Raw genomic sequence first — 70,385 nt, 5'->3', positions numbered from 1 at the left:
GAACCATGAGTCTCGCACTTAATGATCTGATTATTTGCTACTGACAACTAGAACATGATAGAGCTACAGAATGAAAGAAAAAAGTTCAGAAATGTAAATGTCTGATTTGGGATCCTGAAACAGTTCAACATTAAGATAGACATTCAGATTCCAAACAAGGAAAACATTTGAATTGGGATGCTATTTTTAGATTTTTACAGAAATATAATCAGAATGGAACAGAATGTCTAAGAACAGAAAACTGAAATGTATCAGCCTCGACACAAACCTCCATATAGAAAAAACTACAAGAAATGAGTGGTTTGGTCAGATACTTCATCAAATGTGCAAAAAAAAAAAAAGTACCCAGGTTAAAATGTAAAGAACTGTTGAATTATATAATACAGTGAAAGATTCATCAAATGGTATTTATGGAGCTCATTGTAGCAACATACTACTCAAAGACATTTGCTCAGTGAGAAAATACTGATGTGAAATATCTCAGCAAAGTGGCTAGGTAAGTTTTAATGGTTCTTGTTTGTGAAAGATTTCCTTGTGAAATGAAATTTCACCAATGGAAGCATTCAGATGAAAGGAAGGAAGGAAGGAAGGAAGGAAGGAAGGAAGGAAGGAAGGAAGGAAGGAAGGAAGGAAGGAAGGAAGGAAGGAAGGAAATATGTTAAATGAAATAAGTCATATACAAAAGGAAATATATTGTATGATTCCACTTATATGAAATAGCCAAACTAGGCAAATTCATAGTGACAGAAAGTAGAAACAAAATTGGAAAGGCTAGGGGTGGAGAGAATGCAGAATTATTACTTAATGGTTATAGGTTTCAGTTTTGGAAATGGATAGTAGTGATGATTGCACACTGAGCTGTACGTTTAAAATGGTTAAAATGGCAAATTGTATATATATATATATTGTATCACAACAAAAAACAAGGAGGGGTTGGGGTTATAGGGGAGGGGTAGAGCGCTTGCCTAGCACCGTGAGGCACTAGGTTCAATCCTAGGTTCAATCCACATAAAAAATAAATAAATAAAATAAAGGTATGATAAAACAAGGAGAAATAAAGACTTTTCTAGACAAAAAAATGAAAGAATATGCTGATATGACCTAATAAGAAATACATTTTTTGTTATGAAAAAAGTGACACCAGAAAGTAATTCAAATCCACACATAAAAAAATCAAACAGCATGGTAAAGGTCATTATAATGTATATTATATTTATATGTGATATATATAAATTATAAACACCATTACATATTATTATGTAATTATAATTATATATAATTGTTAAGTATAATTCATATCATTTCTTTCCTTTCTTAACTGATTTCAAAAATTATTTTACAAAACAATAAGTATATATTATATCATTGAGCCCATAACATAAATAAATTAGTTTGGCACAAAAGAAGTAGGAGAACCATCAAACATGGTGGCACATGCCTGTAATCCCAGAGACGTGGGAGACTGAGACAGGAGAATTGCAAGATTGAGAACAGTCTCAACAATTTAGTGAGGCCCTGTCTCAAAATAAAAAGGCACCACAGTGAGTCTCCACATCATATATAACCACAAAACTGGGATCTTAATTAGAATAATATATACTCTATGTTTGCATAAATATATCAAAATATAGTCTACATCATGTATAACTAAAAGGAACAAATAATTCTTTTTTAAAAAAGTAGTAGGGATGTGGATCCATGGCAAAGTACCCCTGGGTTCACTTTTCACATTTCTTTTCCTTTTCAATCTTATACACCTCTAATCAAAGATTTCTTTTTGGCATCTCTCAGAATACATAGAATCTTCATTGAGACACATGCAAGTTTTGAAAGAACTATTGTAAGATGCATCTTTGGCCAATTATCCTATTTTATGAGCATGCATGCGCGCGCGCGCGCACACACACACACACACACACACACAAAAGGAGGTGAGAGAGTGAAGCTGTATTGGTCAGTAAGGAAGTGCTATTGAGTCCACATTAAACAGTGAAAACATACCAAGAAATGACAAATAAGAAATTAATATAACGACTTCTGCATTATGGTCTAGATATTGAAGTTCCCCTGAAAGCATATGTGTTGATCCCCAGCTGAGGTGCAATGGGGTAGTGCTGAAAACTCTATGAGGTGTGGCATAGTGGAAGGAAGTTCAGTCACTGGGGGCAGCAGGTATTGGCCCCTGCCCTTCTCCCTCCCTTTCTTTCTCTCTGTTTCCTTGCCACCATGTGGTGAGCATCTTTACTCCACTGCATTTTCCTTGTCATGATGATCTGCCTCACCATAAGCCCAAAGTGATGAGGCCAAGGGACCATGGACTGAAATCTGAAACTGTGAGCCAGAATAAATTTTTCCTCCTTTTTAATTGATTTTCTAAGGTATATTGTCAGTAAATATTCTGTAAATATACACATAGTATTCTTTCCATAGGTTCTTTAAAACACATAAAATTAAATGAAGTAAAAATTGTAACACTATATTATTCAGTGTTTAACATATATAGGCATAATATGCATAATAATACTGAAAGGGGGAAGAAGAGGAAATAGAGCTACAAAGGAGTAATGACTTTATATATCATTGGAATTAAGTTAGTGTGAATCTGTGATACTGTGATATAAAAAATGTATATTTGGACTCTGCTTTTGGTTCCTAGAACACAGCTACTAAAGCCCTTGGAATCTCTTGTCTTTTGGTAGGCTAATAAAATGACTGACTGCCGAAGGATTCTGGATGACCTAGGATGGAGGCTTATTGTCTGGGATTCCGACCATATGATTAGTGTTGGAACTTTCAGTCCCACTTTCCACCAACCAGACCTTTAGGGAAAGGAAAGAGGCTGAAAGTTGAGTTGATCACCAATGGCCAATGATATAATCAATTCATGCCTATATGATGAAGTCTTCACAAAACCCCAGAGGGCAAGGTTCAGGGAGCTTCCAGGCTATGGAACAAGTGAAGGTTTCTGGACTATAGAGGGCTTGGAAAGAGCCTGGAAGTTCCATGTCCCTTCACACACTTTGCTCTATGCATCTCCTCCATCTGGTTGTTTCCCTGTATTCTTTGTAGTGTCATTTACAATAAACTAGTAAACATAAATATTTCCCTGAGTTCTGTGAGCTGTCTAGCAAATTAATCAAACCCAAGGAGTGGGTTTTGAGAACCCTCAATTTATAGCTCATTAGTCATAAATGAATAATACAATCTGGAGCTTGCAATTGGCATCATGAAGCGGGAAGTGGGAAGTGGGAAGCAGTCTTGTGGGACTGAGCACTTAACCTGTGAGATCTGGTGCTATTTTCAGGTAAGTTAGTGTCAGAATTGAATTGAATTAGAGGACACTCAGCAAATGTCCATGGGAGAAATGATTGCTTGGTGTGTAGGGAGAAATTCCCACACATCTGGTATCAAAAGGTTTCATAGAATGTCTGAGAGTAGTAAAAATACTTTGGTTTTTCCTATCTCTAATAGAATCTAAAGTTGAAATGCACAGATGGTTCCCAACTTATGATAATTTGACTTACAATTTTCAACTTTACAATGATGAAAAAATGACATGTATTCAGTAGAAACCATATTTTGAATTTTGATCTTTTCCAAGGCTAGCAATAAACACTACGATACTCTCTCACTATGCTGGGCAGTGAGACACAGCTCCCAATCAACCACATGATCACAAGGGTCAACAACCCAAACTCTGATGTCTACTGTATTGCTAAGCTATGATGTATGGTAGTTATATTAAATATATTTTTGGTACATTTAATATGGCAGATGTATCAATTGTATGTTTGGTAAATGTAATTTCAAATTTATGATACTTTCAACTGACAATGGATTTATCAAAATGTATCCCCATCATTAGTTGAGGAACATCTGCATATGGTAAGCCCCCTAGAGTCTAGTCAACAAGAAAATAACTTTAAAATAATAAAAAATAATGAAAGTGAATAAAATATTCACTTAATGTAAGAGAAAGTAGGCAAGGGGAGACATAGGAATAGGAAAGACATAAAATATATGGAAAAGAAAAAATAAATGACAGGTATAAATCCAAATGGTGCTGTGCTGGGAAAATTGGAAATCCATATGCAACAAAATGAAACTAAACCCTTATCTCTCACCCTGCAAAAAACTCAACTCAAAATGGATTAAGGATCTCGGAATCAGACCAGAGACCCTGCAGATTATAGAAGAAAAAGTAGGTCCAGATCTTCAACATGTCAGCTTAGGACCAGACTTTCTCAACAGGACTCCCATAGCACAAGAAATAAAAGCAAGAATCAACAACTGGGATAGATTCAAACTAAAAAGCTTTCTCTCAGCAAAGGGAAATATCAGCAATGCAAAGAAAGAGCCTACAGAGTGGGAGAAAATCTTTGCCAATCATACTTCGGATAGAGCACTAATCTCCAGAATCTATAAAGAACTCAAAAAACTCTACACCAAGAATGCAAATAATCCAATCGACAAATGGGCTAAGGAAATGAATAGACACTTCACAGAAGAAGATCTACAAGCAATCAACAAACATATGGAAAAATGTTCAACATCTCTAGTAATAAGAGAAATGCAAATCAAAACCACCCTAAGATTCCATCTCACCCCAATTACAATGGCGATTATCAATAATACAAGCAACAACAGGTGTTGGCGAGAATGTGGGGAAAAAGGAACACTCATATATTGCTGGTGGGGCTGCAAATTAGTGCAGCCACTCTGGAAAGCAGTATGGAGATTCCTTAGAAAACTTGGAATGGAACCACCATTTGACCCAGCTATCCCACTCCATGACCTATACCGAAAGGACTTAAAATCAGCATACTACAGAGATACAGCCACATCAATGTTCATAGCTGCTCAATTCAGAATAGACAGATTGTGGAACCAACGTAGATGTCCTTCAGTTGATGAATGGATAAAGAAACTGTGGTATATATACACAATGGAATATTACTCAGCCATAAAGAATGATAAAATTATGGCATTTACAGGCAAATGGATGCAATTGGAGAATATCATGCTAAGTGAGATAAGCCAATCTCAAAAGAACAAAGGTTGAATGATCTCTCTGATAAGCGGATGATGACACATAATGGGAGGTGGGAGGGGTTAGTGTTAGGGTTAGTGTTAGGGTTAGAGTTAGGGTTAGGGAGGGGGGCAAGAATGGAGGAAGGAAGGACTGTATAGAGGGAAAAGAGGGATGGGAGAGGTGGGGGGAAGGGAAAAAATAACAGAATGAATCAAACAACATTACCCTATGTAAATTTATGATTACACAAATGGTATGCCTTTACTCCATGTACAAACAGAGAAACAACATGTATTCCATTTGTTTACAATAATAAAATAATAATAATAATAATGTTAAATGTGAATGGATCAAGCAATCAAACCAATTCAGAGATTGTTAGAATAGATAAAATAACATCCAGTTACATCTTGTCTATAGGAAAGATACTTTAAATTCAAAGATGAAAATAGGTTGAAAGTAAAATGTTGAAAAAAAAAACTTATCTTACAAAGAGCAACCATAAGAAAACTGGAGTGGCTGTGCTATTATCAGCTCAAATAGACTTTAGACAAAAAATATTAATAGAGATAAAAAGGTACATTTTATGATATCCAATGATGGAAGTAGGAATTATTTTCCCTAAGACCTTTAATAAGAAAAGATATCTAATTCAACCACTTTTATTCAACATTGTTACTAGCCATGGAATTAAGCAAAAAAGAAAAAAGTACATCCAAACTGAAAAGGAAGGAGTAAAGCTATCTCTGTATGCTGATGACATAGTCATATATGGAAAATTCCAAAGAATATACACAAAAATTAAAACTAATAAATTAATTCAGCAAAGTTGTAGGATACAATATCAACTCACAAATCACTATTTCTATACACTAGCAATTAATAATCCAAAAGAAAATAATTGCACTTACAATGACATAAAAATTGAATATTTAGATATAAATCTAAGCAAAGAGGTGTAATACTTGTACCCTAAAAGCTACAAAACACTGTAGAAAAAATAAAAGAGGACTTAAGTAAATGGAAAGATATCCCATGTTTATAGATTAGAAGACTTAATATTAAGATGTCAATACTACTCAAAGTGACCTACAGATTCAATGTAATTCCTATCAAAATCCCAATGAATCATTTTGCAGAAAAGGAAAAGTTGATCCTAAAATTCATAAGGAATCATAAGAGATCCCAAAAAGCTAAAACATTCTTCAAAAGGAATAACAAAGCAGGAGGACACATATTTGCTGATGTCAAAACATACTACAAAGTTTATGGTAATAAAAATGGCATAAAGACAAACGGGGCAATGAAATAGAATTGAGTCCAGAAATAAACCTTATATTTATGACCAATTGATTCTTGACAAAGATGCCAAGACAATTCAACGGGGAATCAATGATCTCTTCAACAAATGGTGCCAGAAGAACTAGATATCCATGTGCAAAAGAATAAAGTTAAATTCTTTCTTTATATCATACATGAAAATTAACTGAAATGAATCACACATTATATGGTTCCATTTATAACTAATGCTCAGAATAGACAAATCCATAGAAACAGAGAGTAGATTAGTGGTTGCCAGGGACTGGGGGAGGGGGAATGGGAAGTGACTACTAATGAGTACAGAGTTTCTTACTGAATTGATGAAAATATTCTGTGATTATATTGTTATAGTTGCTTAGGTTTGTGAATATATTAAAAATCATCAAATTGAATACTTTAAAGGGTTTATTTTATGGTGTGTGAATTTTGTCTCTAAAATATTGACAGGAGACAAAGGCATGAAAGTATCCATTTATGAGTATGTGCTCACACTCAAGTTGAGAAAGACCAAAGAAAGGCACCCATTAGATAGATTTCTCCACTTCTGTGGGTGATCTGGGGTGGGTGTTGAGGGCAGGAAGAATACTGTTACAACTATATAATTCTCTCCCACATCATCCTAACATTCTTATTTCCTACCTGATGTAGTGATTTTGGGAGATACAATTATACCTGTGAAAACCAGTGATGATCCCTAAGCAAGAAACAACATTCTCCCCTTACACACAGTTTAGCTTTCTAAGGTTCAGGTTATAAGCAGTGATAAAATATATGGAAAATTCTCCAAAAAATTTCACAAGTTTTAAAATGTGAAGTTGGGCTGGGGATGCAGCTTAGTTATAGAGGGATTGCCTGGCATGTACAAGCCCCTGGGTTCAATATCCAGTCCTGCAAATAAATACATACATACATACATACATACATACATAAAAATGTGGCTCTTCTGGATATTGTGATGAAATCTTATACCGTTTTGCTCTGTCCTTCCCAGGACATAAATCATCCTTTATCTGGTGCATCCATGCTATATACACTACCCACCCACTAGTCACTGAGTAGCTATCTTGGTTATCATATTGACTATTCAGGTTATCATAGTGCTTGTGCTCAACTAGCCCTTATTTTACTTACTAACAGCCCCAGAGTGCAAGAGTCCATGTCGGTAATTCTAACATGTCAAAGAGAAGCCATAAAGCACTTCCTTTTAGTGAAAAGGTGACAGTTCTTGACTTAAGGAAAAAAAATCTGTATGCTGAAATTGCTAAGATCTACATTAAGAGTGTATCATGTATCTCTGAAATGGTGAAGAAAGGAAAAGAAATCTGCTGGTTTTGCTGTCACATCTTAAACTGCAAAAAAAAATATGGGCACAGCAAGACAAGTGAAAAAAGGCATTAAATTTGTGGTTTCATACTATCTAAGGATTCCAGGATCCACTGAGGGTCTTGGAACTCAACTCCTATGGATAAGGGGGGACTACTGAAATTATATTTTTAAATCTTTATGCCAGAATTTGTAAGGGCCTATGGAATGGATTATACTTTAACCCCATCTTACAAAATTTGGATCATCGATAGCAACTGTATTGCCCAGTGGTCAAGATAGCCCATTAGTTATATATATGTGTAACTCTATATAGGTAGGAATGAACTGAAATGGAAGCACTCACTGGGCTCATATTGCTGCTGCCATCAGTCTGGGTCAACCCTGTCACTGGATCTGACATTCCTTCCAAAGACAAACATTTAAGGTTAAAACCAAAGACAAATGGAAGGAAGAAATATAGCTGAAGGTAAAAGAATGGATAGATGGATTATAAAATGAGAGACTTAATTTATTCTCCCTCCAAGCAGGAGGCATTTCTTTCCATGTTGGGGTGCTTGGAGTTGAAGGAGGAGTTACATAGACAACTCTTTCTGCCTTCTTATCTTCATTTTGTTTTACAAAAAGCAGGCACATGGTCTCTCACTTGATATTCTTAGCTCTGGGAAGGTAGTTTGGTGCATGAATAGCTGTTTGACTTGGTGTGTCTATAAGGGGAGATCACTGGAGACTCTTAATTCGCTGCCCTCTTGCTCCTTTCCTCTATGCAATTAAAGAAATCCACTATTACATTAGTTCTTCAAGCAAGGTTCAGAGAAAGAGAATACAAATTCTTAGCACAATTATTTCAGATGCCCTAATGGGAATCATGCTGGGAAATATTCTGGTCATGAGCTATGATGGGCCCCTAGTAATTCACTAATATCTTTTGATTCTTAAAATTCAGGTTAAGTCTACTAAAAACAGTATCATTTGGGAATAATCTTCCAGGAATTACTCCCTGTCAAATCATCAAACCATTGAGAGACTGATCACTAGATAATTACAAACTTTGATCACTAAATACTTAAGAAAGGTTTTTGATTATTATGAACAGAATGTAGCAGTCACATGCCCATGATGCCAAAATATCTCATGAATAATGCTCAGGAAGCTCCAAGGTACTTTGAAATATCACACTGAAGCTCTGTTATTGCAAGTAGTTAGTTGCTTCTTGTTTGGACCTCCTGCAACTTCCTATAGCTTCATTATTAAATTTATGTACATAATTTAAAAACCAACTATATTATGCATAAAGGCAATTCACCTTTGTCTCTGTAGGTGTAAAGCTATTAAATAAAATAGAAAACAATGGGTTTCTGATCCGAAGGCAGTAGGAATCACATGGTGGAACTCAAATTCCCATGGAATTGTCTCCACTTTGGGACAAGGAAGGCCTTATATGCCATACTCAGAGTAAATTACATGTAAGTGTGACTACTATCTACATAACTTCAGTATGGAGACCCAACATTTTGGGGTACAAAACGTGTCCTAACTGCACTCAAGCAATCTGTACATCCTTTTAGTGGATTAAACATTGGTCCACAAGACAGAAGAGAGTTTATATGAGCGATAGATGCCAGTTTAAACATCAAAGGACAAACTTGAATCTTCCTTTTTCATTTATTTGATTTTAACAATACATAAAAACATAAAAATGTACATATTAATGCAGTACCATGTGATGTTTCAATAAATGTATACATTGTATAATGTTTAAATTGGGTTAAACAGGGACTGGGGAGATAGCTCAGCTGGTAGAGTGCTTGCCTCGCAAGCACAAGGCCCTGAGTTCGATCCCCAGTACCGCAAAAAAAAAAAAAAAAAAAAAAAAATTGGGTTAAACATCTATCTCCTTAAACTTTTATGACTTCTTTATGGTGAGAACTTTTAAAATACTATCTTCTAGCTTTTTGAAATGTATGGTATATTATGATTATAGTTACCCTACTATGCAACAGCATGCTAGAACTTCTTGTTATTTAACTATAACTTAGTACCCAATGATCAACCCCCACCCCTCCCTATTCACTATACTCCCTGGCCTCTGCTAAGCACCAATGTACTCTTAACTTCATGAGATTAAACTTTTTAGATTCCACATATGAGTAAGATCACGAAGCACTTGTCTTTCTTTTTTTTTTTTCAATAGAACACAAAGTTTTATTTGCTGCCACTCCATAGGAGGCAGTAAGCTTTCAAATTAGACTGGTCTTGGTAAAAAAGACAAGAGATTGTAAAGTGTTTCCACAAAATTCACAGGTGTGGAGAAAGGACCGCAAGGTTCACCTCAAAACACACACTCTGGAACCAATCCCAGCACTCACTTATCCAAATGTCACACCAGTTTGTCCTTTGGTATGGGAATACAGACCAATCATCGCTGATGACCACCGCTAGAAATGGGCAACTGCCAAGGAGGCCAGAAGTGTTTGCACAGGAACATCCCATGCTCTGACACTTGTGTTCTTTGCTTTAGCTTCCGCTACAGAAAAAAAAAACAAAGACACCCAAGGCCACCCTGTCCTCCAACACCACAACTTGCTGCTGGCCACTTCTAAGCCATCTCATACCATTTGGAATTGATTGTGCTGTTTCTCTATCTTTGTAAAAATAAGTTTCACTTATTTTGTGTTGAGAGTTACAAATGGGAGAGAGGCATCCTGTCTTCTACCAGCACAGTGTCCATCCCAAACTGGTCAGTGCACTGCTTCATGGTGGCCAGGACACTCAGGAGTCGCTGGTCCACAGCATCTAGGTGAGGATCGGAGAGCACGGGGGAGATGGGATCATGGGCCATGGCAGATTTTAAGGCAGACTTTAGCATTCCATTCTTTAGGTAATTCAGTCTGTTCCAGTTAGAGACCCTAATGATACAGCACTGATAGAGAGGGGCAAGGATGCTTCTCTCATCCAGCAAGGCGTTCCCAAAGCTTTTGGCATTATCAAGAAGGATGAGCATACTAGTGCCTTCATCATCCTGAAAACTCTCATAGTGATGGTGGTCAGCATTGCCAATCAGGTAATCAAAGACAGAGATGTCAGTGATGTCCAGGAGGCATGGGCCTGAGTCACACTGGGACGTTTTCTTCACAGCATCACAGTAGCTCTCATCATACTCCCACCTGGCCAATTTGCCTTCTCAGTAAGTCCTGCCCCAGGGGTGTCGGTGTTTCTGTAGAGGCCACACATCTGGAAGCCAAAGTGTGACAGATTCCTCCATTGTATCTCCATCCACACAAGCTGGCTCTGTTTCTCGGCAATAATATCACTTCCCATAGAAACAAGTATTGTTTCCTACAGCTAAGAAGGTGCTCAACAGCTGTTCCATAGCAACAGGCTTGATCTCTGTCCGCAGATTAACAAATCTGCCAACCAGCAAGGGGGCTCAGCGGAAACCCAGAATCCGGTCCAAATGAAAGGCCACTACCTCTGCATTTTGTCTATCATAACCAGCATATGGCTCCCCTTCCACCACACAGTCTTGGCTATACCGCTTAGGTTTGAAGACAACTTTTTGTCCTCCTTCAAGTATCAGTAAGGCTTTCAGCTGTGTTCCTTTATAACCCACACCAGCTTTAATGATTTTCTTGGTGGCCATGGCGTGCCTGATCGCCCGCAGTTCTGGTGTCTCTTCAGGGTACACTTCTCCGGGCACCACCCACTGGGCTGCAATTTCCCGAGGAGACTGCAAGATGTGGTCCAGCTTGGGTACCAACTGCACCCGCAAGCCAGTCATCGTTCGGTGAAAAGCCCTCTGGTCCTCCCAGTTGGCAGCTGAAGTATCTAAGTTGTCAATCAGGAAAACTTTGGTGAAGATAAAGATGACAAGGAGAATTGCTAAAGCACAACTCGCAGCTTAAGCTTCATGGTGACCTCTTTTCTTCTTCCCGTAACCCACTCTCTCACTTATTAAGGAGAGCAGGGGTGATGGTCAGCAAGGAGATTTCATGATTACACACATTGGTCCATTTCTTCATTGGAGTGTCCCCACAATCCCTGTCGGGCCCTAGGCTCGCTCCTTGGCCGCCTGCTCAGTGCGGTGCAGTGTGGCCCCAGTCGCCTCCAGGGTGGGGCAGCCCCATGCCACTCTCACCACCCCCAGTCACCGCCACCACTGCGGCTCCCACCCACCCCCCGGCTGGGCCATTCCCTGGCCACCTCTCCGCGCCCGAAGCACTTGTCTTTCTGTACCTCACTTATTTCACTTAACATAATGATCTCTAGTTCCATCTATGTTGTTGTAAATGAAAAGATTTCATTCTTTTGGCTGAATAATATTCCATTGTGTATATGTATCATATTTTTAATCCATTGGTCACTTGATGGACACAGGTTGTTTGCATTTCCTGGCTATAGTGAATAGTACCACAATGAACATGGAAGTATAGATGTCTCTTGAACATATTGATTTCATTTAGATATATAACAAGTAGTGGTATTTGCTGGGTCAAACTGAATTCTCTTTTAATGCATGGTATTTACAAGAAATAGATGTTAAGTAGAATAGACCAATTAGAAGGGATACACTTCCAGAAGAAAGGAAAAGGTTGATAATCAGTTTGGAAAGATGATGAGGTTTTAGCAAACTTGGTCAGGCAGATTCATTGAAAAATGTTGGAAAGTGTAGGACTCAATGCTCAGAAAGGTCTTATACCCTGACCCAAGAGGGCCTTCTGACTATTTTAAAACAGATAGACCCTGACCTAGAAATAGGTTAATTACATTTCACCACAGGGAATGACCTTCATTAACACTTTTGGAAATGTTACAGACCTCCAAACTTCTAAGTTCTCTAGAAGCAAAAGCAATTTACATTAATGCACATTGCTTATTCTCAACCCAAGAATGATTCAAAATAAGTTGTACTTTGTAGCAGTTAACAGTAGAAATCTTTCTAAATTGCACCCTTATACTTGCCATAAGAAACAGATGGGCCTTGCAGAAAAACAGCACACAATGGAAATAGTCTCAGCAAATCATGTGAACTGAGACAGGATGTACCTGTATGTTAGGGGCTGAATTGTGCCTCCCCCATTCATATGTTGAAGCCCTAACCACTAGTATTTATATTTGAGGATAGGGTCTTTAAAAATGGGATTTCATTAAAATGAGGCCATCAGGTGGGGCCTAATCCAATTAGTCTGGTGTCATAAGAGAAAATACGGACATATAAACAGACACCAAGGACATATGTGCAGGGGAAAGACTATGTGATGACACACTGAAAATGTGGCCATCTGAGAGTCAGAGAGAGAGAGAGAGATGTCAGAAGAAACCAAATTTGCCAGTACCTTAATTATGGACTTAGCCTCCAGCATTATGAGAAAATAAAAGTCATGTTAAAGCCACCTAGTCCATACTATTTTGTAATTACAGTCCAAGCAAACCAATATACCATCTAACTTGGAAACTGCAAGTATCCAAATCCTGGTCAATTGTGACAGCACCTTTCTATAATAACATCTGGTATATGGTCAAGGGCTAATTATGTTGGGAAGGTATAATAAATAGCTAATTCTGAATTGTGGAGTGACACATAACATTACTATAATCATTGTGTGATATGGTGTAATGTTAGAATTTGCTGATTAGATTCAAGTACCTTATGTAAATATGACATAATTAAGATATTGATAACTATATGTAAAATAAATTTAACTAAAGTTTCCTTAGAATGTGATATCAATGGACAATGGTTGGCTTGAGGGGGTCTAGATCTGGTTAGCCATCAACTAATTAATTGCTAAATACTTTGATATGTTTATCATAAAGTATGTAGACCAAGGGAAGAAACAAATTAGTCCAAAATATAGACATATATATATGTGTGTGTGTGTGTGTGTGTGTGTGTGTGTGTGTATATATATAAGCTTGATAAGATGAATTAATTGCTTTAAGTCTATGCCTAATTTGCATTGACATCTCCAAATATTGGACATACTCATGCTGATATTATTACTATAGTATATCTGTTCTATAAACGTTATACTAAACAGAAAAATAAACAAGGTTCCTTTAAGACGATCTAGGTCAAGATCCAGGAGGGTGGACTTATAGGAGAGTTGATTTAGCAGGTCTGCATTGCTCAAACCTTACACATTCCCAGAATTGTTTTTAAAATGGCCCTTGTCCAGTTACTGGGAAATTATGTCCTTTGAAAAAATTCTGACTAATAAGATTATTTGAACCACCCTAACAATTTTTTATAGTGGATTGCATAAACAATGTGATTTATGGGGAACAACTTCTGATGGTTTTGGTAACTACAATCTATCATGCAGGCACTGGATGACCACATGAACAAAACCTCTGGAATCTTTAGGCTCAAGTGAACTACTACCTGGAAGATCACATTTCACACATGTTGCCACCATTTGTAGATACAGGAATTAAGTGCATTCTGTGCAACTCTACTGGAAAAGGACTCTTCAAAGCTTGTATCTGGTTTCTTCCAGACTTTGCCCCACATGCACATAACGCTTGCTAATTTTGCTTTGTATCTGCTTTCTGAAATAAATCATGAGTATAATGACTTCTGAGTCCTATGAGTTTTGGAGGTATTCTTGAGGATCCCCATCACTGACACACTAGAAAATACCTACTTTCACATTCCTGTAATCCCAGAGACTTGAGAGGCTGAGGCAGCAGGATCTTAATTTCAAGAGCACTCTGGGCAATTTAAATTTAGTGTCTCAAATCAAAATAAAAAGAGCTGTGGATATGGCTCAGTGGTAGAGTGCTCCTAGGGTTCAATACCCAGTAACCAAAAAAGAAAAAAAAAAGATAATGAAAATGTCTAGTTAACATCAAGAAAGCAGTAACGGAGAGAAAAGACATAGACAACAAATAGCAAAATGGCAGATATAAATCCTAGCTCATCAGTAATTAAATGGAAAAGGAAAAATAACAGATTTCTCATCAAAGAAATGCAAGAAAGATAATAATGCAACTTTTTTAGAGGACTAAAAGAAAAAAGCTGCCAAACTAAATTCTATGACAGTGAAATAGCCTTGTAAAGCATAAGTGAAATAAAAAACATTTCATTATGACTTTTTAAATGATTTTTTTAAAGATACACAGAAACTGGAATAATTCACTCCTGGAAGAGTTGTACTGCAAGAAATAGGAAGGCTGTCCCTTGGGTAGAAGGAAAATAATACCTGATGGAAATCTGGATTTATACAAAGAATGGAAAGCACTAAAATGATAAATATATGAATAAATTAAAATATTTCTTATTTATGTATCTCTTTAAAAAATAACTGTTGAAAGCAAAATAATGCATTATAGGGCTTAATATGTGTGGAATGAAATGAATAATAATAAGAACACAAAGGCCATCAGGGGCGATGGAAGAACATTATTTTAAGTTCTTACACCTGAAGTGGACTGTGATAAGTTAAAGGTGTATACTATAAACCACAAAAGAACCAAGTAACAAAGCATTTTATCTAATAAACCATCAAGAGATAAAATGGAATCATAAATAATCATAAATAATCCAAGGTAAAAAGGGAAGGAAAAGAGAATAAAGAACAAATAGAAGGCAAACAGTGAGATGGTGGATTTAAAGCCAATCATATTAATAATCACATTAAATAAAAATGGTGTAAACATCCATATTAAAAGTTAGAGACTGTCAAATTGTATATAAAAGAGCAAGACCCAATTTAGATTGCTTACAAGAAACCCAGATTAATTGTAAACACAAATCAGTTAAAAGTAAAGAGGGAGCCAAGTGTCATGGTAGTCCATCTAATTCAATGCAATAATCTCAAGCAGATCTATTACTGGATCACATTTTTTGTGGGATGATTTTGGCTTTGATGAACTTCAGTACAGCTTCTGCTAATCAGAAGTGATCAAAATCCACATTGCATAATAGATGTTGGCATTGATGTGGGGAAAAAGGCACACTTGTACATTGCTGGTGGAATTGCAAATTGGTGCAGCCACTCTGGAAGGCAGTATGGAGATTCCTCAGAAAACTTGGAATGGACCCACCTTTTGACCCAGTTATCCCACTCCTTGGTTTATACCCAAAGGCCTTAAAATGAGCATACTACAGTAATGCAGCCACATCAATGTTCATAGCAGCTCAATTCACAATAGCTAGATTGTGGAACCAACCTAGACGCTCTTCAACAGATGAATGGATAAAGAAACTGTGGCATATATACAAAATGGAATATTATTCAGCCATAAAGAAGAATAACATTATGGTATTTGCAGGTAAATGAATGGAATTGGAGAATATCTTGCTAAGTGAAATAAGCCAATCCTAAAACACCAAAGGTTGAATGTTTTCTCTGTTAAGTGGATGATGATACATAATGGGGATGGGGGAATAAGAGAAGAATAGAGGAACTTTGGATTGTGTAGAGGGAAATGAGATGGGGAAGGTGGCAGTGGGGAGGAAAGATAGTGGAATGAGACAGACATCATTACCCTATGTACACGTATGATTATACAAGTGGTATGAATCTACATTATGTACAACCATAAATATGAAAAGTTGTACCCAATTTGTGTACAATGAACCAAAATGTAAAATAAAAAAATAATTTAAAAAATGCAGTCTGTTAAAAAAAGCCATATTACATGTAAATACTTAACTGACAAATACAGATGAGAATTTCAATGAGAACTTAAAAGTAACATTTGTCCTGTCAGAATGGTAATATGAGTAATCTATTGATCTGCTTATTATGTGGCAGATCAATTATTATTATTATTATTATTATCTTCAAAAATAAAAGGAAAATATAGTAGAGTTCTAGTGTTATAGGTTCCAAAGGTGAAGTATAATCCATTATATACCAGTTTTCTTTCCTCCCCTCTAATCTTTGCTGACTTTCCTCAGCTTTGGTTCTTTCTAAGACATTGCATTTTGTTCTTTTCTGTGCTTTTGAACAGAGGCCCACAACAGAGGACCAGGAGAGTACAATAAAACAAGTAGTCAGCTAGGTACCACTGTTAAAAATTTTTAATATAAATGTAAAATGGGATCGTGATTTTACAAGCAGATTTTAGAACACAAAGATTGATTTTTAAAATGGTTTCTTTCCTTCACTGAAACTTAAATATTGACCCAAAAACATCTTAGGAATTTTTTGAAAGAGAGTATCTTTTTCTTTTCCATTTCAATACATCTACAGTTGACAAACATGCAAAATTACTAATTATCCAATCAAAGGCCTCTAGTAGAAGTATGTAAATTAAAAATGAAGTACTTTGTTTTACTTATTGGCCATGAAATCTAGCAAGAAACTTCCCTTTTCCCCACCCCTCAGAACAGCTGCCACTAATTCCTTTCTAGAGGATTGATGACATTAATCATACCTTAGCTCTCCCTTGTCGGCATCCAGACATCCCTGGTTCAGCCTATGAAAATTAATGTTATAGTTCCAGTTACTAAAAGTGCCCCTACCATCTTCTTCACCATATTACACCTTGGCAAGGCATCTACCAACCATGCACAGTTTGAGTAGTGACCCATGAGAAACATAATGGCCTGACTGAAGAATCTACCACTTAAATGAGGATATCAAATGAAATGTAAAATTTCAGGAGGCAGTCTTTTTCTCTCCTGACCACGTTACCAGCATGTATAGTGCCAGGAAGTAAAGAGTAGAGGAGGGTGACAACAGCTTCCCTAGATCCTCCCATGAAACCTCCCTAGAGCTAGAAGCACACTAAATGAAATTCAAACTATAGTGAGGTGAAGAACTGACTCTCATTGAGGTTTCATTTGTGGCTGCAAGCAACCTTCATACTAAGAGGATCACAAATTAGTGAACAATTTCAATGCACTGAAGGTTCAGCAATTTGCACTAGCATGCTATTAAAATTTCCATCTTTTCTAAGAGCTGTGCATGTGCTTCATTGTTGAATTTGGTACCAGCTGCTAAGAAATAACCAAATAAAATTAAGAAAATTCAAATATTTCCTTTTTACTATACCCACTTCCAAAGTTAAAAACCATTATTTAATGTTTATTTCTCCACCAGTCCTCAAGCAAATTAGTAAAACAAATAGAAAATCAAAACATAACTGTAATATTACACAAGATATTTCATTTTCCTTTAATAACTTAGTCTGTTCCAAAGTATTTCTGTCCAAAATGTGTAGGTGCAACAGGATGAACTTCAGTAGTTAAAATTGTGATCTCTGGAAATTCTTGAATGATTGATTTGGCACCTTCAAAAAATAAAAAAAAAATTGTTAGGGCAGGATTTATTGGTAGCACTAGTTGGAATTCAGGAATTTTATAGTCACTGTCACTAAATTTAATATTGACAGAAGGTAGAGAGCTATGACCTTTGGATTCCTAGTCAGATGTGGTTAATCTCTTCATTTATGTAATGTCTGATATTTGAAATATGATAGTAGTCAGACTATGACCCTGCCCTCTCACTAATATACATTCTTAAGATCAAATTTGTTTTATATCCAAGATTTGAAAAATAGTTATTCAGTTATAGTAACTTTTCCCCTGAAGAGTCTTTTCTGTTTTACTTTTTGTTTTATTTTTTGGTAACCAGGATTGAACCCAGGGGTAGTTAACCCTGAGTCACATCCCTAGTCCTTTATTTATATTTTATCTAGAGACAGGGTCTTGCTGAATTGCTCAGTGCCTCACTAATTTGCTGAAGTTGGCTTCGAATTCACAATCCTCCTGTCTCAGCCTCCCAAAGCTGCTGGGATTACAGGCATGCACCACTGTGCCCAGCTGTTTTGTGTTAAAGGTGGCTCAGAGTGAATACAGTCCTTTCTAAAAAGAGCATCACACATAAAATGAAGATTTCCCAACTGGGTAAACGAGTACTTGTGTGTCAGAGCAAGATACTTTTTTAGAAGTAATGACTCAAGCTTTGGGGGAGGGGGATGGGCAGAGAATTAAGACTGGTTGGGACCCAGTCGATCTAAAATGGCAAGGCAAAGCTGCCACAGAATGGGACTTTTTCAGCTATAATGCAACAGAATAGTATACTATTCTAATAAATACTATTAGAACAAAGGAGATTACCTTTCTCTTTGCAAAGGTGCATTTTACTGAATTATCTCAATGTTGTCAATGTCACCAATGTTACATATAATGATAATCAAGCAAATCACCCTCCATCACCATCAATGTTTGAATTACAGGTAATTTTTGGTTACAAAACAACAAAATAATCAAACAGGCCACAATTTTTATACAACAACCTATAGAAAAGTAGCCTTCTAACCAGATACGCTGTAGCTTCTCCAGGGTTGGTTGAGACATAGAACATTTGGAAATAAGGAAACACCCTGACTAGAGAAGCCATCTATTTCTCTTTCTTTTCAATTATGAAGCAAATACAAATTCATTGTAGAACACTTCAAAAATTCCTCATATAACTTGAAAATAAAATGAAAATCACTTAGAATCTCTCCATCATAAAATGACCACTACTGATATTGTGCATGTAGTTTGAAACCAAAATTGAAATATTACTGTGTATCTGCCTAGCCTCTCACACTAAGGAAAAATTTACCAGTTACTTTGTTAAATTCAAGTCTGAATTTGGTAGTTAAAATTTTCATAATTTGTATTGGTCATCTCTCAATTTGTTGATAACATTTCTTGGTATTCTAATGCTGTTATTGTTTACACTTTTTACATTTACTGCCTATATTTTTTGATGTCACTAAACATTTTTCAAAAAAATGATTTGATATTTTCATATTACATTCTATGAATATGTATTATTTATTTACCATTTCCATTTTAGTCATTTATATATTTTGGAAATTTTTTATACTATATTTTTGGAAATTTTTTATATTAATTTTTTAAATTTTTTATACTGCACATCCTAGAAACTAAATTCCTAAGTATATTTATGATTGTTTTCTTAGAAAACATTACCATTTGTCCTAGATTGTATAGTGAAAAAGCTATAGTCTTAAATTAGGCACATTTCTCATGGGAAATGGAGACTACACAGTTTTCTCATTATACCCCTTGAGTAGAAGTCTAACTTTAAAAACCTCTGCTCTTCTCTTCACACTGCAAAACTTACTTCAATAAGGCAGAAAGGCTAGCTAGAACCTAAAGTTTTTTGCTGGTTGAAAGTTATGCTCAGTCTCCAGAGGAAACAAGGAACTTTCAGCCATCTGCAGGCTCTACCTAATCAGGGCCACAAGAAAAATAACTGAAATTATTTTTAATGGGGTTAGATCATACTTCTCCATATGAATTTGAACATTAAAATGTTGTAAAATAACTTGGGCATGGTGGTGGGTGCCTCAGCTCAGGTGGCTGAGGCAGGAAGACACTTGTGCTAAATCAATATGGTGAGACCCCATCTTGGAAAATGGTGTAAAATGTTATCACTAAGCTTAGGGGATGACAAACACAAATTATACCTACCAAAATTAGATTTAATTTAATATAGAGGCAACTAAACTTTCAGGATGAGAGGCTAGACAGATGCACACTTATCCATCTCATGATCACCTGGAACTCCAGTTACTACCTCTTGCTGAACTTACCATGAGGAGTAGAGAAGAGACTGAGTAGGATAATAACACTGGGTTGAACTCCATGTTCTATGAGAACCTTTACAGCTTCAATCACAGTATTTCCGGTGCCTGAAATCAAAAGACAACAAAATATATTAACATTAACTTTTTCAAAAATGTTTTTGAAGTAAGGGCAATATAGTAATTTAATAAATGAGATAACTAGGCAAAGCTTCATTTAAAGTGATTATTCTTTATCAGTGTTATGTTTAATAATGGGCATGACATATAAACTTCTCAAATACACAAAACCCCTAAATTCATTTAGTATTTGAGATACCAAATCTAACATATGCCCACTAATCTGCATGGAAGACCATGTGTGATCTGAAAAGTTTAGTAAAGAGAACAGATTAACAGAAAAAAATATTACCTTCCAGAGAGAAATCACTGCTGTATTCATTAGGCTAGAAAGGGGGCATGATTCAATATATTATCTGTGTTCTATATATTTTGCCTCATTAGGTCCTTAGCTTCAATGTGTTTAAGACAGAAGCACTTTAGAACTAATAAAGTTTGATCAATGTATATTCCCTTATTGCACAATGAAAATTCCCTGGTGAACTTCCCAGGGCAACTCCAAATCTTACTGAGAAAAATACATAATTAGAAACTATTTTAGCCTTTTGTATCAGGGTATCTAGGAGACAGACACTAAGTTGACATTTAAATCCTCACAAAAGGTTACAAATTAAATTCAAGCCACTTACTGAGAATTGGATACATCAGAAGGACTTTTCTCCGATAGATGTCTGGAGGGAACTTGGCATAATATACTTTGGCTCTTTGTGTCTCCTCATCGCTCTGAATCAGGATCTTTCCAATTCGTATGGATCGACAGCAGTCTCGTAAACCTTGTTCCATTGCCTCACCTTGAAGAAGGAAATAAAAAAAAAATAAACGAAAAAGAAAAATGTTTTTGGGGAAGAGAGTAAAAGTCCAAGAATAGGCTAAAGCAGAGTTTGTGACTATTAATGCAAAAAGGACACTGTCAAGAAGGAAGCAATTCTTCAGGAGCTTACAGCTCTTCCTCTGATATATTTTATTCTTAGTGCAGGTCAACGAAACCAGGTTAAAGGTCAGCCAATGAAACTAAGATAAGCTAGTTTTATTGCTGGCTTACAAGTTTTAGAGCTGTCATGCTTCCATGATTACAGGAAATAAAGTGTTTTGCTAAGCTACTCCCTGAGCTTTTTCAATAGCAGGAATAACTTTACCCCTATTTTAAAGAAGCCTTTAAACCACCTAAATTTGTCACTTTCATCTGAAAAAAGTATAAAGGATTTATGGAAGAACAGGGACTTGAAGACTAAAGGATCTTTTAGATCAAGCTGGCATCAGGAGACATCACTTAGCTCAGCAATGACTTTACTGACAGAGGTTTTGCTGCAAACAGTGAAAGACTAGTATATTGTTCACCCTCCCCCAGAGATCTACCACCACCACCACCATCATCATTCCCTTGATTTCTAAAAACAGGTCTATTTTTGAGTCTGAATTCCTTTAAGGAAGTGTTTGACAAAACTCAGTCATTTTCATACAATCTTCAAGATTTTAGGCCATATCAGAATTCTATCAGTACTGTTTTTTTCTTAAATTAACTGTTTTCATTTAAATTTAGGAGGAAACTTTATAGTACTAGTATAAACATAAAACTAGTTTCTTCCTAAGATATTCATGAAAATCAATAGGTGGCTATTAAGGCTAAAAACAACTTTGTTGGGGATGAGGGTACAGTGGGTGCTAAGCATTTAGATGGCTCTGGGTTCAATCCTCAGCACAGACACACACACAAAAAAACCCAATTCTGTCCACATCACCTTAAGTTATCTGGTACACTCTAGGGGTTCAAGCACCATACTTGTGCCTTTAGGAAAGAAGTTGGATAGAAACAAGAGAAATGGTATCCATTGTCTTCACCCATTAAAAAAAAAGATGAGTAACATTGTCCTGAGAATGATAACATTGCTTAAGAGACACCTTCTTTACAAAGGGAGTTTAACACCTGTTTTACTGGAGGTATTCAATTGTTCACAAACTGCACTTTACAGCCAGAGGAGAAAAGTCAATGTTTATGTTAAAAAAATCATCTGTGCCAGGCAGGGTAGTCCATGCCTATAATCCTAGTGACTTGGGAGACTGAGACAGGAGGATTGCAAGTGCAAGGGCAGCCTCAGCAACTTAGAAAGGCCCTAAACAACTTAGTGAGACCTGGTCTCAAAATAAAAAACAAAAAGGGCTGGGGAAATAGCTCAGTGGTAAAGGGTCCCTGGGTTAAATCCCCAGTACCAAAAAAAGAATTCATCTGTTTTCAATGCAAGCAAGTGGGACTTCTACCACTTGTGCAAAAATAAATAAATAAATAAATGAAAGTGAATCCTGTGCAAAATTATGCTTGCTTAATGGAAAAAACATCTCTGCATAACAGGTATAGGTTCTAATTACAGGCATGCAACTTTGCTGTGCAAAGGTTGGTTTAGAAGAGACTCAAACACAATACCATGCTTATAAGACCAGCAAATGGGAATCCTAGACCTAATGACAGTTACTTTTGCCTACATGGTCACATACTCATCAATATAAAATAAAAAATATTAAATAAGTCCAGCTCTTGGCAGAATAGTACTGTTCCCTGCAACAGAAAACATAACAAATATTTTCTTCTGGCCAGGTATTCACTTTGTTCAGGCCTAAATTTATGCCACATTCCTTCAGTCTTCAAACTGCCCTCTTCTCCTCATGACAGCAGCAGCAGGTTGTCTTGTCTTCCCATCCTCCTCTGAATCTTTTTGAAAGCTGGTTTGCCCATGGGAGAAGGCCACTAGGGAAGATGCTCTGCAGTTAAAATTAGCCAGACTTAGCAGGACATAGGTCATGACTCCAAGGAGAATAAACAACACAGGTGGTGAGATTTAAGGGAAGGCAGGCTGCAATTATGACAAACTCACTTCTCTCCTGGAAAACAGCAGCCATTTCCATGCATGCAAGAGATAAAATCACACACGTGCAAACCTACCACTTCTCATTATGCTGACCCCACAATTTCCCTTCTCAAATTTCACTCCTTCATACTTGTACCCTGTTGGGAAATAGAACCAAAGAATTTATCTTTCATCATTGGAGCAATCTACTTATTCTTTAAAGTGCCTATGGTTTAAAGCAGATAAGTACAAAGTAACCCTTGTCCAGACCCATTGTACAGTGCCTTAAGTTCCCCGTGAAAGTAATGAGATGAGTCATGATTTTTCATAGTTATTTCTTAATTCTTCATACGAAACCTGTGAGGATAATTAGGAGAGGCAGACTTCATCGAATGGTAACAGGACTTATCATAGCATGATATTCACATACACGTTCCTCAAATTGAATTCAAAGAACAATCACTACACTCTGAGAATACTATGTACCCCATCAATTCAAACTGGGATCCCACTGAGAGCCATCGCAGAAAATCTCCTCATTCCATCCCTTTTATGAGCCTCCATTCTGCCTTAAAAGCAGAATAGGCTGGAGTAGTTATCAAGCTACTCAACCCTTGGTCTGCTCCTGAATTTATGTCAAATTATGATGCAATAAGCTCAACCCCCGATTTTCCATAGAGTCAACCCTTTGAATAGAACAGTTTTCTGTTATCTATTATAGAATCAAATTGTAATTTCAAATCCCCAAAAAAGGGATCCTTGGCTATTTTCTATTAGAACAACATAATTTCTCCAATTCTCATCATTTTAAGGTTTTTTTCTTTTTTGCTTCTCATCTTTTTTTTAACCTGGAGTTTCAATGCCAAACCAGCCTCCCCCATTTGTTAACACCAGCAGCTTCTCAATAGAGGTGAAGATAAGTTGCCAGCAATTCCTGAATCTGGTCCCAATGGGTCATCATCAGAGGTAAGGCCTGTATGCTGAAGAATATTTATTAACCTTTTATTTGAATTGACAAGCAAGCCACTAACAAAAAATCATCTATACAAATTCTTTACTAAATGTTTCAGCATTCTTTAAAGATGTTTAAAAGAACAACTCTATCTACACGCCTCATTTTGCATACTGATTTTACTCAAACTGCTTGCCTTCCATTTTCTCCCAATCTAGCTCAAAACTTTAATGAGGAAAATTTGAGAGTAATGGTCTCATTACCTGTTGGAGTGGTCACCATGCATTCTTTATATGGCAGCTGATTCAATCCCTCTTCCACAACAAGTCTGATCTAGAGAGTTAAAAGAAGAATAAGTTGAGAGAACCTGCTAAGAATCTCCTGCTGACAAAAGGCAGAGTCAGTAGCACACTAGGCAAGGATTTAGTTTTTAATGTAGATAGGAAGGGGACCCCCATCATGTGCTAGAGGCAGGGATAGATCCAAATGCCAGGCTGCTTGCTGCTAGGTATTTAACCTCCATTGGGCACATGATTGTCACCAAAGGGCTCCAATGTGCCTTCTGATTCCTAATCAATCAGTCCAGGCCCTGAGAGACACAAAACTCCAGCAAGTGACAAGAATCATGACAGTCACCCTTGGAAGTAATATACTTCTGGTTACTCTGGAAATAGTGCCCACTGGAACCTTCTCTGCCTTGTTCAGTACTTTTCAAATTGTTAAACTGGATCCTTTTTAAACAAAGTTCCACCATAACAGAAATAATGCCTTAAAGATCTTATGAGTTCGAAATAAATGAATGGATAGACTGATTTAATTTGCTGAGTCTGAAAGAGGATCCAATAGAATGTTTTGGGGGTTTCTCAGATACCAAAAAGGCTTATAACAATGATAATGTGTGATACAGAGGAAAGAATCATTGAAGTTTACTAAGAAAAGCCTCCCAAAACCAGGCATGGTATTCCCATGATCAACCAAAGCCTATTATAACAAAGGCAGTGTGGAGCCTACAATGCACATTTTATCCAATCAATATTACATTACTGATCAAGAATCAGGAACAGCAGGGAGAAGCATCAGGCTACATGTTCTGTTATCACAACATAACACCCTTCTGCCAATAAAATAATCAATTCTAAATGGCCCGGCACTTTGTCAGCCTGCAGAATCAGAGAGAGTCCAGAAACTTCATGAACACTGTGCACATGTTCACACTCACCTCTAGCCACCACTTTCTGTGGAGATTTGTGATTCTTATGAGCAAATTACAAGATAAAAGAGGATTATTTTCTTTGAAGAAGAGCCTAGACCACCTCCTCCTAGTAACACTAGTCTAAAGGGTCTTGTCTCCTGCCCCACACCCTGCATCCCTGGAGCAGAAATTAGTGTGTACAAATCTTACATAAAACCAGAGGAAGGGTGACTAAAATATCAAGAGTCTGGGAGTGTATCTCAGCAGTAGAGTGCATGCTTAGCATATGCAAGGCCCTGTCAATACCCAGCACCCAAAAATAAATAAATAAAATATAAAAAACTCCAGGATCTGAGGGCCAGGGAAGACAACATTTACAAATGCAGGATAAACAATGTCCACTATAATGGGGCCCTTGTAGTAAAGAAGATGATATATTAGAAATCCTCAATTATAGAAACCTAAACTGCTAGAATCCCCACCACAACCACAACAGACCCTCCCCCACCACATATTAGATCCTTCAAAGCCAACTGCAAAGAACAGAGGTCCATATCACCATCCTCTCAGGTGAATTATGCCATAGGTTCTTATTATCCATTTGGTTAGGCTATAATACCTGCTATTTCAGGAAAGCATTTTATAATAACCATGAACTTACTTCCTATTTCCTATACAAAAGAGCATGTGGGCTTGGCATGGTGGTGCATGCCTGTAGTTCCAGCTACTTGAAAAGTCTGAGACAGGAGGATTGCTTGAGCCCAGGAGTTTGAAAGCTGCCTGAGCTACAGAGCAAGGCCCTGTCTCAAAAAGAAAAAAAGGAAGTAAAGGAAAAAGAAAAAGGAAAGCAGGAAAAAAGAGGAATAATTTCTATCAGTGAAAATGAAGACACCTAAAAAAAAAAAATGAAGACACCTTTTCTCTACACAGTAGCCATTAAAACAGAAGTTTCTTTCTCCTTGAACCTATTCTTTTCGTTTGATAAAAGAAAAAAAAATGAGTGACCTATTGCCCCAGGAATGTCAACCACATTATCTTGGTTCTATCCAAGGGTTATTATGCCCTTGAAAGCACAAATAATTTTAAGTAGAATTTGTCTCTAAACCAAGAATATTTCAAATCAAAAGCAGAATAGGAACTCTCTACATTCTTTTGGAATAAACTCTCTAGGGAAAATCAAAATGAAAAGTTTCATGTTTTTTTCCTCACATTTCCATTAATAATCTACTTTCTTCTATTTGATTATAAGTGTAAGGTTACAAAGCCACATTTCTTTCTTTCTTTCCAAAACTACAAACTGACAACAGCATTAAGATTGTGAACTCTACAAGATCAGGGTCTATGTATATATTCCTGATTATTATATCTCCTCCCTCCCAATACAACCTAGCACAGTGTCTGATTCACATGAGTCCAGCATATATTCATGAATGATGAAGACTAATAAGAGCAGAAAATGTATCAACTTCATTACAAACACTGAGCACACTGATATATAAATACAAGTAGAACACAGTGGTTACTCTGAAAACAAGAGTTTGGTCTGAGAGCCTAGCTGATGACCCTAGCTAAACAGAATTGGGCTTGGTCAATCCTTAATAGGAAGTCCCTGAGGAAAGTGAAGACAGTTCAACCTAGTATTTCACATGTGAGGATAGTACAGAACAGAGGCAAAATAAACTCAGCCCTGCTCCCATATAAACAACAAAAAATGTATTAGTTTTTTTGTGTTAGATGAATACCACAAAGGTAACTACTAGTTCTCCTTACATCTTTGGTTTTCAAGTGTACTTCACTTCACTGCTCTAAGATGAGGCAATTAAGACTTGCTGAGCACCAGATTACCAAGTTACATCTGAGGCAGTAGCACCTGAGTTCCTGAACAGGAAATGAGTTCATGGGCAATGCTTTGAGGTGAAAGGGACTGAGGCAGAACTTTAATACAACAGTGGGAAGAACACTTCAGAAGCCTAGCAAGATGATGGTTACCTCATCCAATCTATCTCACCCCCAGAATGCTCAGAACCAAAAAGCCCCCTAGCCTTCCATGATTATATCACTAGGTTCAACAATGAAATGAAAATGGAAAGCCTCCACCTACCAAACGATCCGCAGAAAACATGAAGTCCCCTCTACTGGCTGTCCTAAAAAAAATAGTACAAGTTTTAGTCTAAATTAGAGCTTTAATGTAAAATATTACTTAATACATATAGTTACACTGACATTAAGACCTATTACATACTAAAAACTTAAAGGTTTATGCATACAACTATTACTAAGGCAAGATATTTTTTAGTAGTATACTGGCACCAAAATGTGATGACTTGAAAAATATCATTGAAAACGCTTATTTGATATCAATGTAAGAGATATGAATTGGAAAGATCATGCAGTCCCCCACTGAGCTGCCCAAGTACATATTATTCAATCAGGAGATGAACAAAGTTCCCTCTAGAACATGACAACAAGACCAAAGCTTAAATGAGAAAATTTTGCATTAAGAAAACCAAGCTCTCCCAACTCTCCCCCTCAATTCACCTTGACCTATGTCCCATATTATAGAGATAAGTGACCCATCCACTTTATCTCTAATCCTTTTTGGAATTATAATGGTACAGACAAATCTATTTTTGCCACTCCTTTCAAGAATGTGTGACCTAATTTCCAAGACCTTTTTCTCAAATAATTTTGTTCCTTTTGCCTGTTTTTTTAAAACAAGTTTTTCATCCCCAAGATCTTTCTGCCATTTTTCCATACATTCCCTTTATATCCCGAGGCACCCAAGTACTAATAATCTAAGGTTGCACCTACCCACAAGTTGTTTACTATCCAGAAAGGGAATATTAAAAGACTAATGTTCTTTCTGTCTGTAAAAATCTAGTAATGTTCCTCCACCTTCTTCCATGTACATTCTGAATTCACTGACTTACACCTTAAGGACCTAAAAATCCCTACCTGCCTATCCAAAGCATACCTAAAATTTTCCCCAACACAACATCAAAATGGTATATTGCAAACACATATTATCTCAATATACCATTAATCACCACTTTTTTTCTAAGCTGCATTCACTTTTTCTGTTGCAGGAAAGCAATGAAATATCACTGACACAAATGGTATTAGGTTTCTTATAGTAGCCACAATCATATCATATTACAGATATTAACTCTCTAAAATATGGATTGCAAGAATATAGATCTGTTCTTTATGTGTAAATATTCCCTAAATTCAGAAGATTATACACACACACACACCCATAGAGAGAACCCATTTAAAACAGACACCATTTTGTGTGCTGTCGTTTTCAAATGAGACTACACTATTCACCAGCACCTTCCATTTCTATGATTAATCTTCACAACATGTTTGTAAAGGAAGGAAAAAGCAGTGAACTATATAAAAAATACTAAAGCCTACTGTTCTATCTGTGAGACCTATACAAACTCATCTAGGCAGCGTAAGGAAAGAAAAATCTGGATTTGCCTTAATGAAATATCCCATGATATATCTTGGGAACACACTGAAATTGTTTTATGGTTCTGAAGTTACATATCAACATATTGCGCAGAAAAGTTATACTAGGTTAAATGATCAGATCTGCCCAAATCTGTTATTTTTTTGGAATCAGACACTTTAACATCTTTCAGACCGGCTAAAAAAATCAGCCTCAGCTGATAACTTTTGTATGATAAACACCTTCTCTACATTCTACAAAAGTATACATCATGAAAACCTAATATGAACTGTCACTTCTTGACAGTTATTTGACCTACAAGCAAACCATTCATTGCTCCAAGTTACCCCACTACAAAGAGTAATTACTAACCTGCCTCCTGTCCTTTCAAAGGCAGACTTCAGATTCATACTGTTTACTTTAAATTAATTTAGAGATTCAAGCTAGAATAAAATAATGATTATATATTTTTAATAGCACTTGATAATCCTAAATTTTTAGTAGCACTTGATAAATCCTGAACATTGTTGACACTAGAGTAAAACGGATATTGACTTGTTGGATCAATCAACCTGTACATATTTTCTGAACCCCTACTTTAGGTTCAACACTGGGTAAAATTATTTGTTAGTGAAGATATTTTAATGTAAACCAGACCTCAGGTCTTATTAATTCCATATACTTTGTTTTAAATCATAATTATTTTGCCTTAAAACCGTTTAAAACAAATCCCTCCCATTGGAAACAAAGCTTTGAAAAACAGCAATCTTCTATCTGATAAGAGTCCTCTCAAAATCTAATGCAAAATCATCAAAAAGCAAAAAGGACACAGACATACATCCCTGGAAAATTCTACAATATTTCTAAATAATCAAATATTGCATATTTAAACAGACAGTGATATTCAGGCATTCATAGTTCAAAGCATGGAAATCTAATTAATATTAAACTGAGCATCTTTTAAACTGTGAAAACTCCAGAGGGGTTTAACAATGGAGACCTAATCATACCTGATAATACACTTTTCTTGACACTCTCCCCCAACACAAATATGTCACACACCTTAAGCAACAAGATGAAAGCCAAAAGAAGACACTTTAAAAAGTGAACTTTGTATGGAAACAACCAAAGTACAAGATTCATACTGGAAACCAAATCCTCATTTTAATGTGGACTAGGTAAACCTGAATCTTCCCTGCTTGTTAAGGCTGTCTATAAAGCACTTTAAAATGTCCAGAGAGAATGCAGCAATTGTGTGTATTTAAAAACACATATATCTCATAGCAAATATAAACCAAGATGAAACCTCCTAACAGTCTTACCAACGTTTCTTTTAAAAAGCTAGATATTTATGTGTCATCCACAAGATATAGAAATATGGAAGGAATTCTTATGACATTAAAAAATGAAGACTTCAAGTGAAGATCTTCTCCCCTCTTCTTAGTAAGTCTCACTACTACCACTTCCAGTTCCTCCACCACCACCACCACCACCACCACCACCACCACCACTGGAGGGGCTCTCTAGAGTGTTTGTTGGAGGACATCCTCTCCTGGGATGACTATCACTTTGATTCTCATAACAGAAACTGCCATTTGATCACTCTCACTCTGATTCTATCTATTTGAACTAAACTTGACAAGTCTCCCACCATCTTTTTCACAAAAATCAATTTAATAACTACATATGTGTATAGGTACACACACATGTGTATATATACATTGTATGTGTGTATATATAAAAAAATATATATATATATCACAAATTCACAACTTATTTATAAAGCTTTTTTAAAAGGCCCATGAGTTTTAGGAGGTACCTAACATCACACTTTACATTACCTCATTCTTTCTCAGAGGCCTCCGTTTATTAAAAATATTTCCGTGGTGTCAAGTTTTAAGCACTTTTGGTGCATTATCTCATCTAATTCCTCATACACCCTTAAGGGGTAGACTCTATTATTACTACTACTTTTGCAATGCTAATAATGAGGCTTATAGAGGTGAAGTATCTCAACGTTCTTCCTTTTCAGAAGCTCTCGAATTCCAAGTCCCTGAGTAAATCCCTTATTTATATTTTGCTCTAATAAAAGAAAATGTACTAAAAGGTAGCCAATTCTTAAGATATTTCTCTCCCTGTAAATCAAATTTCCATGCATATACAATGCAAACAATAAAATAAAGAGCCTGTCAAGTAATGAAAAACATCATCGAGATGTTCCTTCTGAAGAGGGATAAAGTGTATGTACTAAGCATATACATATAAGAATTTATTCTTTCCAAAAGTGATTAAAGCAAAATCTTCTGACCCATTACAATTTAATTTTATCAAATTCTTGCAGCACTGCATTAGGTGTTATTTCAAGTTTAAATAGATCACACTTTCTCCAGGAAGATCATACACAAGGATTGTTTGCAGCATTTGGGGCAGGGGAAGCTGGATTTGGGAATTTAGCAAATAAAAATACAGGATGCCCAATTAAATCTGTGTTTCATAAAGCCCATGCAATATTTAAGTTCCATTTATATGAAAGAGTTATGCATTGTTTATTTGAATTCAATTTTAACTAGGCTTCCTGTGTTTTATCTAGCAATTTAAGTTGAAGAGGAAGAATTAAGTGGATTTTAAAAGTAAGAATATTAAAATAAAAATAAGAGTTTTCACTCTAACATGTTTTTGTTTGTTAAGTAAGAGATTAAAGGGAAATGAAACATAAAATCTTTTCTAGCAGGTTTAAACCAAAATTACGTTTTATTTAAAGTTAGCAATTAGTGAAAGATCTGAAGACATAAGCTCTACCTCCCTGCTGTTATGTAATCACTAAAACAAAGAATAGCCCCAACATGTGCCATGGTATGCAAATGATTTATGTTTTTACCCCTCCTTCCTTTAACTTCACACATACACACAAAAACCCCGATGAAGTACTCAGAACTAACTCAATGTGAAAAGTTAAAACAAAAAGTCATTTAAAATCATTACAATGTTCTCAGTCTACACACACACACCAACATGCAGCCCTACTGGATTGACTTTCATCCAAGCAACCTGTGGAAGCCATACCAAACCCCTCCTAGGACAAGTATACAGAGCTTTTACTACCTGCCAGGTGCAAGCCATCAAGTTCACAGCTTTTTAGCACTTTCTTAATAAGCTCATAAAACAGTGCCATTAATGATTTGTTTGCACCTCAAAGCAGTGTTCAATGCAAACATTCAAAATCAGATAGAAAAGCAAGAGAAATTATCGTTTCCTTTTTTTATGATTGCTACATTATGATTATTAATGCCTCTGCACCAGGCATCCTCTTTCTGCCTCCCCAGTGTCCAGTCTAGTTGGTAAGACATTTCTATGATAGGGCCAACAAATATAATAGTGGTCTGTCTGTATGGCTTAAAGATGTGATTTCCTCCATATTGCACTAAAAGCCGGTTAGAAAATTCACCTGAGAAACACATGAAAACCAAAGACATGTCTAGTTTTAAACAATTTGCAGGTCACAGTTTTTTCTTTGGTGAGCATTTTGGTTTTGTAAAACTTCAAGGGAAAAGTTCCGAGATTCCTCTAATCTTTGGGTGATGCCAGGCCAGGTTCTCTAGGCTAATTCAGTTTAGCATGTGGAATCCTTGGCTCACCCTGTACCCCAAATCTGAAGCCAGGCAAATTACACAAGGGACACTGGCTATTCTCCCAGAATGTTGTCCAACCTGAGTATAGCATATTCATCTGTGGTGCTCACAAAGCGAAATATGGTCAGGTTCCACCTGAGACTATGCAAACAACCTCTAAGGATAAGGACCAGCAACTTATATTTAAAAAAAAAAGACTCCACAGGCAATACTGATACAAAATTAGAGTTAAAAATATTATATCACTTAAATGAAATCACATTAGGCTGCATTCACATTAGAGTTGCATAGGACATTCATCTATACTGAAATTAATAGTCTCCTTTCCAGGTGACTAAAAACATTTATAAGGCTGAATGTACTCCTTCTTTAGTGCTATTTTATGGACTGAACTATTCTTAAGATTGCTCAACTCTCATCCAAGCAACCTGCAGAGGCCATGCCAAAGCCCCTCCTAGGACAAGTAAACACATAGGAGATATTCAACAGCTCACAAAACAGTTTTATTCTAATGTTCCAGGAAACAAAAGAAAGCAAAAAACTGGGCAAGGAGGATAAAATTTTAAATATACTGCACTGCCTTAAATATGTGGTCATGAATTATCTTCAAGGGAAAAAAGTACAATAAACTCAAACTGTACTGGGTTTAATACATAAAGGAGGCAGGAAGGGAAGGATATGTGGTTTAATCCATTTCAATAACGAGAAGAAAAACCCAAACAACAACAAAAACACAAGAAAATGAAGGAGTCATTTCTTTTCATTATTTCACCAGTGACCCATGTGTAAATTATCTGCTCATTTGATGTTTGGACTGCTGTACTCCCACAGAGAAAATCATTTCTGTGAAATTCAATAATACAGCCAACATATTATGTTTCAAATATTGCACATTTCAAAAAAGTCATTTTAAATCATTACAACATTCTCAATTCTGTCCCCCATATAAATACACACACACACACACACACACAATAACAACATATGTCCTGCTGGATCAATTTGTTTCACATGCCAAAATCAATTTATAAAGCAATCCCTTCACTAGATAGATGCTAAAGATCAGGAACAATAAAAAAAAGCACATACTCCAATGATTTCTATTATCAGAGAGCTCTGTAGTGCACACATATGCTGTCACATTAAAACAGAGAAGTTCACATGCCTGAACAGGGCATGACAAACACTGGTGCCTTCCATATCTAGACCTATATAGATAAAGCTTTTCTTACCATAGGCACCCCAGCAGCCTGATAGAGAGGCTGAAACAGGTCTCATTTATGTGAGGGAATGACAGTTTTTTGAAGAGAATGGACAGAAGAGAAATTTTCTGTTAACAGATTTGGTTAACAAAAACAAAACTAAAAACACTGTCCCCAGTCTAAATAAGCCTCAACTTATCAAAAATTGTCGTGGGTCTTTCTGCACTGTATCAAGTAGAATAAAATTTATGTAGGATCTCTCAGTATTGATTTTCAAAAGAAGAATGTGAGCTCTATGAGTAAATTCCTTTTACTGTCTTGTTTGTTTTGTTTTTTGTTTTGGTGCTGGGGATCAAATTCAGGGCCTTGCATGTGCTAGGCAAGTGCTCTGCCACTGAGCCACACTCCCAACCCCTTTTTACTGTTTTAATAAGAAACATACACAAATCCAAACCTAAGGTTTGAAATGCCTTAAATGTACACATCTCCTCACATATAATAACAAATGTTCATGGACAGTATCTTGTTTTAGCCTGCCAGGAGCTCCATGAGGTAGTATCAAAATCTTCATTTTTACAAATGAAAATATGTTGAAGCACAGAGATACTAAAACATCTTGCAGGATCCTCTGAATCATGCTGTCCAAACTCAGAAAAAAAAGATTCTACTTACACCCCAGTTTACTATCTAACCCAGGCTTTTGTGAGTAATAAAGTACAATCAGGTGAGCTGGAGATGTTGCTTAGCAGTAGAACACTTGCTTAGCATGAGGCCCTGTGTTCCATCTTTAACATATGAGAGAGAGAGAGAGAGAGAGAGAGAGAGAGAGAGAGAGAGAGAGAGAGGGAGAGACTGACTTTGAAGTACAATCAGGTAGGTACAGATATTGTCATATGTAAATGTTGAATGTCATGCTCTTTTCAAGTTCTATAGTAATGGTTCTTGACCTTTACATTACTATGATCCTCTGTGAAATCTAATGAAATCTAAAGATCCTCACCCTGTTAAAAAAATGCACATAAGCAAATGTTCATAGTAGTATTTTTCAGAATAGCTGAAGAGTAAAGATCACCCAAAATGTCCCTCGAAAGTTAAATGGATAAGCAAACTTTAGTATATACATACAATGGAATACCATTCAGACACAGAAAGAAATGGTAAACTGATACAACATTGTTGAACCCTGAAAAATTTATTTTTTATTTTTTAATTCTGAGAGTCTGGTCAAGTTACCCAGGCTGGTCACAATCTTGTGATCCTCCTGCCTCAGCCTCCTGAGTAGTTGATATTACATGTATGTGCCACCATGCCCAACTAGATCCTTTTATCTGAAATGTCCAGAATAGCAAGTACTGCATAATCTCACTCATAAGTGGAATCTAAAAAAAGCTGATCTCATAGAAATTGACAATATAATGGTGGTTACCAGAGGCTAGGGAGAATAGGGTGGGGAAGGGATAAGGAAAATTTGATTAATGGGTACTAAGTTATAGTTAGATAGGACCAAAAAGCTCTAGTGTACTATTATGGCACTGTAGGATGAACATAGATAACAGTAATATACTGAACATTTCAAAAAGCTAGAATAAAGGATCTCAAGTTTTTACCATAAATGACAAATGTTTGAATATATAAATGTTTAATCTGATTTAAACATTATGTAGTGTGTATACGTGTGTATATTAAACATTATATGGCACCCTATTAATGTGTAATGTTTATGCTATGTAACAGTTAAAAACAAATTTGAAAAGAAATATATAGAAGACATAAAGTAGATACAAAGTTGATCAGTGATTGTCTGGATCTTGGGGAGGGGTTGGAGGGAAATGGGAAGTGGGTATGAAGTTTCTTGTTGGGGTGATGAAATGTTCTAAAACTAATTGCAGTACATGATGGTACACAGTTATGAACATAGTTAAAACCATTAAACTGTACACTTTAAATGCTTGAATTGTATGGTGTATGAATTATATCATGATAGAAATATTGTTTTCAAAGCAACTATTAAAAATGCACATATAAATAAAATATTCCAGATAGTTTCTTAGGGTTCACTAAATCCCTGAAATCCATCTACAGGTGAAGTGGGGTACAAGACCCAAGGTTACTTAACTCCTGTTCTACAGAAACAAGAATTAATCATCCTATTTTCTTAGTGTCACAGATATTTTACTTTAGCTAAACCTACGACTGGCATTTAAGATCACCACTTAATCTATTAGATAATATAATCACAGAAGTTTTCAACATTGATGTATTATAAATAGTTACTAGGATAGTTTCATAAATATAATTTTAAGAGCTAGAAAGAATCTTTAGTAATTGAGCATCTATTTCTGGCAAGGCATGGTTGGAATTCAAACACATAAAAGATCTTGCCTTCAAGGAGCTTAAAACCTCATAGGCAAGAAAAGAAAAGATAATGCACAAGCAAAACAGAAGGTGAATCTTGTATTAAAAAGGCCAAGGGAGATTGGTCAGGAAGAAGGGAAACTTCTTGGCAGAAGCAAAGGTGGGTGGAACTGGGTTTGACCTTGAAAAATTGGTAGGATTTGAACATGTATAGAGGGGTTATAGGGAATTCCAGGAGAGAACAGAAGCAGAGGTGTTTCAGAATAGTTCCTAGGAACCACCGTGGGTGGGTGGGGGTTAACATCAAGCTAAGGATTCTGAACTTTATTTGGTAGGATTTGAGAAGCCAAAGAAGGCTGCTGAGTAGGGCAGTTACCAAATCAAAGCTTTATGTTAAGAATATTGATTATACAATAATGTATGTGTACATGTGACAGAAAAACTGCAGGCAAGAAAAAATATTAGAAGCCTTAGAGAAAAACATGAATAAAAAGTTACTAGAGTCTGATTTAGGGCATGGCATCCTGTCAAACAGTAGATTTTAAAAAGATTAAGGCATGCCCCACCACTGAAAAGATGATGTTCTGACATACTGTAGCTACTCATTTAATGTGCTTCCAGTTGGATTCTGGTATGTATGTGTGCACCCATAGTCCCAGCTATTTAGGAAGCTGAGGCAGGAGGGTCACTTGGGCCCAGGAGCTGTAGGTCAGCCTGGGCAACACAGAAAGAGCTTAAGTCAAAAAACAGGAAAAGACAAATGCTGTTAATAAAGAAATCAGCTATAGTTCATTATGGTGCATATTTCCCTTGAGAAAATCCATATAAGACATGGGTTTGGAAAATTTCAAAATAGCATTTTAAGAATTAAATTCTGGCTACATTGGTTTGTGGGATTAGGTGCGGCTAAAGGCTCCTTTAGGTCCCTTTGGTCTGTTAAGTATGTTGTGAACGTTTATAATAAAACAATCTTGATAAGAGTTGGATGATAAGCTTTCATGTGATCAGGTAAATCTGAATTCCAAGACCTAAAACAAAAATATTGAAGGATCAGAAAGCCAACGGGGTATAATAGAATTTCCGTGAAATTGCTTTACTTCTATTTGTGAGCCTAGGTTATTTGGTGATGATGCATAACTATAGGTAGCAACCATTTCTTGGTTATAAATTTACCACGTGGACAGTCACTGGGCAGATAACATAGGGGCGTTTACTGCCCGGAATGGTTGAGGATTCGTCATCTCTCAGAGAGGCAAAGAGACCGGAAGAGGCCTGAGGCTACTTAAAACGTTTCATCACTACACAAAGCAGGTTGAATGCCGGAACTAGGAAAGGGCTGGAGGCATGTGTCACTTGACTCCCCTCGAGTACAGACACACACTACACACGCCAAAGAAAAGGCCCTGCCCTACTCTCCTAAAACCGGTTTGCGGAGGACGAGAACACTATCCCTTAACTGTTTTACTTCCAATCTCCGCCCACCCCCTGTGGACCCTCCGCCTCCCTTTCCCTTCCGCTCTAGGCTTACTTGTCCCGGATGATAGTCTGCAGCTCCCGGATCTGATCATTCATAGGCAGCAGTTTAAGCTGCGCCCCAATCTGCCTGGAGAGTTCACAATCCCCTAGGAGGGAGTCGCCTGCAGGTGCGTCACCGCTGTCACTGTTGCACTCAGAGTTAAGGTTGGCGCTGCCGAAGGCCTGAGATGCCCGCTCAGCCGGCTCGCTAGAATGGGCGTGCCCAGTCAGGAGAGTCAGCTTGGCCACAGCAGCGCTACTTCCCTCCGCATGATCCGGAATCTGGTCGCTAGGTCGCAACGGCTCCGGGCATGGGGTTGGGGCAGAGTTTACTTGCTGGTTGTGACAGGGCATGGAGTCCGGACGCTGTAACTCCGTGGCCATACACCGGACCCCCGGGCTGTCCCCGCTGCTGCAGAACCCTAAGGACAAAAAAGAGCGGGGAGAAGAGACAGATGCCCGCTGCTCTCCCAGGCGTCCCCCACGTCCTAAAATCTCTAACCCTGTCTGCCCTCTCACCTCTAGGCCTCTATCAGTTCCCTTTCACCCGCTTTGCCTCACGCCTGCCTACACCGCACGTATTGCCTACGTAGACACCCTATTGGCCTCTCTCCCTGCCACTCTAAAGCAGGCTGCTTGTTAACTCTTTTGAGTCAACCGTGCTGCGTGGATTCCCTCACGTAGCCTGGCAAAGGCTGCGATGCTGGGAGTGCCTGGTTGCTGGGTCTTCCGCGTTCAGAACTTTCGGTAATGGGTACAGCCAGGAGAAGTGGGGATAGATTACACACATATGGCTCATGTTTTCAGACTTCGTGTCTTGACAGAGAAAATATACTTCGGTAAAGGCATCTTCAGGATCGCTTGTCTTTGTAACCAAAGGAGGAAGTAAAAACACCCGGCAGGCTACTGAAGCACCTGTCCCCTATTAGACTGTTGTACAAGCTGCAGCTTCCTAAGTGTGCTTGACCGCTAAAGGTTTTCTTACCTGGATTGGTTGGGACCTGCAGTGTACACGTTACCATGGGGATTCTGATACCATTTCAGATCCACTACCACTTTGTTTCTTTTAAATACTTGGAAAGAAGCTTTTTTTCTTAAGTGTGCGGACTCACTATAAAGGCCTGAGATAAGAGGGTCTAGGACACTATTCAAACCTCAGCGTGTATCAGAACAAGCGTAGAGCTTGTTAAAATGCAGGTTCTATGACCCATCTTCGAGATTCTAATTCAGAAAATCTGAAATGGGAACCAAGAATCTTAACAACCCAGAGATTCTGATTTTTTTAAATGATAGTCTTTGAGAGCCCTTTATAGGTTGCTTTTGTAAACAGCTACAACTTCAAAGTTAGAAATCTTCTAATTCTGCCAAAAAATTAATGGGTGACATTTGACAAGCCCTTTTCCTTCTCTGGGCATGACTTTCACCATCTATAAAGTGAGAAGCATTAACTATTTGACCCCTGAATGTCTTTCCAGTTTTGATATTCTATAATTCTATTTTGCCTTCCAAAAAGCCAATTCTTAAAATTCTTCCTTTCACAAAGGACATGTGCAGAGATTTAGAGAAGTATGAGTAACAGCAGAAATATCCTGTTCTTTGGCAGGACTTAAGCCTTGATCTGCCTCTCTGTTTTGCATTTTTTGTGTGTTTGTTCATTTGTTGTTTTGGTATTTTTGTTAGTGGTATTTCCCCCCTCAATATCTGTTCTGTGACTCACCCTCCAGGTCCATACACTATTAACTTGTAATTATACTGTACAGAGATTAAATTTGACTGGATGATAAGAATTGCAACCTAGAACTGTAATCCCATTTTTGTAAGCTTGTGCATCTATTGACCTAGAACAAAATACAAAGGAAAGAGTCTCTGGGTTTAAAAGTAGCATATGCTAACTTGAAGTGGGCAGGAACAATTGATGGCTATTTTGCCAATGACTACTCTGAGGGGAAACACTGAAATGCAGTATTTTATTATTAGCAGTAATTTAAATGCAGTAATGAACTTAAAATGGTATTGTAAGACATCCCAGGACCAAAATTACAGTGTAGTCTAATCAGGCATGTGACCTTATTGTGAATGCCACAGAATATGAATTAGAACAGTACAGTTGCTAGTATGTCTTCTTTTCATTCTTATAGTAAGCACTCATGCATACCTTCACCTATATTAACAGGTCTACTTATATAGGAAATTTATTTAAGGCTTTTAAAAATACCTTTATTTTATTTATTTATTTTTATGTAGTGCTGAGGATTGAACCAGGTTCCTCAAATGTGGTAGGTGAGTACTCTACCACTGAACTCCAACCCCAGGCCCTATTTAAGACTTTTTAAAGGCAAAATTCACTAATGATTAATAATACTAACACCTTAGGTTTGGCGTTTTATAATTTACAGAGTTTCATGTAATTCTCATTTAAATTTCAAAAAACTTTAGGATTACCGGTCCCCATTTATGGACAATATCTGTGTAATCCTGTTTCCTAAAAGGACTTGTCCAAGATTACACATCCAAGAAGGAACAGAACCAAAACATGAACCCTATTCTTTTGACTCCAAATCCAGTCTTCTTTATACACTCCTATAGATTCACAAAATAATTCAGTTCACAAATACTGATTGAACCCTTACTATTTGCCAGATACTTTGCTAGGTACCAGAACACACATAAAGAAAAATGAGAAACTGAACACACACTTCACAGAAGAAGAAATACACTTGATCAATAAATATACAAAAAATGTTCAACATCTCTAGCAATCAGAGAAATTCAAATCAAAATACACTGAGATTCCATCTCTCTCCTATCAGAATAACAATTATCAAGAATACAAGTAACAATAAATGTTGGCAAGGATGTGGAGACAAAGGTACACTCATATCTTGCTGGTGGGACTGCAAATTGGTGCAACCACTATGGAAAACAGTATGGAGGTTCCTCAGAAAACTTGGAATGGAACCACCATTTGACCCAATTATCCCACTCCTAGGTTTATACCCAAATGACTTAAAATCAGCATACTGTAGTGTCACGGCCACATCAATGTTTATAGCAGCTCAATACACAATAGCTAAACTATGGAACCAACCTAAGTGCCCTTCAACAGATGAATGGATAAAGAGAGTGTATATATACACAATGGAATACTCAGTCTTAAAGAAGAATGAATTATGGCATTTGCCAGTAAATGGATGGAGTTGGAGAATATTATGCTAAGCTAAATAAACTAATCGAAAGAACCAAAGACCAAGTGTTTTCTCTGATATGCAGATGCTAATTCACAATAAGGAGGAGGGGATAGAGGCACTTTGGATTAAACAGAGAGGAGTGAAGGGAGGGGAGGATTATGGGGGTAGGAATGATAGTAAAATGAATCAGATGTTATTACCCTGTGTGTACATATGATTACATAACCTGTATAACTCTACATCCTGTACAGCCAGAAGAATGAGAAGTTATATTGCATTTATGTATCATGTGTCAAAATGCATTCTACTGTCATATATAACTAATTAGAACAAATTTTTAAAAAAGAAAAATGAGAAATCTTGAAATTTCCCATTATTATAGAGGTCATGGATAGCATGAATCTTTAATAACCAAAGGTTAATGTTAAGCAGCATGTAATCTTCACCATAGATACTAACACTTAGTACAATTGACAAATTTTAATTTAGCTCTCTTGACTCCTATTTATTTATTTATTTAGTGGGGTTGGGAATCAAATCCAGAATCTTGTGCATGCTAGGCAAGTGCTCTACCACTGAGCTGCACCCTTATCCCCTTTCCCATTACTTGCTTGCTTGCTTTTCTTTTCTTTTTGTGGTACTGGGGATTGAACCCCGGAATGTTCTTCCATTGAGTTATATCCCCAGCCCTTTTAATTTTCTCAGACAAGGTCTCACTGAGTTGCCCAAGCTGGCCTTGGACTTGTGATCCTTCTGCCCTAGCCTCCTGAGCAACTGGGATTACAGACATGCACCACCATGTCTGTGCCCTTTCCCACTTTTTGATGGAAATACAAAACCAGATAAAGCAAAAAGCTGGAAAATTGCAATAAATGAGATAGGCATAAATTTCATTTGAGATTTCAAGCTCTAAATTTGAGATGATCCCTAACAGTTACAGGAAACAACAATCCAATTACATGTACTAATAGTAATCCTTCTCAGGCAACTATATAGTGCCTTTACAAAACACTTTTCTGTAAATTATCTCATTTGACATTGTGTGAAAGTCAGATGCAGTATTTTATTCCTGTTTTACTGCTGAGAAAATTAAGACTCTGGAGCCTAAAGTCATATCTTAAATAGTAGTAGCATGGTGAGAAGAGCAAAAAACTAATATTAAAACCTATGATCCATGCAATATACTTTAATTATCTCATTTAAATCTTCCAATAACCTTAGGAAATGGGCTTTATTGTTAATCCCATTTTACAGATAAGAATTGAGACCTTGTGAGATTAATTAATTTGATACTGTCATGTAGGTAGTATGTGCAGGAGCTGGCATTCAAACCCTAAGTCTGATCAGGTCAACCGGATTGTTTCTTTTACCCAGATCCTCAGATTACTCCAGGTTTTTTCATCTACTTTGTACTACACTAGATATTATCTCACCTATAGTACTATATCTAACCTATGAACCAAAAATTTGTACTATAGAGCAGAGCTCAGGAATAATTTTTTATTGATATTCAGTGTTTTGATGAACTTTTAGGCAATTGCTTTGTGTGCTAAACTCCTAGAATCTTGTAATTCAAGTTGAATTTGAGGATGCTTATAAGCCACTACACTATAATTTAAAATTTCTTATGAACAAAATATATTAATTAAAAGGATAGACAATGAACAAATACTGTGATTCACTTTTATTTCCAAATGAATAACTGTATCACCTTTCAGGTGTATACCTTACCTTGGTTCTTATGGATTTCAAAATGTCTATTTGGGTATCTTTTATTATATATTTCTCTTATTATTATTTATTTCCTCTCCTTTCAAATTTTTTTATTTAATGCCTGATCCTCTTATTCTTTTGTTAGGTTATTTCCACCTTTTGAGATATAATAAACAAAACTACTATATATATTTAAGGTACACAATGTGATTTGATATGCACATACATTATAGCATGTATTTCAGTCAGCTTTTGCTGCAACCAAAAGACCTAAAAGAACAATTTTAGAGGAGGAAAAGTTTATTCAGCACTCATGGTTTCAGAGATCTCAGTCCATAAATGGCTGACTCTGTTGCTCTGGGCCCAAGTGAGGCAGAACATTATGGCAGAAGAGTGTGGCAGAGGAAAGCAGCTCAAGACATGACAACCAGGAAGCAGAAAGAGCTCCCCTCACCATAGACAAAATATAAATCCAAAGACACATCCACAATGACCCACCTTCTCTAACCACACACACTATCTGCTTATAATTAACACTCAGTTAATCTGTTCAAATTGATGAATGAACTGTTTAGGTTAAGGCTCTCATAACCCAATCATTACACCTCTAAACTTTCTTGCATTGTCTCACACATGAGCTTTTGGGGGAAACCTCATATCTAAACCATAATTCCATGATTACTGCAATAAAACTAATTAACACACCCATCACTTCAAGTAGTTACTATTTTGTGTGTGGTGAGCACACTTAAAATCTACTCTCTTAGCAAATGTCAAGTACACTGTACAATATTATTAAGTATAGTCACCATGCTAAGAATTAGACTTCTAGAACTCACTCATTTTATAAGTGAAAGTTAATATCCTTTGACCAGCATTTCTTCATACCAAGTCCCTAGCAAACACCATTTCACTCTCTGATTGACTTTTTTTTAGATTCTACATATAAGTGAGATCTTACAGTCTTTCTGTGTCTGGCTTATTTCATTTGGCATAATGTCCTCCAGGTTAATTCATGTTGTCACACATCTCAGGATTTCAAAAATGTTTAATCACATTTCAAATACATATTACCAGCCTTTGTAAGTTAGCTTACTTGTTGAGTACTATGCCTTCCCTAGAGATCCTAAACAGTTCCTGGTGAAGTGGGGGTTGGGGGCAAGATGAACAGATCTTGTATGAAAGAGTAGACCTTGTATAAAAGAGAACCTGTAAAATTGACATTTAAGAACAGAAGTGTCATGGTTTCCAGTTTATAACTGCTAGTCAGTCTCCCTCATTTCTTCTTGCCTATAGATTTTAATCATCAACAGAATCTATATGTCAAAACCAAAGAGAAAGTACAATTTTGCTGAACCCTGTTATAGGCTTAATAGTACAGAGTGAGGTATGGAATGAAGAAAAGAAACTACTTGAGGACAGTAGTTTTGGGAAGTGGGGGAGGGTTGAATATAAGGGAATGAAAGTGTGATGCTTACTGTGGTGTGCCACCTCATCTACCAGTCAGAACTTAGGCATTTATTCTTTAGCTATCTGGAATGTTGCCTTTTAAGACTTCCAACTAATTCTCACCAGGCATTGTCTTAGGCTGAGAGATCTGCCCTACTCAGTGTTATGCACCCTTCTCTTCTATGGGAGCAAACTGAATCCACTGATAGGTTCCTGTGAGGATACAAAGACCCATACCCTTGCCTTAATTTGAAATGTCTCCGAAGGGCCATTCCAACTCCCAAACTTCCATTAGGTTCTCTGAATCCTCTGTGGCAGTTTCTCCCTCTACTCAGTCTTCCTTCTTTTATTCCCTCAGATGTTGTCACAAAAGCACTTTCTAATAGCACAAATCTCTACCTCAGTCTGTTTCCAGAAGTACCCAATCTATTACAGAAAGAAACACAATTCCAAACAACCCCATTATCAAAGTGCCTGTGTGAACCTGATGTTTCAAACTGTCAAAAAATCAAAAGGAAGGAGATAATGCTGCAGTTGATTAAACTCCTACTTTGCAAATTGCAGTATCAGAACTACTTACCAGTGAATTGGATTGACAAGATTAATTAAATGTGTTCTGGCTTTGATTTGTTAAGATGAAGTTATAAGACTATGAACTAACATACACCTGCTGACAAAAGTCCTGACACATATCACTTAATTACTGCTGAGATAAAATTCTCTGAGTTAGGATAGGAATCATGCATTATACTCTTTATCCACAGTTTCACTTTTCATGGTTTCAGTTATTCACGATCAACTATAGGTAAGAAGGGTGAGTTCAGCACAACAAGATATTTTGAGAGAGAATTGTTGTTAATCTCCTCTCTTTACTGTGCACATTTATAAATTAAGCTTTTCATAGGTATGCAGGTATAAGAAAAACATAGCACATATACGGCTTGATTTTGGGCATCCACTGGGGGTCTTGGAACATATCTCCTGCACGTGAGGGGGACTACTGTATTGCATTTGGCTAGAAACATATCTCCTGCATGGTTTCAAGCATCCATTGGGGCTTCTTGGAACATATCTCCTGCAGGAAGGGGGACTACTGTATTGTATTTGGCTTATATTAAAATATTTTTGCTGATTTTAGGGGTTTTCCCTTTAATTGGGGTGTCCACAAGAAAGAATTTAATGTCTACTACTTGAAAGATCATCAGCCTAGGAGACAAAGAGCAAAAATTCAATTTCTCCAATTCGCTATGTGTAGGAACTTGGGTAAGTTTTGTCCCCTCCCTGGGTCTCCCATTCTTCCATCATGAAATGTGGAAATAGGGCCTCAGGGTTCCTTGAAGATTTCATATTTTTTATACTGTTAAAATTTGTACTATGGAATATCTGTGGAAAATCCCTAAGTGGGACACTTAAGTTCTAAGCAAGGTAATGACTAGAGCTGAACTCTGGCTCTGACTCCAGGCCCGTAACAGTTATATTCCAAACATCATGTCTACCACCCTCATCCTTTTCTCTTTACCTCATGCATATATGCATGTGAAGTCATGTGACTACAACAGTTAGCAGAATATGGAGAATATTGGAAGTCTACCAATGTATCTCAATCTGCTGAGTAGTGAGGGACTTATGTCCATGAACATTGGGGAGCATTGTCATGGGCCAAGTGATTTTGCAGATTAAATACCTAATGGCTTGACTGAATGATAGGGGATGGAGGGAGAAGAAGCAGTTTTGGACACTGAGGCACTCTAGAGCTCATATATATGCACAAAGCCAGTTTGTGCCCAATTCATGATGAAAATAAAGAGGGATTTATTCAATTCCTTTTATTAGAGAGCTTTATTCCACATCTTTATTTCTATGCCCAACTCTCCCAGCTCAGAAAGTGCCCTTGTGCACCCTCCTTACATTGTAAACTGGAATTCCTTCTCTCAACAAATATTATTAAAAACCAACTTTGTATCAAACATTCTTCTTAGATGTTGGGTGGTGAGAAAAACAAAAATATCCAGCCATGGTGAAGATTACAGTCAACTGGCAGCGATACAGACAATATATAAAGTAACTAAGTGAAACACAGGATGTTAAATAGTATCAAGCAGAGAGGGGACCAGAGTGATGGGAGAGAGAGGAGATCAATTTCAAGTGGGATAATTATAGAAAAACACATTGAAAAGATAACATAAGAACAAAGACCTGAAGAAATATGAATACAATCTATAGAGATAACTGAAGGAAGAGTATTCCTGGAAGAAGGAATAAGAAATGCAAAGGTCCTGAGAAAAAGAGGTTGATATGTAAAAGAGTAGAGTGAGCTGGGCATGCTGGTGCATGCCTGTAATCCCAGGGGCTCGGTAGGCAGAGGCAAGAGAGTCATAAGTTCAAAGCCTGCCTCAGCAACTTAGTGAAGCTCTGTTTCTAAATAAAATATAAAAAGGGCTGAGGATGTGGTTAAGCACCCCTGGGTTCAATCCTTGGTATAAATTTTAAAAAAAGAGCAGAGTAGGATGGTGCAGAGTGAGTGAGAGGTAACAATAATAGCAGATGTAGTCACAGAGTAAACTAGGCAGGGAGCAGACAGACATTGTGGAGTCATTTAGGTCATTGTAAGAGCATAAGCTTTTTCCCTGAGATAGGAAGACATAAGATGGTTTTAAGAAGTGGGGTAACCTAATACAATTTAGGTTTTAAAAGGATCATGCTGACATGTTAGGATGTAGAAGGAAGGAGACCTATGTTGAGGATGGTCATAAGGAGGCCAATTAGAAAGCAATTTCAGCAATCCAGGGGAAAGATAATAGTAGCTTAGACCTGGCTGGATAGGGTGGAAAGTTACCAAATGTTGGTATACTTTACAGATAAAGCCTATAAATTTTGCCAACAAATTGGTTTTGGGGTGAGAGAGAAAGAATGACCTCATGTAACTTTTATTGCAACTATGCTGTTATAGTTGCTCTATTTCATTATTTTTGTTAAACTTGTACTGTGCTTAATTTGTAAATTAAACCTGATGTGTGAGACAATGCACGAAGGTTCAAAGGAGAAATGATTGGGGTGTGTGGCTTTGGGGTATATATTTGTATTTGGCAAGTGGAGCTATCTCTCTCTCTGCTTTCTGATCATCATGTGAGCTGCTTCCCTCTGCCACACTCTTCTACCATGATGTCCTGCCTCACAGCCCTGAGGAATGGAGCCTGCTATCTTTGGGCTGAGATCTCTGAAACTGTGAGTCTCTGAATAAACTTTTCCTCCCCTACAATTTTTCTGGTTGAGTCTTTTAGTTACAGTAGTGAAAAATCTAACTAAAACAGAAATTGGTATGGGAGAAGTGCGGTTGATGCTGTGACTAACCTGATCATGTGGTTTAGAAGATTTTGGAACCCTGTGGAATTGGTTGAAAGGAATTTTGAAATGTGTAGCAGTGCAAGCTGGAAATTATTTAGATTGTTGTTCTAGAAGCTCAGAAGACCAGAATGCCGATAGGACCATGACAGTGAATACAGAGCTCAAGAGGATTTAGAGGAAAAGGAAGACACTATTGGTAATTGGACTAGAGACCACTTATGTTACGTTCTGGATGAGAAGTTGTCTGAATTTTATCTGTTTCCTGAGACTTTCTGTGAGGCTGATTTTAAAAGTGATGAACTTTTTAATCTGGCAGAAGAAACTTCCAGGCAGCATAGCATTCAGGCAGTAGCATGGTTATTGCTAGAAGCTTTTAGCCAAATTTATTATGATAATCAGGAGCAGAAAAGAAAAGCAGAAAGATTTTAAAAACTTGGACTTGAAAGGTGGGAATTAAACTGAACTTATGGTAATTGCAGTTCTTAAAGACATTACTGTCACTAAATGCTAAAGACTTTGCCCAGAGACAATTATAAAGATGGTTTAAGGGCATCTCAGGAGCTGGCAAGACATCCATCTCAGACTCAAGGAAGTAAAAGTAAAAATTCTCTTGAGACGTGACCAGTGGGGTACCTTTCTTGCACAAGGGATTTTAGGAAATTTTAAAAATATGCTCAGCTATCCAGGCACTCAGAGGCTGCCAGGGTCCCTGGAGGCTTGGCTACTGCTTGAGATGGTGGCAGACCTCGATTCTGCAAGATTACATAATGCTGGAATTAGGGGGTCATGGAGGCTTCCATCAAGATTTCAAAGGAAGGCCTTGGAGGCCAAGCAAAGTGCAGAAGGGTCAGAGTCCCTGCAGGCAACCCTGACAGCGTGAGCATGGAGATGTGAGGAGGAAGTCGAAGCTGCAGTTAAGACCCCCAAGATTAAGAAATGCCAGTACTGTTGAATGTCTACAAGGAAGGCTAAAGCAATTAGGCTGAGACAAGCCAACAGAAAGGCCACTTGGGCTACAACCAACAAGGCCATGAGTGCAGATATGCACAAGCCCTTTGGAGAAAACATTACCTTGTGCTCTAGATGCTGGACACAGGACTATAGGACTTGTTTACTCAAATGAATTTTGTTCTTACTTTGGTCATATCCCTTCTTTCTATGCTCCTATTTTTCTAAATGGAAATGCTTATTCTGTACCATTATATATTGGATACTTGTAAATTGCTTTTAATTTTACAGGTGCTTACAATGTGAGACTACCTTGAGCTACAGAGAAGAATTTGGACTTGAATTTTGAATAATCCTTGAACTGTTGAGACTGTGGGGACTCTTGGAGATGGACTAAATGTATTTTGCATTGTGAGATGATCATGAGCTTTTGGGGGCCAGGGGCAAAATGTTGTGGTTTGGATTTAAGTTGTCCTTCAAAAGCTCATGTGAGACAATGCAAGAAGGTTTAGAGGAGAAATGATTGGGTTATGAGAGCCTTAACCCCATCAGTGAATTAATCACCTGATGGAATTAATTGGTAACTGAAGGCAAATGGGGGATGGCTGGAGAAGGTGGGGCATTGTGGTGTGGCTTTGGAGTATTTGGCAAGTGGAGATCACTCTCTGCATTCTGATCATCATGTGAGCTGCTCAGCTCTGCCACACTCTTCTACCATGATGTCCTGCCTCACCTCAAGTCCTGAGGAATGGAGCCTGCTGTCTTTGGACTGAGACCTCTGAAACCATGAGCCCCCAAATAAACTTTTCCTCCTCTATGATTGCTGGTTGAGTCTTTTAGTCACAGTTGTGAAAAAGCTGACTAAGACACCCTCTATGGATAAGGGGGGACTACTGCAATTAATCAAATTGTGGCCCCAAAGGAAGATTCATGAGGTCAGTGTTTGATACTTATTCTGAACTCAAACAGGATCCTGCCACCTATTTCCCTCCATGGTTGTCTCCTGCTATGTATAGTCTAGATTGTATTTTCATTAGATCCAGCAGTCTCCTCTCAATTCCCTTTGTCACAACTTCCTTTTGACAGGAGGTTGATAAAATTTAATTTATAAATTAAGTACAGTAAGAGATTAACAAAATAAAATAGAACAATTATAACAGCATTCTTGCAATAAAAGTTACATGAGTTTGATCTGTCTCTCAAAAATATCTACAAAATATTGTACTGCACTCACCCTTTTTCTTCTTACAATGATGTAGTGCCTATGTGATGAAATGAAGTGAGGTAAATGCTGTTGGCCTTGACATAGCTACTATGTAAGGGTTACTTGAACACAAGCAGTGCAATACCTACAAGTTGCTCTGATAACTATGATGGTTACTTAGTGACTAGTGGGAGGGTAGTGCATATAGCAAAGAAATGCTTGACAAAGGGACAAATCACATCCTGGGCAGGATGGAAAGAGATTTTATCATACTACTCAGAATAGTATGCAATTTAAGAAAAATTATTTATTTCTGGAACTTTCCATTTAATATTTTCAGACTGCATTGGACCACATACACACACACACACACACGCAAACACACACACACAAACACAAACACACACACATACAACTGAAACCATAGAAAGCAAAACTGTAGGTAAAGGAGGACTACTCTTTTGTAGTGGAATTTATACATCAAGACATTACAGTAAAGATAGGAAATTAGCAACTAAATGTATTCAGGGAAAGAGTGGAAAAGATCTCTGCAAGTACCACTGTTATCCTTAAGGCAACTGTGGCATACCCAAAGGTACACCCCCCCTGAGGAACACCATCAGACACCTCACTGTGGGAGACAAGAAGGAGGAAATAAACCACCAAACTATTTCAGTTAGTCTCTAAAAAATGAAGAAACAAATAATAAAAATTGTGGGGGAGAAGCAATACACAGAGTTAATACAAAATATTTTCTAATGTCCAGTTTCCAACAAAACAACTATGAGACACTTAAAGAAATGGGAAAGTATGACCCCCACACTGGGAAAGAAACAACAATGAAGATTATGAAGAATAATGAAGAATATAATAAGAAACAGAAAGAGGGAACAGAAACTGCCTTTGAGAGTGAACAGACACTGGATTCATCAGGAAAGGATTTTAAAGTACTCATTCTAATATATCCGTAGAAGTAAAGTAAAGATCCAAGATGGTGGACTAGACGGTGACTGCATCTCCAGTTGCTCCAGAACCCAGAATTCAAGAAGGGGAGGCATTGAGAGACTCGGACTAAAATAGAGCCATGGGATGAGTCTCCCCCACCGGGTGAAGCTCGGAATGGGTGGCAGGCCCAGATAGGGGCGGCTTATCAGAGCAGGGCAGTGCAGCTAGAGTCTTCCCCAGGTAGCCCTGCTCACTCCAGCGGTGGGCTCCTCCCACACGGCCAGCTTCTCGGAGCAGGCCACCCAGTGAGAGCCTTTCTGCACAGAACCAGCTCCAAGTCCTGCCAGCGGTGAGCTCCGGTCCGCAGGCAGCTTCAGGGACCAGGACAGGGCAGCCAGGGACTTCCCCAAGCAGCCCTGCACTCTCCGATGGGAGGCTCCTTTCACGGCCAGTTTCTCGGAGCAGACCACCCAGTGAAAGCCTGTCCACACAGAGCCAGCTCCAAGCCCTGGAACCAGTAGTGGGCTAGGGGCAGCTTTCTTCAGAAGCACTGCATTATCAAGTTCCTCCAAGACTTCATGCTGCTGAAGGCTGGGAGGTGATACACTGGAAATCTACAAGGACACTATAAGCCAATAGAGGAAATCTGCAATATCTCAGAGTCCCACTGACATCTGACCAATATGAGAAAACAAGGGAAGAAAATGTCCCAAACAAACCTAGATACTATATCAATAAAACCCAATGACAGCACAGCAGAAGAAATGTCAGAAAGGGAGTTCAGAATGTACATAATTAAAACAATCAGGGAAGCAAATGAGGAGATGAAAGAGCAAATGCAGGCATTGAAGGAGGAGATGAAAGAGCAAATGCAGGCATTAAATGATCGCACCAATCAACAGTTAAAAGACCAAATACGGGAAGCAAGAGATCATTTCAATAAAGAGTTAGAGATACTGAAAAAAAAACAAACAAAAATCCTTGAAATGAAGGAAACAATAAACCAAGTTAAAAACTCCATAGAAAGCATAACCAATAGGATAGAACACCTGGAAGACAGAACCGCAGACATTGAGGAAAAAATGTTTAATCTTGAAACCAAAGTTGGACAAACAGAGAAGATGGTAAGAAATCATGAACAGAATCTAAAAGAATTATGGGATATCATGAAAAGGCCAAATTTAAGAATTATTGGGATTGAGGAAGGCTTAGAGAAACAAACCAAAGGAATGAACAATCTATTCAATGAAATAATATCAGAAAATTTCCGAAATCTGAAGAATGAAATGGAAAACCAAGTACAAGAGGCTTATAGGACTCCAAATATACAAAATTACAACAGACCCACACCAAGGCACATTATTATGAAAATTCCTAAAATACAAAATAAAGACAGAACCTTAAAGGCTGTGAGAGAAAAGAATCAAATTACATTCAGAGGGAAACCAATAAGAATATCAGCAGATTTTTCAATCCAGACCCTAAAAGCTAGAAGGGCCTGGAACAACATTTACCAAGCCCTGAAAGAAAACGGATGTCAACCAAGAATCTTATACCCAGCAAAACTTACTTTCAGATTTGACGATGAAATAAGATCCTTCCATGATAAACAAAAGCTAAAGGAATTTACAAAAAGAAAGCCGGCATTACAGAACATTCTCAGCAAAATATTCCATGAGGAAGAGATGAAAAACAACGATGCAAATCAGCAACAGGAGGCGCTAGCCTAAAGGAATAGCCACATAAAGGAGAAACCAAATCATGTCAAAAAACAAATATGAGTCAAATGACTGGGAATACAAATCATATCACAATAATAACTCTGAATGTTAATGGCCTGAACTCATCAATCAAAAGACACAGACTGGCAGATTGGATTAAAAAGAAAAATCCAACAATATGCTGCCTGCAAGAGACTCATCTCATAGAAAGAGACACCCATAGACTAAAGGTGAAAGGATGGGGAAAAACATACCATGCACAGGGACACAGCAAAAAAGCTGGAGTATCCATCCTCATTTCAGATAATGTGGACTTCAAGCCAAAACTAGTCAGAACGGATAAAGAAGGACATTACATGCTGCTTAAGGGAAGCATAAATGAGCAAGACATAACAATCATAAATATCTATGCCCCGAGCATTGGCTCATCCACGTACGTCAAACAAATCCTTCTCAATTCCAGAAATCAAATAGACACAACACAGTAATACTAGGCGATTTTAACACACCTCTCTCACCACTGGATAGATCTTCCAAACAAAAATTGAATAAAGAAACCATAGATCTCAATAACACAATCAACAATTTAGACTTAACTGACATATATAGAATATACCATCCAACAAAGAACGAATACACCTTCTTCTCAGCAGCACATGGATCCTTCTCTAAAATAGACCATATTTTATGCCACAAAGCTACTGTTAGCAAATACAAGAAGATAGAGATACTACCTTGTACTCTATCAGATCATAATGGATTGAAATTAGAAATAAATGACAGAATAAAAAACAGAAACTTCTCCAATACCTGGAGATTAAATAATACACTATTATATGATGAATGGATAACAGAAGACATCAGGAGGGGAATAAAAAAATTCTTAGAAGTAAACAAGAACAAAGACACATCATATCAAAATCTCTGGGACACTATGAAGGCAGTACTTAGAGGAAGATTTATTTCATTGGGCGCATTCAACAAAAGAAGTAGAAATCAACAAATAAACGACTTAACACTACAACTCAAAGCCCTAGAAAAAAGAAGAGCAGACCAACACCAAAAGTAGTAGAAGACAGGAAATAGTTAAAATCAGAGCGGAAATCAACGAAATTGAAACACAAGAAACAATTGGAAAAATTAACAAAATAAAGAGTTGGTTCTTTGAAAAAATAAACAAAATTGATAAACCCTTAGCCACACTAACAAAGAGAAAGAGGGAGAAAACTCAAATTACTAAAATTCGGAATGAACAAGGAAATATCACAACAGACACGAGTGAAATACAAAACATAATTAGAAGCTATTTTGAAACTCTATACTCCAACAAGACAAAAAACCTCGAAGACATCAACAAGTTTCTAGAGACATATGAATTACCTAAACTGAACGAGGAGGACATACACAACTTAAATAAAACAATTTCAGGCAATGAAATAGAAGAGGTCATCAAAAGCCTACCAACAGAGAAAAGTCCGGGACCAGATGGGTTCTCAGCCGAGTTCTACAAAACCTTTAAAGAAGAGCTCATTCCAATACTCCTCAAAGTATTCCATGAAATAGAAGAGGAGGGAACCCTCCCAAACTCGTTCTATGAAGCCAATATCACCCGGATACCTAAACCAGACAGAGACACATCGAGGAAAGAAAATTTCAGACCAATATCCTTAATGAACATCGACGCAAAAATTCTCAACAAAATTTTAGCAAATCGCATACAAATATATATTAAAAAGATAGTGCACCACGATCAAGTGGGTTTTATCACAGGGATGCAAGGTTGGTTCAACATCCGGAAATCAATAAATGTCATTCACCATATCAACAGACTTAAATTTAAGAATCACATGATTACTTCAATAGATGCAAAAAAAGCATTCAATAAAATACAGCATCCCTTCATGCTCAAAACACTAGAAAAAATTGGGGTTGTGGGAACATTCCTTAACATTATAAAGGCCATCTACGCTAAGCCCATGGCCAATATCATTCTAAATGGTGAAAAACTGAAAGCATTCCCCCTAAAAACTGGAACAAGGCAGGGATACCCTCTTTCACCACTTCTATTCAACATCGTCCTTGAGACTCTAGCCAGAGCAATTAGACAAACCAAAGAAATTAAAGGGATACGAATTGGAAAAGAAGAACTCAAACTATCCCTGTTCGCTGATGACATGATTATATATTTGGAGGAACCTGGAAATTCCACCAGAAAACTTTTAGAACTCATAAGTGAATTCAGTAAAGTAGCAGGTTACAAGATCAATGCTCATAAATCCAATGCATTTTTATACATAAGTGATGAATCTTCAGAAAGAGAAATTAGGAAAACTACCCCATTCACAATAGCTTCAAAAAAAATAAAATACTTGGGAATCAATCTCACAAAAGAGGTGAAAGACCTCTACAATGAGAACTACAGAACACTAAAGAAAGAAATTCAAGAAAACCTTAGAAGATGGAAAGATCTCCCATGTTCTTGGATAGGCAGAATTAATATTGTCAAAATGGTCATACTACCTAAAGTGCTATACAGATTCAATGCAATTCCAATTAAAATCCCAATGATGTACCTTACAGAAATAGAGCAAGCCATTATGAAATTCATCTGGAAGAATAAAAAACCCAGAATAGCTAAAGCGACCCTCAGTAGAAAGAGCGAAGCAGGGGGTATCGCAATACCAGATCTTCAACTCTACTACAAAGCAATAGTAACAAAAACGGCATGGTATTGGTACCAAAATAGACAGGTAGATCAATGGTACAGAATAGAGGACATGGACACAAACCCAAATAAATACAATTTTCTCATACTAGACAAAGGGGCCAAAAATATGCAATGGAGAAAAGATAGCCTCTTCAACAAATGGTGCTGGGAAAACTGGAAAACCATATGCAACAGAATGAAATTAAACCCCTATCTCTCACCCTACACAAAACTCAACTCAAAATGGATCAAGGAACTCGGAATCAGACCAGAGACCCTGCATCTTATAGAAGAAAAAGTAGATCCAAATCTTCAACTTGTTGGCTTAGGATCAGACTTCCTTTACAGGACTCCCATAGCACAAGAAATAAAACCAAGAATCAACAACTGGGATAGATTCAAACTAAAAAGCTTTCTCTCAGCAAAGGAAACTCTCAGTAATGTAAAGAGAGAGCCTACAGAGTGGGAGAATATCTTTGCCACTCATACTTCAGATAGAGAGCTAATTTCCAGAATCTATAAAGAACTCAAAAAACTCTACACCAAGAAGACAAATAATCCAATCAACAAATGGGCTAAGGAAATGATCAGACACTTCACAGAAGAAGATGTACAAGCAATCAACGGATATATGAAAAAATCTTCAACATCTCTAGTAATAAGAGAAATGCAAATCAAAACTACCCTACGATTTCCTCTCACCCCAATTAGAATGGCAATTATCAAGAACACAAGCAACAACAGGTGTTGGCGAGAATGTGGGGGAAAAGGTACACTCATACATTGCTGGTGGGTTTGCAAATTAGTGTAGCCACTCTGGAAAGCAGTGTGGAGATTCCTTAGAAAACTTGGAATGGAACCACCATTTGACCCAGCTATCCCACTCCTTGGCCTATACCCAAAGGACTTAAAATCAGCATATTACAGAGATACAGCCACATCAATGTTCATAGCTGCTCAATTCACCATAGCCAGATTGTGGAACCAACCTAGATGCCCTTCAGTTGATGAGTGGATAAAGAAACTGTGGCATATATATACAATGGAATATTACTCTGCCATGAAGAATGATAAAATGATGGCATTTGCAGGCAAATGGATGAAATTGGAGAATATCATGCTAAGTGAGATAAGCCAATCTCAAAAAACTTAAGGACGAATGATCTCGCTGATAAGCGGATGAGGACATATAATGGGGGGTGGGAGGTATTAGCGTTAGCATTAGGGTTTGCTTTAGGGTTAGGGATAAGGAGGGTGGTAAGAATGGTGGAAGGAAGGATTGTATAGAGGGAAAAGAGGGGTGGGGGCAAGGGAAAAAAATAACAATGAATCAAACAACATTGCCCTATGTAAATTTATTATTACACAAATTGTATGCCTTGACTCCATGTACAAATAGAGAAACAACATGTATCCCATTTGTTTACAATAATAAAAAAAGTGAGATTATACTCTATGTCTGATCTATCAAAATATATAAATGCATTCTACTGTCGTGTACAACAAATTAGAACAAATGAAATTTAAATTTTTTTAAAAACAATAAAAAATAGATCTAAAAAATATTAATTTGAAAAAAAATCGGGAAAAAAGCTACAATGGAAAAAAAAGAAGTAAAGCTTGAATAAAGAAGTAAATGAAGATATAATGACAATGTTGCATCAAGTACAAAATATCAATAAAGTTTTTTAAAGAACAAATAAATGTTCTTAGTTTTAAAGCACAATAAATAAAATGTAAAACAAAGGAAAAAACACAGGACTTTAATAGTAGATTTGAATTGGTAGAAAAAAATAATTAGTGATATTAGTGATTAGAGATATTAGTAGAGATTTTGCAACAGTGCAACAGAGAGAGAAAAATGAAACAAACAGCCTTAGAGAAATGTGGGACACTATTAATCACACAAACATATGCATAATGAAGAATATAAAAAGGAAAGGAAACAGGGAAAGTTGAAAAAAATATCTGAAGAAATGATAGCTCAGAAGTCTCCAAATTTTTTGAACCAGAAATATCATTCATTTTATTGAATCTCAATTCTTCTCTTTTTTACTTTTTTAACTAATTTTTTATTTGTTCTAATTTGGTGTACAGGATAGTAGAATGCATTTATACATTTTGATAGATCATACATAAATGAAGTGTAATCTCTCATTTTTCTGATTGTACATATTGTAGGATTACATTGGTCATGCAGTCATATATGTACATGAGGTAATAATGTCTGTTTTACTCTACTATCATTCCTACCCCAAACCCCTTCCCCTCCCTTCATTCCCCTCTACTTAATCTAAAGTAATTCTATTCTTCGCTTTTCCCCCTTATATTTAATTAGCATCTGCATATCAGAGAAAACATTTGGCATTTGGTTTGGGGGTTTGGCTTATTTCACTGAGCATGATATTCTGTAACTCCATCCATTTACCAACAAATGCCATAACTTCATTTTTCTTTAAAGCTGAGTAATATTCCATTGTGTATATATACCACATTTTCTTTATCCATTCATCTGTTGAAAGGCATCTGGTTGGTTGAGCTGCTATAAACATTGATGTGGCTGTGTCACTGTAGTATGTTGATTTTTAAGTCCTTTGGATATAAACTGAGGAGTGGGATAACTGGGTCAAATTGTGGTTCCAGTCCTAGTTTTCTGAGGAGTCTCCATACTGCTTTCCATAATGGTTGCATCATTTTGCATTCCCACCAACAATGTGTGAGTGTATCTTTTTCCCCACATCCTCACCACCATTTATTGTTGCTTTTATTCTTGATAATTGCCATTCTGACTAGAGTGAGATGGAATCTCAGAAAAGTTTTGATTTGCATTTCTCTAATTGCTAGAGAAGTTGAACATTTTTTCATGTATTTGTTGATCACTCGTATATCTTCTTGTATGAAGTGTCTGTTCAGTTCCTTAGTCCATTTATTGATTGTGTTATTTGCTTTTTTGGTGTTCAGTTTTTTGAGTTCTTTATATATCCTAGAGATTAATGCTTTATCTGAGGTGCATGTGGTAAAGATTTTCTCCCAATCTGTAGACTCTCTCTTCACATTATTGATTTTTTTTTTTTTTTTTGCTGAAAAGAAGATTTTTAGTTTGAATCCATCCCATTTACCGATTCTTGATTTAACTTCTTGAGCTTTAGGAGTCTTATTAAGGAAGTCAGATCCTAGGCTGACATGGTGAAGATTTGGGCCTAATTTTTCTTCAAGTAGTTGCCAAATTTATTGACGAATAATAACCTATGCATTCAGGAGGCTCAATGAATTCCAAGTAGAATAAATGCAAATAGACCAGCAAACAGACACAGCATATTAAGAATGCTGAAAATCAAGAACAGAAAATCTTGAAACAACAAGAGGAAAAACCCATGTCACTTATATGGAAACTCTAGTAAATTAACAGCTTCACAACAGAAGCAACGGAGGTCACAATATAGTGGGGTAGCATTCAAAGTTCTCAAAGAATAAAATAAACCAATAATCCTATATCCAGTAAGACTGTTTTTAAAAAGATGAGGGCAAAATGGACTTACCCAGGAAAACAAAAATTGAGAAAACTTATTGCTAGCAGACCCAACGTTCAAGAAATACTAAGGGAAGTTTCTTTTATTTTGTTTGTTGTTGTGGTGCCAGGAATTGAACTTAAGGGCTCACACATGCTGGGCAAGTCCCCTACAACTGAACTGTATCCTCAACCCCTAAAGAAAGTTCATTTTTAAAAAAAGATAAAATTTGAATTTATTGCTTTCTGTGGTAATAGAGTTCTGCCAGTCAGGCACAATCGAACACAACAGTCTGCTTATGTCATATATATTTTGAGGAAGAGAGGAGTTTAGAGATCTGTCAACTTTCATAAGGTTAAGTGGGCTTATGAACATCTGGAACATCTGCAGCAGGAGCAGTTGGCTCTTTTTTTGCCTTTTTATTAGTGCATTATAGTTACATATAACAGTGGGATTCATTGTTACATATTCATATGTGAACTCAATATAACTGTATACTTTGGTCAATTTCATTCCCCATGACTACCCTTATCCCTCCCGTCCTCCATCCTCTGGTCCCTCCCTCTACTCTAATGGTTTACCTTCTATTTTCATGAGATCCACACATACATACCTTTCCCCTGTTTTTCTCCCTAGCTTCCACATGTAAGAGAAAACATACAACCATTGACTTTCTGAATTGGCTTATTTCACTTAGCATGATATTCTTCACTTTCATCCATTTACCACCAAAGGCCTTGATTTCATTCTTCTTTATGGATGAATAAACCTCCATGGTGTATATATACCACATTTTTTATCCATTCTTTTATTGATGGACACCTAGGCCTGGAGCCAAAATGAACTTCTTAAAGCTCAAAGCAAGTGACCCCAGACAGTAACTTACATTCCTAAGAACAAACAAAAAGCACCAGTAAGGTACTTATATAACTGTAATATGCACTATTAAGCATTTTATCCTTTCTTTTCTTAACAGACTTAAAAATAAATTGTAAAAAATAATATGTGCATTATGTATTGTTGGGCCTAATACATATAGAAATGTAATATATGTGTTATATTTGCCAATACCACCAAAAAGGAGGTAGGTGTGAACAAAACTATAATAGGCTAAGAAATGTATGACAATTGGTAAAGTAATAATTATAACAGGGGCGATCCAAGATGGCAGACTAGAGGGTGACTGCATCTCCAGTCGCTCCAGAACCCAAGAGTTAAGAAGGGGAGGCATTGAGAGACTCGGACTAAAATAGAGCCACGGGTGAGTCTGCCCACTGGGTAAAACTCGGCCCGGGTGGCAGGCCCAGATAGAGGTGGCTTATCGGAGTCGGGCAGGGCAGCTAGAGTCTTCCACAGGCAGCCCTGCGCACTCCGGCATTGGGCCCCTCCCACACAGCCAGCTTCTCCAGGTTCTTGTAGCAGGCCCCCTAGTGAGAGCCTTTCTGATCAGAACAAGCTCCAGGTCCCGGAGCCAGTGCAGCGTGCTCCAGCCCGCAAACAGCTTCAGGGACCAGGACAGGGCAGCCAGAGACTTCCCCAAGCAGCCTGGACCCCTGCGGTGGGAGGCGCCTTTCAAGGCTAGCTTCTCGGAGCAGACCGCCCAGTGAGAGCCTTTCTACATAGAGCCAGCAACAAGTCCCCGAACCAACGCAGGACTTCGATCTGCAAGCAGCCTCTGGGATCAGGGCAGGGCAGCCAGAGACTTCTCCAGGCGGCTCTGCCCACTCCGGCCGCAGGCTCTTTCCATGGGGTGATCCAAGATGGCGGCCTAGAGGGTAACTATATCTCCAGTTGCTCCAGAACCCAGGACTCAAGAAGGAGAGGCATTGAGAGACTTGGACAAAAATAGAGTCAAGGGGTGAGTCTCCCCCACTGGGCAAAACTTGGCCTGGGCGGCAGGCACAGATAGGGGTGGCTTCTCAGAGCAGGGCAGGGCAGCTAGAGTCTTCCCCAGGTAGCCTTCCACACTCCAGTGGTGGGCTTCCCCCACACGGCCAGCTGCACAGTGCAGGCCCCCAGTGAGAGCCTTTCCGCACAGAGCCAGCTCCAAGCCCTGGAACCAGTAGGGGGCTAGGGGCAGCTTTATTCAGAAGCACTGCATTATCAAGTTCCTCCAAGACTTCAGGTTACTGAAGACTGGGAGGTGATACACTGGAAATCTACAAGGACACTATAAGCCAATAGAGGAAATCTGCAAATTTTCAGGGTCGAACTGACAGCTGACCAATATGAGAAAACAAGGGAAGAAAATGTCCCAAACAAACCTAGATACTACATCAATAAAACCCAATGACAGCACAGCAGAAGAAATGTCAGAAAGGGAGTTCAGAATGTACATAATTAAAACAATCAGGGGATCTATTGTTCTTGCAAGAAGGAGGCCTCTGTGTAGCCCTAAAAGAACAGTGTTGCTTTTATGCAGATCATACAGGAGTAGTCAGAGAAACCATGGAAAAGGTAACAGAAAGATTAGCCAAACGGCAGAGAGAACTTGAGACACAACAAGGATGGTTTGAACATTGGTTTAGTAAGTCTCCCTGGTTGACTACCTTGCTATCTACTATAGCTGGCCCTCTGATAATTTTAATACTAATCTTCACCTTCGGGCCCTGCATCTTGAACAGACTAGTACAGTTTATGAAGGATCGACTTTCCACGATCCAGACTATGGTCCTTACTCAACAGTACCAAATGATTAAGCAGACTGATGAATACTCTCCATAACGAGGCGGAATGAACAAATGGATATAAGATTCTATCCATGATAAAGAAAAAGGGGGGAAATGAAAGGCCCCAGCTCTTTGTCTTAAACCCATGACCTAGGACACTCTACCAAACCCCCCCCCCCGGGAAGGTTGCACGGCCTACCTGGAGGTCGTTAAACTGATAACTAGGTTAAGAAAGAATAGGGCGGTTGGGAAAGCATAGATCATCGGGTCCCAGGGAGTGCCTGAACAATCAGGAACTGATAAGCGGGAACCAGGAACCATAAAAATACCAAGAATACCAAGTAATAATTGTGGATTTTTTGGGGATATAATAACCTTACCCTTCAAGTAACCTATGTGCTGTGTACGTGCTGGATTCAAAATAACCAATAGGAAACCTGTTGCTTACCGCACGCGCGAAACCTGCCCCTTTACCCTATAAAAACCTGTACCCCAAAAAGCCCGGTGTGCCACATAACCGAAGCTCCGGCTGAGGTTTTGCTGCGCACCCGCAGGCGCCTGTGTAACCAATAAACTGCCTCTTGCTTTTGCAAAAAAAATAAAAAATAAAAAATAAAACAATCAGGGAAGCAAATGAGGAGATGAAAGAGCAAATGCAGGCACTGAAGGAGGAGATGAAAGAGCAAATGCAGGCATTAAATGATCGCACCAATCAACAGTTAAAAGAACAAATACGGGAAGCAAGAGATCATTTCAATAAAGAGTTAGAGATACTGAAAAAAAAAACAAACTGAAATCCTTGAAATGAAGGAAACAATAAACCAAGTTAAAAACTCCATAGAAAGCATAACCAATAGGATAGAACACCTGGCAGACAGAACCTCAGACATTGAAGACAAATTATTTAATCTTGAAAACAAAGTTGGCCAAGCAGAGAGAATGGTAAGAAATCATGAACAGAATCTAAAAGAATTATGGGATATCATGAAAAGGCCAAATTTAAGAATTATTGGGATTGAGGAAGGCTTAGAGAAACAAACCAAAGGAATGAACAATCTATTCAATGAAATAATATCAGAAAATTTCCGAAATCTGAAGAATGAAATGGAAAACCAAGTACAAAAGGCTTATAGGACTCCAAATACACAAAATTACAACAGACCACACCAAGGCACATTATTATGAAAATTCCTAACATACAAAATAAAGACAGAACCTTAAAGGCTGTGAGAGAAAAGAATCAAATTACATTCAGAGGGAAACCAATAAGAATATCAGCAGATTTTTCAATCCAGACCCTAAAAGCTAGAAGGGCCTAGAACAACATTTACCAAGCCCTGAAAGAAAACGGATGTCAACCAAGAATCTTATACCCAGCAAAACTTACTTTCAGATTTGACGATGAAATAAGATCCTTCCATGATAAACAAAAGCTAAAGGAATTTACAAAAAGTAAGCCGGCATTACAGAACATTCTCAGCAAAATATTCCATGAGGAAGAGATGAAAAACAACGATGCAAATCAGCAACAGGAGGCGCTAGCCTAAAGGAATAGCCACATAAAGGAGAAACCAAATCATGTCAAAAAACAAATATGAGTCAAATGACTGGGAATACAAATCATATCACAATAATAACTCTGAATGTTAATGGCCTGAACTCATCAATCAAAAGACACAGACTGGCAGATTGGATTAAAAAGAAAAATCCAACAATATGCTGCCTGCAAGAGACTCATCTCATAGAAAGAGACACCCATAGACTAAAGGTGAAAGGATGGGGAAAAACATACCATGCACAGGGACACAGCAAAAAAGCTGGAGTATCCATCCTCATTTCAGATAATGTGGACTTCAAGCCAAAACTAGTCAGAACGGATAAAGAAGGACATTACATGCTGCTTAAGGGAAGCATAAATGAGCAAGACATAACAATCATAAATATCTATGCCCCGAGCATTGGCTCATCCACGTACGTCAAACAAATCCTTCTCAATTCCAGAAATCAAATAGACACAACACAGTAATACTAGGCGATTTTAACACACCTCTCTCACCACTGGATAGATCTTCCAAACAAAAATTGAATAAAGAAACCATAGATCTCAATAACACAATCAACAATTTAGACTTAACTGACATATATAGAATATACCATTCAACAAAGAACGAATACACCTTCTTCTCAGCAGCACATGGATCCTTCTCTAAAATAGACCATATTTTATGCCACAAAGCTACTGTTAGCAAATACAGGAAGGTAGAGATACTAACTTGTACTCTATCAGATCATAATGGATTGAAATTAGAAATAAATGACAGAATAAAAAACAGAAACTTCTCCAATACCTGGAGATTAAATAATACACTATTATATGATGAATGATAACAGAAGACATCAGGAGGGGAATAAAAAAATTCTTAGAAGTAAACGAGAACAAAGACACATCATATCAAAATCTCTGGGACACTATGAAAGCAGTACTTAGAGGAAGATTTATTTCATGGGGCGCATTCAACAAAAGAAGTAGAAATCAACAAATAAACGACTTAACACTACAACTCAAAGCCCTAGAAAAAAGAAGAGCAGACCAACACCAAAAGTAGTAGAAGACAGGAAATAGTTAAAATCAGAGCGGAAATCAACGAAATTGAGACAAAAGAAACAATTGGAAAAATTAACAAAATAAAGAGTTGGTTCTTTGAAAAAATAAACAAAATTGATAAACCCTTAGCCACACTAACAAAGAGAAAGAGGGAGAAAACTCAAATTACTAAAATTCGGAATGAACAAGGAAACATCACAACAGACACGACTGAAATACAAAACATAATTAGAAGCTATTTTGAAACTCTATACTCCAACAAGACAGAAAACCTCGAAGACATCAACAAATTTCGAGAGACACATGAATTACCTAAACTGAACGAGGAGGACATACACAACTTAAATAAACCAATTTCAAGCAATGAAATAGAAGAGGTCATCAAAAGCCTACCAACAGAGAAAAGTCCGGGACCAGATGGGTTCTCAGTCGAGTTCTACAAAACCTCTAAAGAAGAGCTCATTCCAATACTCCTCAAAGTATTCCATGAAATAGAAGAGGAGGGAACCCTCCCAAACTCGTTCTATGAAGCCAATATCACCCTGATACCTAAACCAGACAGAGACACATCGAGGAAAGAAAATTTCAGACCAATATCCTTAATGAACATCGACGCAAAAATTCTCAACAAAATTTTACCAAATTGCATACAAAAATATATTAAAAAGATAGTGCACCACGATCAAGTGGGTTTTATCCCAGGGATGCAAGGTTGGTTCAACATCCGGAAATCAATAAATGTCATTCACCATATCAGCAGACTTAAATTTAAGAATCACATGATTACTTCAATAGATGCAAAAAAAAGCATTCAATAAAATACAGCATCCCTTCATGCTCAAAACACTAGAAAAAATTGGGGTTGTGGGAACATTCCTTAACATTATAAAGGCCATCTATGCTAAGCCCATGGCCAATATCATTCTAAATGGTGAAAAACTGAAAGCATTCCCCCTAAAAACTGGAACAAGGCAGGGATGCCCTCTTTCACCTCTTCTATTCAACATCGTCCTTGAGACTCTAGCCAGAGCAATTAGACAAACCAAAGAAATTAAAGGGATACGAATTGGAAAAGAAGAACTCAAACTATCCCTGTTCGCTGATGACATGATTATATATTTAGAGGAACCTGGAAATTCCACCAGAAAACTTTTAGAACTTATAAGTGAATTCAGTAAAGTAGCAGGTTACAAGATCAATGCTCATAAATCCAATGCATTTTTATACATAAGTGATGAATCTTCAGAAAGAGAAATTAGGAAAACTACCCCATTCACAATAGCATCGAAAATAATAAAATACTTGGGAATCAATCTCACAAAAGAGGTGAAAGACCTCTACAATGAGAACTACAGAACACTAAAGAAAGAAATTCAAGAAAACCTTAGAAGATGGAAAGATCTCCCATGTTCCTGGATAGGCAGAATTAATATTGTCAAAATGGTCATACTACCTAAAGTGCTATACAGATTCAATGCAATTCCAATTAAAATCCCAATGATGTACCTTACAGAAATAGAGCAAGCCATTATGAAATTCATCTGGAAGAATAAAAAACCTAGAATAGCTAAAGCAATCCTCAGTAGCAAGAGCGAAGCAGGGGGTATTGCAATACCAGATCTTCAACTCTACTACAAAGCAATAGTAACAAAAACGGCATGGTATTGGTACCAAAATAGACAGGTAGATCAATGGTACAGAATAGAGGACATGGACACAAACCCAAATAAATACAATTTTCTCATACTAGACAAAGGGGCCAAAAATATGCAATGGAGAAAACATAGCCTCTTCAAAAATTGGTGCTGGGAAAACTGGAAAACCATATGCAACAGAATGAAATTAAACCCTATCTCTCACCCTGCACAAAACTCAACTCAAAATGGATCAAGGAACTCGGAATCAGACCAGAGACCCTGCATCTTATAGAAGAAAAAGTAGGTCCAAATCTTCAACTTGTTGGCTTAGGATCAGACTTCCTTAACAGGACTCCCATAGCACAAGAAATAAAAGCAAGAATCAACAACTGGGATAGATTCAAACTAAAAAGCTTTCTCTCAGCAAAGGAAACTCTCAGTAATGTGAAGAGAGAGCCTACAGAGTGGGAGAATATCTTTGCCAACCATACTTCAGATAGAGCGCTAATTTCCAGAATCTATAAAGAACTCAAAAAACTCTACACCAAGAATACAAATAACCCAATCAACAAATGGGCTAAGGAAATGAACAGACACTTCACAGAAGAAGATGTACAAGCAATCAACAGATATATGAAAAAATGTTCAACATCTCTAGTAATGAGGGAAATGCAAATCAAAACTACCCTACGATTTCCTCTCACCCCAATTAGAATGGCGATTATCAAGAACACAAGCAACAACAGGTGTTGGCGAGGATGTGGTGAAAAAGGAACACTCATACATTGCTGATGGGGCTCCAAATTAGTGCAGCCACTCTGGAAAGCAGTATGGAGATTCCTCAGAAAGCTTGGAATGGAACCACCATTTGATCCAGCTATCACACTCCTTGGCCTATACCCAAAGGACTTAAAATCAGCATATTACAGAGATACAGCCACATCAATGTTCATAGCTGCTCAATTCACCATAGCCAGATTGTGGAACCAACCTAGATGCCCTTCAGTTGATGAATGGATAAAGAAACTGTGGCATGTATATACAATGGAATATTACTCTGCCATGAAGAATGATAAAATTATGGCATTTGCAGGCAAATGGATGAAATTGGAGAATATCATGCTAAGTGAGGTAAGCCAATCTCAAAAAACTGAAGGACGAATGATCTCACTGATAAGCGGATGAGGACATATAATGGGGGGTGGGAGGGGTTAGCATTAGGTTTAGGGTTAGGTTTAGGGTTAGGGATAAGGAGTGTGGTAAGAATGAAGGAAAGAAGGACTGTATAGAGGGAAAAGAGGGGTGGGAGGTGTGGGGGGGGAAGGGAAAAAAATAATGAATCAAACATCCTTGCCCTATGTAAACGTATGATTACACAAATGGTATGCCTTGACTCCATGTACAAATAGAGAAACAACATGTATCCCATTTGTATACAATAATAATAATAAAACAATAATTATAACAATGGATTTGTGAGTTTATCACATTAATAGGTGTAGTATGGATAACAATATTCATATATGTGTATATATTAGCTTTCTGTTAGCATAACAAATTTCTGAGAAAATAAATTTATAAAACAAAGGTTTATTTTGGCTCACAGTTTTATAGTTTTCAGACCATGATCAGTAGGCCTGTTGCTTTGGTCCTGTGGTAGCACATCATGACAGTAACATTGGATGGAGCAAAACTGTTCATCTCATGCCAAGAAGCAAAAAAGAAAGTAAGAGAAAGGGGCAAAGTTCTCAGTCCCCTTCAAGGTCATGTTTCCAATGACCTGAGGATGTCCCACTAGTCAATATCCTAAAGGTTCAACCATATCCCAAATGCACGAAGCTAGGGACCAAGCCTTCAACACATGAATCCTTTGGGGAAATTTCGGATTCAAACTATAGCACAATTACTATCAAAGGTGGAAATTGGCAAAAATAAAATATAGGACTAACACTTCTATTACTGGAATTAAGCTATTTTAAATCTGAAATTGAGTATGAAGTAAGCTCTAGAACAACTACTAAAAATTGAAAGAGTATAGTAAAAATCATTAATGAAATGAAAATACTACATTAGAAAATATCCACTTAGGGCAATAGATAGTAGTGAAGGAAGAATAGAGGAACAAAAAAGACATGATACATATGGAAAACAAAGAGAAAGGTGGCCAACAAGATCTCACCATGACAATAACAACATTAAATGTGAATAGATCTAACAGTCCCACCAAAAGGCAGAGATTGTCAGACTGGATAAGGAATGCAATCCAACTATGTATTGTCTACAGGAAACACATTTTAGATTCAAAGATACAAACAGATTGATAGTAAAAGAATGGAAAAAGATGTATCATATAAAAGAGCAATCATCAGAAAGTTTGACTATAATAATATCAAACAAAATATGTTTTAAAACAAAGGAGTTAACTAGAGATAAATAGGACTATTTTGAGGTTATAAAAGGGTCAATCTATCATGAATGTGTAACAATCATAAACAAGTGCACTCAATAACAGCACCAAAATTCATGAAGCAAAAACTGACAGAAATGGAAGGAGAAACAATTCAATAATAGTAGTTGGAGATTTCAATACCCCAGGTTGTGAAAATGTATTCTAGGTCTGTGCCTGTGAAGTGACTTGCAGGATACAGTGACCAGAAGACCAAGATAACTGCTGCTACTTGAAACATTCCTTCTCCTTAGGAATCTTGACTACATTGTAGGGGTCCCTAAGAATCCCTTTAAGCAGATAGTAAATAGATAAAGAAAGCGATCACATGGCTTAACACATCATCAGTGACTTTTCCTTTTCATGGTATAAAGACTAGACAAGTGTGCATTCCTAGTGTGGAGATCTATGTCATCTTACTGCCACCTAAGATTGCCTTGTAAGTTCTCTCTGAACAGATCTACCTACCAACATGGAATGGTCTGCCTCTTCCTTTGGTTTGAGCTTGCCCTCTGTTTATAGAAGGTGGATCTCAATTCTGGCAAGGGGTTTTACCAATGCCTCACTTTCAATAATAGGTAGAAAAAAACAGGAAGAAAATCAGCAAGGAAATAGAAGGTTTGTACAACATTGTAAGCCAACTAGAACAAACAGACATTTATAGAACACTCCACCCAGTAACAACAAAGTGTATATTCTTCTCAAGTGACCATAGAACATTCTGCAGAACAGATCATATGTTTGGACATAAAACAAACTTAAACCAATTTTAAAGGGCAAAAAGATTGCAAAGCACATTCCCGACAACAATGGACTGAAAGTAGAAATGAATAACAGGGAACATTTTGGGAAAGTAACAAATACGTGGACATTAAGCAATACATTTGTTAAAAGCCAATGGGCCAAAGAAGAGATCAAAAAGGAAATCATAAAATATTTTGAGATGAATGACTCGAAACAAAACATACCAGAGAGAACATTTGGCCCTTGTTTATGTGGGACTGGCTTATATCTCTTAGCTTGATATTCTCCAGTTCCATCCATTTATCAGCAAATGCCATAATTTCATTCTTCTTCATGATTGAGTAAAACTCTATTGTGAATATATCCCATATTTTCTTAATACATTCATCAGTTGTAGGAATGAAGGGAAGGGAGGGGTTATGGGAACAGGAAAGACAGTAGAATGAATCAGACATAAGTTTCTTATCCTTATATATAAATACATGAACAGTGTAGCTCCACATCATGTACAACCACAAGAATGGGATCCTAATTAGAAAAAGTCATACTCCTTGAACATAAAATATTTCAAAATACACTCTATTGTCATGTATATCTAAAAAGAACAAAAATTAAAAAGAAACCACATACATAGGATGTTCTTTGAATGAAATTCACAGTGGCAAATGAAAATGTTAAGAAAGAAGAAAGAGCTCAAATCAATAAGGTAACATTTTACCTTACTGGAGTGAGGTCAAAATAGAAAAGTAGGAGCTATTAGAGGCCATAATTATGGATATGTTGTTTTAATTTTTCTGTGGAAGATAGGTGAAAAATAGATCAGAGTGCTTTCTTATGTGAAAAAATAGCCCATATATATATATATATATATATATATATATATATATATATAATGATTAGAATGAGCTAGTATAATGGAAAAGATTAATGATGTAGTGGAAAAGTTTTAGGAACAAACCATATGAGTAGAGGAGAGGGAATGGAATCACATGCACATGTAGAGAGATGACTCTAGCTAGGAGCACAAACAGCTCATCCATAGTAATGAAAGGAAAGACAGTATTTTTGCACGGACAGGTGACTAAATGTGTTTGGTAAAGTTCTCTTCTGATAGTTCCAATATTCTTAGTGAAATTGAAAGCACATTCATCAGCTGAGTGAAGATGGAGAAGTATTGATAGTTTAAGGAGGAGGAGGTATGAAATAGTCACTGAGGATTAGGAAAGTTATTAGACTAAGGAAGTATAACATGATTACCAGCCATCATCAAGGGACCACTTGAGGTTAACTGTCATGAATTTAAAATGAAAATAATAAGCACAACTATATGTTTTACTCTAACAATGTTGAACTTTATAGGTGAAGGGAGAAAAAGACAATTGGATTTAACCAAAATTGTTGTTATTCACATAGGTACAACAAAATAAGAGAGGGACAAGGGAGAGGAAGGTATACTAGAGGGAATAATGATGAACCATGGGATTTAAGCTGAGTTAGGAAGAAATATAACAGGAGGATTTGAAAAAACATTGAGAAGTTGGTTAGATCAAAGAATTGCATGTCTAAGAGATGCTGAACCATTATTAGAACCAAGGCATGTAGTTGGAATAAGGTACAAAGATAGAAATTAATGGTCAGAAAGAATACTAGAAATTTGACTTTGGGGTATTTGCAGTTGTTGGTAATGCCAAGATCTAGAGTATGATGATAGGAGAGGATAACTCAAGTACTGGGGATGGAAAAAGATATTTGGAGAAGACTAAGAACTAACAGTATCCTTTATTGTTAGGACAAAATCTTCTTTTGGTCATTTATACTTTAATGTGAATTGTAATAAACATACCTTCTCAGGGGATGGGTGAAAAGTGTGGGACTCTATATCAAGCTTAAAATCTTAGTTGGAAGTGAGATGTTTATCCACAGGAAAAGAAATTTCTGACATAAAAGGACAAACATGTGCAGTGTTGGGATGGAGCAGACATTTTCTTGTACACCTGAAATCATTCATTTGCTTCCTATATACTCAAATTTAAATCTGTTTTCCTTTGCCCCCTTTCCTTCCC

At 37.2% G+C, this 70,385-nt stretch overlaps 1 protein-coding gene and 2 pseudogenes across 2 annotated transcripts; 1 reads left to right on the top strand and 2 right to left on the bottom strand.

The window, feature by feature from the left end:
- Nucleotides 1-5: 5 nt before the first annotated feature.
- LOC124971505 (serine-protein kinase ATM-like) lies at nt 6-496 on the top strand (annotated as a pseudogene).
- A 9,321-nt stretch (nt 497-9,817) lies between these two features.
- On the bottom strand, nt 9,818-11,587 carry LOC124972411 (glycosaminoglycan xylosylkinase-like; annotated as a pseudogene).
- Nucleotides 11,588-16,688: 5,101 nt separating this feature from the next.
- Uprt (uracil phosphoribosyltransferase homolog) lies at nt 16,689-38,059 on the bottom strand. Of its 2 annotated transcripts, XM_047537117.1 has the most exons (8): nt 38,012-38,059; nt 37,506-37,914; nt 27,439-27,481; nt 24,409-24,478; nt 23,289-23,351; nt 20,983-21,144; nt 20,243-20,341; nt 16,689-17,920 (listed from the first exon to the last, which is right to left on the bottom strand). In XM_047537117.1, the coding sequence occupies exons 2-8, from the start codon at nt 37,874-37,876 to the stop codon at nt 17,814-17,816; spliced, it is 915 nt and encodes a 304-aa protein (XP_047393073.1). In that variant the 5' UTR covers nt 37,877-37,914; nt 38,012-38,059; the 3' UTR covers nt 16,689-17,813. The 2 variants fall into 2 exon arrangements, with proteins under 2 accessions (XP_047393073.1, XP_047393071.1); XM_047537115.1 differs by lacking the exon at nt 38,012-38,059 and having other exon boundaries at nt 37,506-38,005.
- Between the last annotated feature and the right edge of the window lie 32,326 nt (nt 38,060-70,385).

This window comes from Sciurus carolinensis, chromosome X (assembly GCF_902686445.1).
Source record: "Sciurus carolinensis chromosome X, mSciCar1.2, whole genome shotgun sequence".
NCBI lineage: Eukaryota > Metazoa > Chordata > Mammalia > Rodentia > Sciuridae > Sciurus > Sciurus carolinensis.
Note: the sequence above shows the minus strand (reverse complement) of the source record. Positions and strands in the feature narration are given on the sequence as shown.

What these genes read in the sequence shown, in the direction of transcription:
- Uprt (XM_047537117.1), bottom strand. Translation starts at nt 37,876, where the DNA reads ATGGCCACGGAGTTACAGCGTCCGGACTCCATGCCCTGTCACAACCAG. An exon ending in CAGACTATCATCCGGGACAA is followed by an intron (nt 27,482 to 37,505) that starts GTAAGCCTAGAG and finishes TATTTTTTTTAG; the next exon opens with GACAGCCAGTAGAGGGGACT. An exon ending in GGTCAGCATAATGAGAAGTG is followed by an intron (nt 21,145 to 23,288) that starts GTAGGTTTGCAC and finishes TCCTTCTTCAAG; the next exon opens with GTGAGGCAATGGAACAAGGT.